This window comes from Astyanax mexicanus, chromosome 15 (assembly GCF_023375975.1).
Source record: "Astyanax mexicanus isolate ESR-SI-001 chromosome 15, AstMex3_surface, whole genome shotgun sequence".
NCBI classification, from domain to species: domain Eukaryota; kingdom Metazoa; phylum Chordata; class Actinopteri; order Characiformes; family Acestrorhamphidae; genus Astyanax; species Astyanax mexicanus.
In genome coordinates, this window is record NC_064422.1 from 31,711,030 (window position 1) to 31,783,118 (window position 72,089).

Consider the following 72,089-nt stretch of genomic DNA (forward strand, 5'->3'; position numbering starts at 1 on the left):
TTCAGAGACCACTTAGCCTGCTGTTCATTCACTGAAATAAGAACCAGGAAATATACCTCATCCAGACGTTCATTACACCCAGCCACTAAAGGAAACCTAGCATAAAGGAGTTTCATATTCTGCTCTATTCTTCAATGAAGCTATACAATCTAATATGACACTGAGAGGATCACTATCATATATTATATTCACTTCTCACAAAAACGGCCTGCATGCTTACAATTCAGTTCTTAAAGGAGTTGTAAATCAGAATGGAAGCAGGAAAAGTGGGCAAGCATAAGAATCTGAGACACTTTGAAACTGGCCAAATTGATGTGGCTCGACGACTGGGTCAGGGCATTTCTAAAACATCAGACAGGTCTTGTGGGGTGTTTGCAGTGGTCAGTACTTACCAAAGGTGGTTAAGAAAAGGACATTCAGTTAACCAGAGACAGAGTTATGGGCGTCTAAGGCTCACTGATGTGACCCATAGAGACATCACCTTACAACCTACAGGACAGCAGGACACCTTCAGGGGTCTTGTGGAGTTCATACCTCGAATGATCAGACCTGTTGTGGTGGCACAAGAGAAAATACTCATACTTTCTTCTAGATTTCAAAAATCTCCCAAAGGATTAACTCCACAGTAAAAAAAGCTATTAACCAAAAACCTGTTTGTTAAAATACAATGTATATGCTTCTATGGGTCTGCATGATCTATATTCAAATACAAGCAAATTTATTTTGTATTATTTACTGTAATAACAGAAAAAAATCTTCTTCTGGTGCATCTTCTTGTTATTTTATTTTAACCATTAAATGGTAGCTTCCTCTCTTGCTCCCTCTCTCTCTTTCTTTAAATAATTTAAGACAGGTTCAATCCTCAGTGATGACACAGCCATTTGTGGTTGAGGGTCTAACCAGATATGAATAGAAACGAAGTAGATCTACATCACTACTGTTCTTAAATACTAAAATGCTGTATCTGTACCTGCTGGAGTATTATTGTTTTTCTCCTACTTTCATTTTTAATTTACTGCATATTTTTGATGAGTTTTATACTTTTACTCTAATAATTGTTATTTTTATGTGCTGTATCGTATCTTGGTACAATAATACAAATGTTAGGAATCGTTTCAAACCCATATTTTTACTGCTAGGACAAGATAACGCATGGATGTTTACACTAGGTCACTTCAAAGAACCATTGTCCACATTTTATTCTAAAAAGAATTATCCACATGAATTCACACCTGGTAGACAAATGCATCTCAAATGCTATGCGGTAAAAAAAAAATGCAAATTTGCTTGTTATGTGAGAGCTAGTTGTTTATCTGTTTATTGTCACCCTGTGCTGTGCTAAGAATTCCCTTGGAATTCACAACTTTATGTGCTGTCATGCATTTCTTCACTCTTAGAGAGGCAACAGCTGTGGTTGTGCATGCTAAACTGAACTGCTGTATTTTGAAGAGAAAGCATTTCAGAGAGACAGATGTGTTTGCATTAAATTAACATTTGGCTCCAAAGTGTCTGAGATTATCTCCTAAAGTGATTAGAGTGATCACATTTGTTTTTGTTTTAAATGTCTTTAGGTTGTGTTTACAGGGTGTGTTTATGGGGCTTGGCCTTAACCAGATATAATTATTATACTTAATATGCATGAGGTCATCCAAATGCAAGCTTTTTTGTCATATGTGGCACAGATCTGTTTTCAGTTTCACATTGGACATCTTTGTATTCCGATTTAGGACACTTGATTATGAGGTATTTAAATTTGATACATATTTAATACGTGGCTCTGCACCTGAGTCTAAATAGCCAGATCGGAATTAATGTGACTGTAATGTCAATCCGAAAGGACATTTGCTGAAGCAAAAGGAAAATGAACAACAGCAGTGAGGGAAGTTTTTAGCCACTCTGTTTTTCAACAAATGTATGAAGAAATGTCTGAATATGGCCACAGGAGGCATGGTGACAGGGTCAAAATAAAAAATAAAAATAAATATGTGATGCCGGTAAAGACAAAACTATAACTTCACATAAAGCAATCACATCAGTTTAGGATCAGCAAACTGTTCATAAAAATCACATATGGGTTACATTAAAAAGTTAGTTGGATTTGCATACCTAGTGTTAGCCTGTTACATTTCCCCTTAATATAACATTTCTTATGAAACTGTCAAGAATGCCTCTATCTCTGTAATTGGATCATTCAAATTCTGAATCTTTGATTTCAGAAAAACAAATTTGCTAGTTAAAGGAGTCTCAGGATCCTTTTGGAGTATGTCGCTGTCTGGATAGTTTTTGGTGTAAACATAAAACTCAAATATCAATAGTAATAGTAAATATGTTACAAATGTTTTCATAATGGAGTCTCAAATGTCTTTACATAGCGTATGTAGGTTCATACTACGATTTGTTTCTGTCCAAAGTCTTAGATAGTTTCTGAGACTGGGAAGAAATGGCCTTGATGCTATATTTATCAAGTAAGTGCACTGTGATATGATTGAACTGGTTTGAATTTGATTGATGCAACTAGAAGAGGGTTTGCAATGTGATAAATTAATTTGAGCAGAACGAGATAATGCATGGATGTAATGGAATCTAGCTTTCTGGGCTATCTACAAGAGGCATGGAAATTATATTTAGATATTGCATCAGGGCAGCTGCTATATAATCTCTGCTCACACACACACACACACACACTCTCTCACACACACACATGTAGAAAAGTAAAATGCCACGCATACCAGTGACTTTTATGGCAGGAATATATCAGCATAATGAGAATAACAGGTTGTAGAGGCTCTGTAGTTCTTCAGTCACACAGGCCTTTGATGCTTTTTCTCATGAAGAGCTCATTACAGCGTGGACAATTCTATGGAAACGTGTGAATGGCATTCCTGAAAATAATCAGCGCTTTCTCACAATGATGCTGTAAAGTTTTTTTTGCTGGGGAAATGATGTTTCTAATAAAGCTGTATTTTTTACACATCATTAAAGTGTGGCAACCTTAATATTTAATATATATGTTTAAGCAGTGATGTAGTAAATACGCAAGGGTTTCTCTACGTAACTTGGAGATATTTGTTAAGAAACCTCATGATAATGAATTTTAGGCAGAAACCAAATGGAACCATAATGCAGTTCTAATTCTGGCTACTTGAGTATACCAATGAATGCTTTAAATGTAATTTTTATTTACATAACTTTGCTTCAGAATGAAACACTGAGCAAGTATATTAGACACTTGGAGATGTCCAAAAGGACACTTGGAGATGTCCAAAAGGACACTTGGAGATGTGCAAAAGGACACTTGGAGATGTCCAAAAGGACACTTGGAGATTCCCAAAAGAACACTTGGAGATGCCCAAAAGATCATTTGGAGTTGCAAAAAAGAACAATTGGACATGCCCAAAAGGACACTTGGAGATGCCCAAAAGGACACTTGGAGATGCCCAAAAGGACACTTGGAGATGCCAAAAAGGACACTTGGAGATGCCCAAAATATTTGGAGACGTCCTAAAGGACTCTTGAAGATGCCCAAAAGGACACTTGGAGATGCCCAAAAGGACACTTGGAGATGCCAAAAAGGACACTTGGAGATGCCAGAAAGGACACTTGGAGATGCCCGAAAGGACACTTGGAGACGTTCAAAAGGACTCTTGGATATGCCCAAAAGGACACTTGGAGATGCCCAAAAGGACACTTGGAGATGCCAAAAAGGACACTTGGAGATGCCCAAAATGACACTTGGAGATGCCCAAACGGGCACTTGGAGATGCCCAAAAACGACACTTGAAGATATCCAAAAGGACACCTTGAGATGCCAAAAAGAACACTTGGAGAAGCCAAAACAAAACACTTTGAGATGCCAAAAAGGACACTTGGAGATGCCCAAAAGAACACTTGGAGATGCCCAAAAGGACACTTGGAGATGCCCAAAAGGACACTTGGAGACGTTCAAAAGGACTCTTGGAGATGCCCAAAAGGACACTTGGGGATGCCCAAAAGGGCACTTGGGGATGCCCAAAAGGACACTTGGAGGTTCCCAAAATAACACTTGGAGGTTCCCAAAGGGACTCTTAGAGATGCCCAAAATGACACTTGGAGATGCCCAAAATGACACTTGGAGATGCCCAAAATGACACTTGAAGATGCTAAAAAGGACACTTGGAGATGCCAAAAAGGACACTTGGAGATGCCCAAATGGGCACGTGGAGATGCCCAAAAAGGACACTTGGAGATGCCCAAAAAGGACACTTGGAGATTCCCAAAAGGACACCTTGAGATGCCAAAAAGAACACTTGGAGATGCCCAAAGGGACACTTGGAGATGCCCAAAGGGACTCTTGGAGATGCCCAAGAAAACACTTGCAAATGCCCGAAATGACACTTGGAGATGCCCAAAAGGAGTCTTGGAGATGCCCAAAAGAACATTTGGAGACGTCCAAAAGGACTCTTGGAGATGCCCAAAAGGACACTTGGAGATGCCCAAAAGGACACTTGGAGATGTTCAAAAGGACTCTTGGAGATGCCCAAAAGGACACTTGGAGATGCCCAAAAGGACACTTGGAGATGTCCGAAAGAACATTTGGAGATGCCCAAAAGGACACTTGGAGGTTCCCAAAAGGACTCTTAGAGATGCCTAAAAGGACACATGGAGATGCCCAAAAGGACACTTGGCGATGCCCAAACGGGCACTTGGAGATGCCCAAAAAGGACACTTGAAGATGTCCAAAAGGACACCTTGAGATGCCAAAAAGGACACTTGGAGATTTCAAAAAGAACACTTGGAGATGCAAAAAGGACACTTGGAGATGCCCAAAACATTTGGAGACGTCCTAAAGGACACTTGGAGATGCCAAAAAGGACACTTGGAGATGCCAAAAAGGACACTTGGAGATGCCAAAAAGGACACTTGGAGATGCCCGAAAGGACACTTGGAGACGTTCAAAAGGACTCTTGGAGATGCCCAAAAGGACACTTGGAGATGCCAAAAAGGACACTTGGAGATGCCAAAAAGGACACTTGGAGATGTCCGAAAGAACATTTGGAGATGCCCAAAATGACACTTGGAGGTTCCCAAAATGACACTTGGAGATGCCCAAACGGGCATTTGGAGATGCCCAAAAAACGACACTTGAAGATGTCCAAAAGGACACCTTGAGATGCCAAAAAGAACATTTGGAGAAGCCAAGATGTCCGAAAGAACATTTGGAGATGCCCAAAATGACACTTGGAGGTTCCCAAAAGGAGTCTTAGAGATGCCCAAAAGGACACTTGGAGATGCCCAAAGGGACACTTGGAGATGCCCAAAGGGACTCTTGGAGATGCCCAAGAAAACACCTGCAAATGCCCGAAATGACACTTGGAGATGCCCAAAAGGAGTCTTGGAGATGCCCAAAAGAACATTTGGAGACGTCCAAAAGGACTCTTGGAGATGCCCAAAAGGACACTTGGAGATGCCCAAAAGGACACTTGGAGATGCCCAAGAAAACACCTGCAAATGCCCGAAATGACACTTGGAGATGCCCAAAAGGAGTCTTGGAGATGCCCAAAAGAACATTTGGAGACGTCCAAAAGGACTCTTGGAGATGCCCAAAAGGACACTTGGAGATGCCCAAAAGGACACTTGGAGATGTTCAAAAGGACTCTTGGAGATGCCCGAAAGGACACTTGGAGATGCCCAAAAGGACACTTGGAGATGTCCGAAAGAACATTTGGAGATGCCCAAAAGGACACTTGGAGGTTCCCAAAAGGACTCTTAGAGATGCCTAAAAGGACACTTGGAGATGCCCAAAAGGACACTTGGCGATGCCCAAACGGGCACTTGGAGATGCCCAAAAAGGACACTTGAAGATGTCCAAAAGGACACCTTGAGATGCCAAAAAGGACACTTGGAGATTTCAAAAAGAACACTTGGAGATGCAAAAAGGACACTTGGAGATGCCCAAAACATTTGGAGACGTCCTAAAGGACACTTGGAGATGCCAAAAAGGACACTTGGAGATGCCAAAAAGGACACTTGGAGATGCCAAAAAGGACACTTGGAGATGCCAAAAAGGACACTTGGAGATGCCCGAAAGGACACTTGGAGACGTTCAAAAGGACTCTTGGAGATGCCCAAAAGGACACTTGGAGATGCCAAAAAGGACACTTGGAGATGTCCGAAAGAACATTTGGAGATGCCCAAAATGACACTTGGAGGTTCCCAAAATGACACTTAGAGATGCCCAAACGGGCACTTGGAGATGCCCAAAAAACGACACTTGAAGATGTCCAAAAGGACACCTTGAGATGCCAAAAAGAACATTTGGAGATGCCAAAAAGGACACTTGGAGATGCCAAAAAGGACACTTGGAGATGCCCAAAAAACGACACTTGAAGATGCCAAAAAGGACACTTGGAGATGCCCGAAAGGACTCTTGGAGATGCCCAAAAGGACACTTGGAGATGCCCAAAAGGACACTTGGAGATGCCCAAAAGGACACTTGGAGATGCCAAAAAGGACACTTGGAGATGTCCGAAAGAACATTTGGAGATGCCCAAAATGACACTTGGAGGTTCCCAAAAGGACTCTTAGAGATGCCCAAAAGGACACTTGGAGATGCCCGAAAGGACACTTGGAGACGTTCAAAAGGACTCTTGGAGATGCCCAAAAGGACACTTGGAGATGCCCAAAAGGACACTTGGAGATGCCAAAAAGGACACTTGGAGATGCCCAAAAGAACACTTGGAGATGCCAAAAAGGACACTTGGAGATGCCCAAAAGGACACTTGGAGATGCCCAAAAGGACACTTGGAGACGTTCAAAAGGACTCTTGGAGATGCCCAAAAGGACACTTGGGGATGCCCAAAAGGACACTTGGAGATGCCCAAAATGACACTTGGAGGTTCCCAAAAGGACTCTTAGAGATGCCCAAAAGGACACTTGGAGATGCCAAAAAGAACACTTGGAGATGTCCGAAAGAACATTTGGAGATGCCCAAAATGACACTTGGAGGTTCCCAAAAGGACTCTTAGAGATGCCCAAAAGGACACTTGGAGATGCCCAAAAGGACACTTGGAGATGCCCGAAAGCACACTTGGAGACGTTCAAAAGGACTCTTGGAGATGCCCAAAAGGACACTTGGAGATGCCCAAAAGGACACTTGGAGATGCCCAAAAGGACACTTGGAGATGCCAAAAAGGACACTTGGAGATGCCCGAAAGCACACTTGGAGACGTTCAAAAGGACTCTTGGAGATGCCCAAAAGGACACTTGGAGATGCCCAAAAGGACACTTGGAGATGCCAAAAAGGACACTTGGAGATGTCTGAAAGAACAATTGGAGATGCCCAAAATGACACTTGGAGGTTCCCAAAAGGACTCTTAGAGATGCCCAAAAGGACACTTGGAGATGCCCAAAAGGACACTTGGAGATGCCCAAACGGGCACTTGGAGATGCCCAAAAAAAACGACACTTGAAGATGTCCAAAAGGACACCTTGAGATGCCAAAAAGAACACTTGGAGAAGCCAAGATGTCCGAAAGAACATTTGGAGATGCCCAAAGTGACACTTGGAGGTTCCCAAAAGGACACTTGGAGATGCCAAAAAGGACACTTGGAGATGTCTGAAAGAACATTTGGAGATGCCCAAAATGACACTTGGAGTTTCCCAAAAGGACACTTGGAGATGCCAAAAAGGACACTTGGAGATGCCAAAAAGGACACTTGGAGATGCCCAAAAGGACACTTGGAGATGCCAAAAAGGACACTTGGAGATGCCCAAAAGGACACTTGGAGATGCCCAAAAGGACACTTGGAGATGCCAAAAAGGACACTTAGAGATGTTCAAAAGGACTCTTGGAGATGCCCAAAAGGACACTTGGGGATGCCCAAAATAACACTTGGAGGTTCCCAAAATAACACTTGGAGATGCCCAAAAGGACACTTGGAGATGCCCAAAAGGACACTTGGAGATGCCAAAAAGGACACTTGGAGATGCCCAAAAGAACACTTGGAGATGCCAAAAAGGACACTTGGAGATGCCCAAAAGGACACTTGGAGATGCCCAAAAGGACACTTGGAGACGTTCAAAAGGACTCTTGGAGATGCCCAAAAGGACACTTGGGGATGCCCAAAAGGACACTTGGAGATGCCCAAAATGACACTTGGAGGTTCCCAAAAGGACTCTTAGAGATGCCCAAAAGGACACTTGGAGATGCCAAAAAGAACACTTGGAGATGTCCGAAAGAACATTTGGAGATGCCCAAAATGACACTTGGAGGTTCCCAAAAGGACTCTTAGAGATGCCCAAAAGGACACTTGGAGATGCCCAAAAGGACACTTGGAGATGCCCGAAAGCACACTTGGAGACGTTCAAAAGGACTCTTGGAGATGCCCAAAAGGACACTTGGAGGTTCCCAAAATAACACTTGGAGATGCCCAAAAAGGACACTTGGAGATGCCCAAAAGGACACTTGGAGATGCCAAAAAGGACACTTGGAGATGTTCAAAAGGACTCTTGGAGATGCCCAAAAGGACACTTGGGGATGCCCAAAATAACACTTGGAGGTTCCCAAAATAACACTTGGAGATGCCCAAAAGGACACTTGGAGATGCCCAAAAGGACACTTGGAGATGCCCAAAAGGACACTTGGAGATGCCAAAAAGGACACTTGGAGATGCCCAAATGGGCAGTTGGAGATGCCCAAAAAGGACACTTGGAGATGCCCAAAAAGGACACTTGGAGATTCCCAAAAGGACACCTTGAGATGCCAAAAAGAACACTTGGAGATACCCAAAGGGACACCTTAAGATGCCCAAAATGACACTTGGAGATGCCCAAACAGACACTTGGAGATGCCCACAAGGATACTTAGAGATGTCCAAAAGGACTCCTAGAGATGCCCAAAAGGACACTTAGAGATGCCCAAAGAATATTTGGAGACGCCAAAAAGGACACTCGGAGATGCCCAAAGTACACTTGGGGACATTGAAAAGGACGTTAAGATATGCTCAAACAGATTTTTTGAGATGTCCAAAAGGATAATTGGAGATGCCCAAAATGACAAATGCAGATGTCCAAAAATGACACTTGAAGATGCCCAAAAAGACACTTGGAGATGCCTTAGAACACATGTGTCAAACACAAGGCCCGCGGGCCAAATGTGGCCCGCCACATCCTTTTATGTGGCCCGCGAGAGCTTGTAAGATCTTAGTGTCTATAATAAATAGGTCAGAAGCGTTCTTTGACCAAAAACTACATTTCCAACAATGCTTGTCGATTGTATTACCCGCAAAGTTACGGCTTACTGCCACTACACGGCAGTGTAGTCATTGATGTGGAAACCCTGCCGGAGGGAAGGCGTAACTTCGCGGGTGGAATTGAGACATGCAAATGTTTATCCCATAATGTCCAGAAAAAGAAAAGTTGATGCAGATGGACGGCTGTGCTTCAAGGCGAAAGACCGGTATGCCTTTTGTGTTACGAAGAGTGTTACCAAAATAAACGCTTTTTAGGAGAGATATAAGTTATGTGTAAATATTTATAAGACAATAGCTGAGAAAATCTGTTTTAATGATGTTAATAAACATCACTGTGACAGCGCTATTCACAGTTTCACCGCAGCAAAGGACGAGCACATGAATCACTTATCTAACCAGCCTGTACTGATTTCTGCACCCAATAACCTCCAATAGCCTTTAATAGTCTTCAGTAGCCTTCAACAGTCTAACCTTGCAGCCGTGGTGTGTCCACTAAACTCCGTAGTTATAAACATCCTGAGGTTAGCAGCGCGCTAACTGACCTGTTTATAATGTAATCCGAGCAGTGACTCCGTGATGGCTGCTGCTGCTAGCTGCTTGGGCTGAAAGATGAACTGTAAAGAGCTGTATTATCCGGTTTGTGGGGTTATTTTATTTCATACACAGAAGAACTTAAAATTTTTAAAAATGCTCCAGACTGGCTCAGCTGAGCCCTGTAGCCCGTGGCTGGGCTGTAGCTCTGACTAAGTAAAGACTGAGGGCTTGTGCTGCTGCTGCAGCTCCCACTAGTGGTTGGATGAGGAAATGCTAAATCTGTTAAATGTTCTTAACAGCTCACAATTTTTTATTATTAAGCCTTATTTCAGTATCAAACGTTTTGATCAAAGTTAATATAACTTGTATTTGATGTCATTTCTATTCACTTGTATAGTTTGGTTCTTGATTGATGGAGTTTTTGGATTTCATAACATGAAAAATCAAAAGGATTTATGTTAATAGAGCAACAAGCAAACATTTTTTTCATGCAACTGTAATATTTGATTGAATAAATAATATATTGAGAGTTATTTAACATTAAGGAGTAATCACATTCATTTTATATTACATCTGGTTACATTTTCTTATATTTATAAGAAAGAATAAGAATTTACATCTGGCCCTCAGAGGACAGCCAATGTGCCAATGTGGCCCTCGGCCAAAATGAGTTTGACACCCCTGCCTTAGAAGTACACCACCTGGCACGTTAAACATCAGGAAGGCTTACCAGATCAATAATCAGTAATCAATCTTAAAATTCTGTAAATTGAAGACAAAACTTCATTACAGTTTTATAAATGTGGAAAATGCTATATATAAACACAGATTTTTGTGACCTCGTTCTGTGTATATATTAATTAGGATATGCATGTTTGTGATGTTCTTATACCTCCCCCTGCAGTTACACATTAAACATGACACCTTCCTCATCCTATTCTTTCAGCTGTTGTCACGTGGGTGATTCAGACACCTAAAATAGATTTTAGGGATATTAATCGTTCCCTATTTCTTTTCATAGGCCTGTCCCGGTTCTGTATATTTTTGTATGTATTACCTATATTTTCTGTTGTATTTAAAGCTTTTGTATTAACTTGTATTTTCGTGTAACCCTGCTGTAATTCAACACGAGCATGTTGTGAAAATTACAAAAAAGCAGTGAAGTTTGAAGATAAAAACAACTAGTTCGTTTAATTTAATACTAAGTACTTTCCTTAGTTAAGATGGGATCTTTGTTAAACTGTTTATTACACATACAGAACCAATAATGAAACTATATATTATATTATATCGTATTATATTATATAATATTCCTTTCAGACCTGAATTATGTTCCAGTGATGGACAAATATAAGAATGTTTTCTGTAATGCACACTAAATAAGATACTACTATCTTAATATAAAATCTATATAAAAATACATAACATTTTTATTCCTAAACCCACCAAGAAAGAGTAAACATTAGCTTGTATTACTTTGTCTCATTTGTTCTGCAGTGCTGACATGCCCTAATGCCTGAGTTGCAGATTTATATTTATATTTATTTATTTATTTATTTATTTTTGTGCTTAGCTACTGTTTAATTGGCTAGTTTATGTTGTATTCTGATGGATAACAACAGGTCTGAAAAAAGAAACTGTGATATCCATTGTAATTGAGGCAGGGTCTGAAATGGATATTATAATTAATTTAATTAATTAATTTAGGTTATATTGTTTTATTTTAGATCACATTATATTAGATTAGATTAAACTTGAATAAACTATTACTAGAACAACTATTTTTTGATGAAGTTAAAATTGAGGATTTTGTTTTTATTTTTAATATTTATTATTAGTTTTTAATCCTCAGAAAACGTGTGGATTTTATTGTTGTCTTGTTTTCTACGTTGTTGTGTTTGTGAATAGCGCCGCCCGGGCCGCATGCGCAGTGTGCGTCTCCACGTCGCTGCATGTCAACATGGTCGAGGGGAGAACTGGAGCCACGAGTTGATGTGGCAGTCAGGACCGCCGCTCACGCTCCCTGAACTTGAACTCTGAATTCCGGGTAATTCGTTTCCAGAGCGGGGTATGTAGCGGTTCTCCTTGTATCTGTGCAGTCCAGCAGCTGCTCGGGTTAGCTGCAGGAGATTTATCGCAGATTTAGCTACTGTTTATTAGACCGCTGGCTGGCACGTTTCCTCAGCTGACCCATATAGCTTAGCTAGGTTAGCTCGCTAGCATTAGCAGTGTGCTGTGTGCAGGCAGGCGGGTGTTGGTCATAAACTGCCTGCAAGCGAAGCTGCTGCTTTTATTCATTGCAGAAATTCACCGGTAGTGTTAAAACTGGTAAGCTAATCATTCTTTTCCTTTGGGAGTGAAGTAGAGAGTCATAGTTGAGCTAGCTTGCTAGCTAGGGCCAGCTCTTGTATACAGCTAGTTAGCTAACTAAAGAATTCATGTGAGATTGTTTGGATGGTCTAGTTTCTTTGTTTCACAAAAATCAACGTTAACCTTAAAGAGCCCATGGTGACATATGTACAGCTCTGGACAAAAATAAGAGTCCACTTAATGGTGATGTTTTCATTGATTTTACCTTAATGAAGATCTCTGGAATATAATCAAGAGGAATATGGATGATTAAAGCCATCAAACCTAGCTGAAAAGTGGAAGAAAGTTATCCAAAAGCAGCGTGTAAGAATGGTGGAAGAGAACATGCTAAGATGCATGAAAACTGTGATTAAAAACCAGGGTTATTCCACCACATATTGATTTCTGAACTCTTAAAACTTTATGAACATGAACTTGTTTGAGGTCTGAAAGCTCTGCATCATTTTTTTATTTCAGCCATTTCTCATTTTCTGCAAAGAAATGCTCTAAATGATAATATTTTTATTTGGAATTTGGGAGGAACATTGTCTGTAGTTTATAGAATAAAACAAAAAATGTTAACTTTGCTCAAACATATACCTATAAATAGCAAAATGAGAGAAACTGATTCAGAAACTGAAGTGGTCTCTTATTTTTGTCCAGAGCTGTATGTGCCACAGACCCGTTAAAAGCTCTCTTAAATGTTCCTTACAGCACTATGTCCTTTACTTTAACTTATGAAGTCCCTAAGTGACTTATAACCTACTGAACATCCTAAGAACATCACAGGACAGTTAGTGAATCTGTGTTCTTTCATCTCATCTTAGTTACAGAATGTAGAAGTGCTGAATTAGCATTGGAAAAAAAACTAGCTCCTTTTAAAAGCGTCTTGTTTGCTTCTACTTGTCTGTTCCAAGTATTTACTGTTTTTAATTCTGTAAAACTAGCTCTGATCTGATTTAAACAAAATGCTAATAATAGTTATGAAATTGTTGCATAATTTGTTACGTTACATGTTATATGATTTTATTATTTTACCAATAATAAGAAACTACCAAACACAGTAAACATTGTTAACTTGCTCTACATCATATAGCATCAATTAAAAACTTAGCTACAGATTAACTGTGACTAACTCACCTGCAGCTTAGCTATGTGGGAGTGAATAAATGGCTAATAGGAGATTGTGGTGAATCATAGAGTCATTTGAGACTTGTGAAAGCTCTTCATCCACTCAGATAGGTTGTTTATGCTGAAATATTGACAATCACTGCCAGTCCAGTGCTGAAGTGGCTCATCAGCTGTGCAATATGTGTATCTGAACACTCTTTATACCATTATCAGAATTATGTTTTGTATTCTGATTATATTGTATTATATACAAAATTAAGAAATATACAGTGATTTACATTCTGGCCATGTTGTCCATCTCTGGATGAGTGTAAATTTTCCTTTTGTATTCAGCAGTAAAATGTTTTAATATATAGCAGTGCACAGGACATTGCATGTTCTGTGATGTAAATGTTTTGCATGTGTACTTTCTAAAATTATACATTTTTCAGGCCTAAGCTGAAGTAGTTCAGAAATGTCTGCTTCTTTACTTCAACAAGAATGCCATCCATGCACCATCTGTTCTAGTGCTAAGTGTGTTTTGCTCCACGGTGCTGAAATTCAGAAAGGAGCTGTGGCCTGTTGCTTCTTATTGTATGATAGGTCTTCCAGATTGATGGAATGGTGGGCAGTCTGCTGTAGAATAGGTTAAATTGGCACTAATTAGGGTTAACCAGACTGCCTAATTGCTTTTTTTAAACTTTGGAGTGATTTTAAGTCTGGGATTCCTGCTTTGTTTACGTGTTACAGTTTTCAGTTGCGTGAGGTCACCATGTTGCTCCAGAGACTGTCTCTGTGTCCTCGGCTCATGTTGGGCCCAAAAACCCTACAGACGAGATCTGTTTCACAGGGAAAGAGTGAGTATCTGTTTAGTCTTATCACATGTATTTTATATTTTTTAATTAAATGAAGGATGGGCATTTGCAACCAGTTTGCAATGCCTACATTTTTACTGCTTCTGTATTTTTCATGGAAAGTCCTTTGTGCACATCTGTATGTTTTGCTAAATCACTATTTAATTGTTTAGAAGTTTGTTTATAGTGAGTACCCCCTTCCCCTCCTCACATTTTTTCTGTCCCTGTCTGCTGCTCCCATTCATTGGGCTTTGTGAGCTGTTATTAGTTCTGTGCTGTCAGCACTGAGGCTTGCTAGCTGTCTAGCTTTGCTGATGTGGCAGCTTTTACTACATCGTTTGCTTTCACTGAGTGGGGGTTGTCTGTGTGTGTGGTAATTGCAGCAATTTAGATCATGTCTAGCCTGGTTGTGTGTGGTTTTTATTTATTTATTTTTATTCAGACATAGGCCTTGTTATTTGTTTACTTTGTTGCATGATAAGTGCATGATAATTAATGCATTTAAAATTATTTACATTTACGATCAGCTTTTCACTATCAGATTTGTTGTATTTATTCAATGTTAATTATGTTCTGAATCAAATTAATATTTGCCAAGTGGAAAATTGAAGCCGACACACTCCTCCCCTAACCATATGTCTGCGATGCTATTTGTCTGCACACCCATCACTCCTTTCTTTCCTCATCTTCACTGGCTCACTGCATGGCATGGCTCCTCACTGGCTCATGTCCTGGCTCTTTCTCCCTCCAGATCCCTCTACCTCTCCATATTTCAGACTCCATCCTGTGCGTCAATGGAGTAACGTGCCTTTTCTTACAGTGCCTCTGGCTCGTGCCCATGGTAAGTCGTTCGCCCACCGCAGCGAGCTGCGCCAAGCCAAAAGGATTGTGGTGAAGCTGGGCAGTGCTGTGGTAACTCGAGGTGATGAGTGTGGCCTTGCTCTTGGCAGGCTTGCCTCCATTGTTGAACAGGTGAGATAAGTTTCTGCTTATTTCAGGGGAGTTTTTACCATTACCACCTTTTTTCACGAGTAAGGTAAAGGGTTGCAACTCCTCCAGTTCATGTGTTAGAAAAACAGTGACACTATTGTTAATAAATGTATGCAATTGCTGCAAATTTGTGATCATTTTAGGTGGCAATGCTACAGAATCAGGGAAGAGAAATGATGATTGTCACAAGTGGAGCTGTGGCATTTGGGAAGCAGAGGCTGCGGCATGAAATTCTCCTCTCTCAGAGTGTCAGACAAGCTCTTCACTCCGGACAGAATCAGCTTAAAGATATGGTAAGGAATTGCATTTAGAATTAAACGGTTGCAGCACCAGTGACATGTAGAGCCATGTTTTATAATGTTAGACCCATCTAGGCACCACATGGTAATCAAGACATATTTCAACAGTCATTAATCAGTTGTATAAAATCAATATTAATGCTAATGAAGTCCAGTGACAGGTTCAGTGATGTTTTATCTTTTCTTTTCCAGTCTCTGCCTGTTTTGGAGGCGAGAGCATGTGCTGCTGCAGGCCAGAGCGGCCTGATGGCTTTGTATGAGGCCATGTTCACTCAGTACAGCACCTGCACAGCACAGGTACATGCCCATGCAGACACAAACACACCAGAACCTACATTAAAAACACACAGAAATGTTCTTAAACTGTGGCATGTATTCATTTATTATTTTTTTTAGATCTTGGTGACAAACTTGGACTTCCATGACGACCAGAAGAGACGAAATCTTAACAGCACCTTGCACGAGCTGCTGCGTATGAACATCGTACCCATCATCAACACCAATGATGCCGTGGTGCCTCCTCCAGAGCCCAACAGTGATCTCCAGGGGGTAAACGTGGGTACAGAACAGAGGGGATGGGGAAGAAGGGCTGGCACTCCACCCCAGTTTCCCTATGGTCCATGAGAGCTGCATGCAGGGAGGGAGCTATTAACACATGCATGCTGGAAGTCAGAGCCTTGAAGAGACTGGAGCTGAGCAGAAAACATTGGCGCAGCTTGACTCTTCATTCATTTTCTGCACCTCAATGGGAAAAGCTAACAACACTTCCTTCTCTGCATTATACTATGGCTTCCACACTGTATTCTTCTTTGCATGCTTCATGAACTGACTTTGGTCATTTACTATAGTGGGGTTCTTTCATCTGCATTATCATTTTATGATACAACTTTCCACAATGACTATTATTTACACTCACTGATTATTTTGTTATATAATCCTATCATAAAGGTTCACTTTGTAGGTTTGCACTGACTGGCTGTGCTCCAATTGCTGCTAAATTTATCATCTCCTTTTTACATGATTTTTAGGCTCAAAGTTGAAACTCCTGCAGAAATATTCAATCATCAGTGATTTTGTGGTAAAAAATTACCACAGATATAATAAAATAATAAGAATAGTAGAGAGTGACTGCCTAGAAATTGGCTATATAGTATCTGTTGTATAAAATTGCCAGTCAGTGCATGTGTAGAGTAAGGTATGTGTGCCTAACAAATGTATTGGTGCTAATCGTGAAGACTATAGACAGTATTTCCATAAGTGGGCAGCAAAGGTTAAAAATTGCCATCCATCATAGCTTATCAAGTCTTTTAGAATTGACTGTCATGTACTCCCCTTTTGTCATATCACAGGTCATAAGCATCAAGGACAATGACAGTTTGGCGGCTCGGCTAGCAGTGGAGATGAGAGTGGACCTCCTCATTGCTCTTTCTGATGTAGAAGGTAAGACGCTGTTTTTTAGGAACAGCATCTTTAAAACAGATCCCCCCCCTCCTCCTTCTTTTCTTCACCTTTTTAATGCCATTTTGTTTCATGATTGAAAGTAACCTATAACTTTTTTTTTCTCCAGGCCTTTATGACAGCCCTCCTGGAACAGATGATGCCAAACTGCTGGATACTTTCTACCCTGGTGACCAGCAGTCAATAACCTATGGCACGAAATCCAGGGTTGGCATTGGGGGAATGGAAGCTAAGGTATGTGTGCAGTCTTTCTGTGTCAACTATGCCAGGATGCACTTCAGTAGTACAGCTCAGCTTCCTGTTAATCAGACAGTTAAAGATGACCTGTTCTAACTCTACAGCCTGCTTTCTTGTTGTCTGCAGGTGAAAGCTGCTCTTTGGGCTCTGCAGGGTGGCACTTCTGTGGTCATTGCTAATGGCACCCACCCCAAAGTCACAGGCCATGTCATCACTGATATTGTAGAGGGCAAGAAGGTGGGCACCTTCTTTTCGGAAGTCAAACCTGCTGGTAAGGGAGCTGTATTCTTATTGTTTAAACTATGTTTAAATTAGGGTTCTGTGTTTTAGAGTTTAAGTGTGGTCTGCCCTGGATTCATTACGTTTCTGTGGTTTTCATGCCCCCAATATTATATTATTATGCATCGTTTTTTGTTACAACCTGGTAAAAAACTCAATTAGCGTTGTGCCATATCATATCATATATATAAAATCATATTGCCAAATAAATGTTAATATTATGATTATATTTAATATTAAATTATATTATTATTATTTATTTATTTATTTATTTTTAATTTTTTATAGTGTTTATAGTGTAGTCATATCGCCAGGATTGTTTTCTCAAAAATACTCTGAAATTATTCATTTAAAAAATGAACCTGTTTTTATTCTGAAAATATTATGGGGACCCCCCCTGTGTTTTACGCTCATGTATATTGCCTTTACATACAGCAATGCACATATCAGATTCAAATAATATAACAGTCACTGCCCACGGATTATGAATTGTTTATGCTGGCAGGAATATTAAGCAACACATCCCACTAGAGGGTAGTTCATAACCAGACATCTCTGCTAACAGAAAAAATGGCAGCAGTGAAGGAGATTGTTATTAAAAACTAACTAGACAAAAAGATTGTGTAATGGGCTGTGATCTGTGAGGCTTTTAAAAGAAAAAAAAAAAACTAGTTTTTTTTTTGTTTGTTTTTATTATGTACACATAGCAATGGTCAATATTCACTTAAACTGTTGGCTGCACTAACCATAGTGTTTTGTATGGGCACTACTTTCTGAAAACCTGCACAAATACAGATAAAACAATAATACACACAGAATGCTCTCCCTTTATTCATATCTGTATTTAACATTAATCATAAATGAGTTTAAACAATGTTTTCGTGAGTTTTCTCATGCTGTTGTCAATGCTACAGGTCCCACTGTGGAGCAGCAGACTGAAATGGCTCGCACTGCAGGGAGGACACTGGCTTCTTTACTTCCAGAGCAGGCAAGCACATGACCTCACCATAATGCTGAATAGTAATACTAATGTTACCTAGTTGTTTGACAGTTAATTATATATGGTTGTTTGAGAGGCACAATTACTGACTGTAATAATAATGACCTTAACATTAGCATGTGTCGTTTTTTACTTATAGAGGAGTGAAATCATTTATGCTATGGCTGACCTTCTGACTGAGAAGAGAGAAGAAATTCTGTCTGCTAACAAGAAAGACATGGAGCTTGCTTTGAATTCTGGTACACATTTCCCCTAAACCATTTGGATCATGGAATATATTGAAGTGTGTGGGATTAGTAAAATGGATTTTGTCCTTATATTTTCCATTAATCTGAAGGTGGCACTTCTTCTCTTTGAAATGACAGGACGTATGCCTGCTGTCATGCTAAAGCGTCTGAGCTTGTCTTCGTCTAAGCTGAACAGTCTAGCAATCGGCCTTCGGCAGATCGCTGTGTCTTCTCAGGACAGTGTAGGAAGAGTCCTGCGCAGGACCCGTGTGGCCAACAACCTGGAGCTAGAGCAGATCACTGTTCCCATTGGAGTTCTGCTTGTCATTTTCGAATCCCGCCCAGACTGCCTGCCTCAGGTTTCTCTCTCTCATGCTCTTGCTAGCTCTGATATAAATTCACACCCAGAATATCAAGTAATTGGACTGCCAATGAGTGTTAAATTATAGTTTCCGGTTGCCCTAAACAGGTGTCTGCATTAGCTATTGCTAGTGGGAATGCTCTACTGCTAAAGGGTGGCAAAGAAGCAGCAAACACGAACCGCATCTTACATGAAGTGGCCCAGGAAGCTCTGTCCATGCATGGTGTCAAAGATGCAATACAGCTGGTAAGATATCAATTTATTAATTTATTTATTTATTTATTTTTTGAGCTGTTCTTTGTTGTTGTCAAATCACACAATGTTTTGTGAATGTAGGTGAGCACACGAGAGGAGGTGGAAGATCTGTGTCGCCTGGAAAAAATGATTGATCTGATCATCCCTCGTGGCTCATCTCAACTGGTCAGGGATATCCAGCGTGCTGCTAAGGGCATTCCTGTGCTGGGACACAGTGAGGGCATTTGTCACGTTTATGTCGACCATGAAGCCAGCATTGATAAAGTCATCAAGATCGGTAAACATTTAACATACAAATATTACTAGTATTGTTTACTGATACACATGAATTTGGCAGCATGTACAGAAAATGTTTTTGGCACCTCCGATTAATATTAGATATTAGAAATAAATAAGTAAGTAGTAATTACTCTATACCAAGAAAGCATAACATTAAGAATCAAGCATTCTTTTAAAAATTTTAAGCAAAGTTAGTGTACTTTTGTTTTGTACTATTTTACAGTGAAAAGATTTACGAGAAATAACTTAATTAGCTTGTTAAGGCTTGTCACGTTTGCAAAACCTCAAACCAGCCATGGACTTACTTAAGCAACAGTAGAGATCAAGTTTGGATCTGGAAGGGCGGAAAGTCTTTTTAGAATAAATAAAAAAAATCACAGTAGTGGAAGATGTGAATAAATTTGTCTTGCATAGAATATTGAAATAAATGTTCAATCTAAAACTTGCCATTCATTTAAAAAAGTGACTTTTCTTAAAATTTTAAAGAAATTGATCATCTTAAACTCAATGTTTAATATTAAACTCCTCTTAAAATCAGTCAGGTTTTCTTGTTCAGCTATTCTCACTGACATGTATTTTGACCGAAGGTGACAAACTTTTGCAAGCCGCTGTATGATGATTTATTGAATGTGTTCATGAAATGCTGGGAAACATGACGTTCTGTTTTTGTTTCTGCAGTGAGAGACTCAAAATGTGACTACCCTGCAGCCTGCAATGCTATGGAAACCCTGCTGGTTCACAGAGATGTGCTCCGGACCCCACTTTTTGACCAGATTATTGACATGCTGAGGACAGAACAAGTAAGACTGCTGTGTCCCAAAAAAAATATGCTGTAATTTTTGGTAACCTTATTAATAAATTCAGTAAGGGTTTGGTGGTGGAGTATACACGCTGTATGTCAGTTAGGGTGGCATGCTGGCAATCAATAATTCCTCTTTCTTTCCCAACCTCCCCTTTCCCCCCTAACTGTGCCTGCAGGTGAAAATTCATGCTGGTCCCAGGTTTGCATCATACCTGACATTCAGCCCTTCAGAGGTGAAATCTCTGCGTACAGAGTATGGGGATTTGGAATGCTGCATCGAGGTAGTGGACAGCATGCAGGAAGCTGTAGATCACATTCATAAATATGGCAGCTCCCACACTGATGTCATCATCACTGAGAATGGTAAAATGCTCCTTCTCTCTGTCCCTTATTCTCCCTCTCTCTATCTTTTTTTAACTTGTATTTAACCGAATAATATGAACTTGGCCTGTTTGTTAGAACAATGCAGAATGTGTTTGAACTGGGCGATTAAAAATAAATAAATAAATAAATAAATAAACTCCCTTCACCTACCTGAATATTGAAATATTTTTGCTGCAATAATGCCATCTTGTGGTGAAGGTGATAATAACACTATCTAGCAGGATGATAAAATATTTATGCTGTGTGTTAATTTTTGTGGTAAATGTAGTTAAAGTTTAAATGTATTAAAATATATGTAAAATTAATTTCTGAATGTTCCTGTTTTCAGAAGAGACAGCTGAGCAGTTTCTGCAGTTGGTGGACAGTGCCTGTGTTTTTTGGAATGCTAGCTCACGGTTTGCTGATGGATATCGCTTTGGCCTTGGTAAGAACACTGTTGTTCATTGAGCATGTGCCAAAAGTTATATCACAGTATATTTCAGTCTATACCATATAATTTTGATATCGATATAAATATACAAAAAAGAAACAGAAAAACTGACAAGAACACCCACAACAGTTGTCTACCTACAAACTTCTGAAAAATGAATTTGTCAATTCATGTATGTGCCCTGTAAGGAATAAAAAATTGCATCCCTGTTGTTAATTTATTATTTTCACAAAATACACCCTATTTTAGAAGTATTGTCCAAACATAATAAACTTATTAGTTTTATGGTGTCCAGTTTTAAGACCTAAGACTTGTGGTAAATGGCATCACAATTAATGGTGAAAAGTAAATGTTGGTAACGGCACAACGTTTATTTTATTTATTTTTATTTTTTTAAGAGCTATGTTTGGGTTAGACTGGGTTATTAGTGTAAATGTTATTAAAGTTAAATCAATATTTGTGGTCATGTTAACCTACATTACATTGTTAAAACTAGCTAAATGTAATTCCCTACCACAGTTTCTAAACTATATTAACTGATTATTATTTTTTGTTGCAAATATATTTTTGATAATACATTTTACTTAGTGTGTTGACAGTGTGTTGATCTATTTGTTATGTTTGTTAATATTATCATTATTATTATTTGTATTTTTTCACTTTAGGTGCGGAGGTTGGAATCAGCACTGCTCGTATTCATGCCCGCGGTCCTGTGGGACTGGAGGGACTGCTCACTACTAAATGGGTTCTGCGGGGAGATGGCCAAACTGCTGCAGATTTCTCTGAGCAGGGCAGTATGAAGTTCCTGCACGAGAACCTCCCAATTGCACAGCCCCTGACTGGACAAAGAACATCCAATTAGCCACTCAAAAAAAAAAAAAAAAAACATTTTAAATTTTTATATAGTGACTGCCCAAAGCATCCACTTCTCAGAGGAGCCCCTGCTTGGCCTGTGAAGTTAATGGGAATACAATAGCATCTGTTGTAAGGTTACAGATAATAGCGGCACAAACACATATGCATTAATTTATATTTTCCTTCTACCTCAAATTGTTAATGGGCCTAGTTCATCACTTATTTAACCAACCAGCCAATGAGGATCACATCTTATATCTGTCTGTTCATCAGATCCTGTGGAAATCATTTATTGTTAAGTCAGTTAGGCTGAATGTGGCTCACTGCTCTTGGTATGTGACAATTGTGTCCTTCTGTATTTCGACCATTATTCCACATAGGGTTTGAGGATCCAGGCATTTTGCCCTATTGCTGAGCCTCTAAGCATTTGATGCATTATTTATCCATATTTCTGCTCCTTATTGATTCCAAAAAACACACCATTTAGGTTTATGGCCTATAGCATTAATGTTCAGTTGTATCACCCACTCCCAAGTGAAATTCACAGGGCATATCATCATGACTGTTGCCAATATGATTTGTAGTGGAAGTGTGCTTTGAAGAAAAAGTATTTATACATGTTTGCATTGTCTTTATGCCGAGCTACCCTGTGATGAGCAGCTGAAAGCAAAAATAACAAAAAGGAACTTTAAATGGTATGCTCAGCTCCTGTGTTCAAAACCTGAATTTCTGTCTCACATTGGGTAGAGTGGACAACTGCCAAAATGTGCAACCATCAAAAAAACATCAACCTGCAAAAGTCAGAAGTTGTTTTATTATGACAATTTCTAATTTAATAAAAGAAGAAAGCTGTGTTTTTGAAACAGGAACCAGATTTCCTGTGCAAAATACATCAGGTACCTCTTTTTATCAGTACACTACACATTTAAAATAGGATTCAATGGAAAAAGAAAGCTAAACAAAACCTTTTTTTTTTTGTTTTTCCTTTTGCTGTCTGAAAGTACATACAGCTCCAGATTTGGTGTCTACTGCTGGAGAGTTATGTGAAAGTGCTGTAACATTCCAAAAAAGCTGTTTTTGGTGATGAGCAGTGTACGCTAAAGCTGTGCAGTCATTTTGTATTATCTCTGCATTGTACAATAAATGTTTTCCAGAATATTCTTGCTTCAGTCATTTCTACATTTAGCACTGCTGCTTTCACAGTGGTTTTAAAATACATCTGTATGCCTACACAGCTTAATAGTTAGGTTTCCTGTTTTCACAGTGCGGAGAAAACTCAGGGCGCTGGGGCAATTCTATATTAATTCATTAATCTTTATGTATTTCTCAGCTGCGTGTCAGCGAGCGAGACTTCAAGAAGCTTTCTTAAGGGAAAGGCACTACAGTGAGTGCGGAATGGAAGACTGAATACAATACTACAGAGGATTAATTATGTAGCTATTAGGAGAGAAAAAGCAGCTGAGAGAGAACTGAGTCGTGCCATGAAAGTGCCACTGCCTTTTGACATGTGAATCCTTTTCATTCCCCAAAATGTGCTGTTTACGCTCAATGAGCTCTCTCATCAAAAAGCGAAAGATCAGGAGATGAAGAGAAGCTCAGTCTTATTCATGTACTCTTGTGTTCCAACTTTAGGGTTCCTAAGATCTATGATCAATGTCTGTATTAGATAAAAGACAATAAAAACAGGACTGAAGCTCAATGTTAAACAAAACTGAATTCAGAGTAAATTTTACTTTACTATCTTACATTTGCTGTAGTATGAAGGAGTTAACTATAGATGTGGACACATCTTACAGTTCCCCTGGCCCTGGAATTGTCTTTAGAATAGGAATTGTCGAGAAAAAAAAAATGATCATGGGTTTTCCCGATTTTCGCCAGAACATTTTGCAGGACTGTTTCAGCAGTAAGTGGCAGTTATGCAGAAATAATTTACCTGATTAATTTATTTCTTGATTTGTTTGTAGGTTTTTAATTTGCGTCATATTAGAGACTTAAAAGTATTAAGCACATCACTGTCAGACAAAACCTTTGCTGTCACGTTTTGACGTGATATAAATCTGCCTGTTGTGCTTTACTTTGTCAACATTCTAATCATTTATTGACCAGTAATAAAGGGCTCACAAAATAACACCTCACAACATATACATGTGTGGCTGTTTCCAAACTGCTCTTAGAGGAAACACTTTATGATCTATTTATATACTGCCATCCCATGACAAAATTGGCAGTGTATGCTTCAACTGTGTTAAGAAATGAAGTGTTTATGACTGTATGATGACTAGATTAAGTCATCTATTTGTTTGTATAATCATTTATATATTAGAATCATTGTTTCATAAATTAAAGCTAGCACCTATTAACTACTGTAGATATATTTTAATAGAATTAAATATACATAATACTTACGGTAAATTTTTGACTTTCCATAATAATTGCTGATTTATTCTTGATTAACTATAAATAAGTGTAATTTGATGGAAAAGCACAGGAGCAATTTGATATCACTTATTTGTTGTTTATCCGGTTACTTCATCAGAGATACTCTGAATTGCTGTTCAGTAAGGCTGTTTCAACATGCCGTGTGTTTGATGGTAGATCTGGGATCTGGAAGATGACGCACATCATTCAGAGGTCTGAGAAAGTCAAGGGCTGTGGGCTGGTGGATGTACGACTTTTAAAGTGTCTGGAATCATAGCTAGCTGTCAGACTTTTCACTGTAAATTTGCCCTAGCTTTAATTGAACATTACTCAAGGCCAAAACTCATATTTCTTGTTTTGCTTCATCTTGAGAGACTCTCAAATGTGTTCCCTACAGAGCTCAAATTTCTTTCAAATCAATAATTAATCGTCAAAGTTATTTATTCATTTCTATCTTTGCCAATTATGGGAGCCTAATTAACAATTTCAATAATTGATATTTATCTCTAAAAGGGCTTGGTATCCTTAGCCTATGAAAAATGCATGAGCTGGGATATGGACTTGGTTTTGTTTTGTGTTCTGAGAGAACTGCATGCTTGCGGCTAGTACCAGGCCACTTTGACTCTTCCTCTTTGAGTCTGCACTGCCCTGTGATGTGCAGCTAATATGGGCTTCTTTCATGGGCCCAAAGCGCCTTCTACGTACCATGTGATCTTATAAAGACTCCTACATTCCCATCCTCAGATACCCTCTTTTTGTTCTTCAATAACTGAGCTCAAAGAACCGGGCCGTTTCCTTGATAATGTTCCTTTGTCTCACAGCCGTGCTGATGTCATACCAGACCTAATCTGAATGCATGTGAAACAGAAAATGAGCATAGCATAGAGTTTAATATGGTGGTAACAAGGTGTTGGTGAAACTTTGGCATATGATCTCATTAGACACTGGAATGTAAGCTGTAAAAAAGTCTTTTATTTGACTTTAATCAAAATTTAATTTGTTTTCACTTCTAGCTGGAAAAGGTGGGAGTGCTAGGAAAGCTCACAGTTTACTTATTCAACACATGCAGCAAGGTGACAGTTACTTTAGGTACTTTAAAACAGAGGCATTTGGATACAGTGCCAAATCATGGCAAAAAGCACAAATTCAAATACTGCACAGTTCCACAGGCCGTGTGGAATCGGGCCTTTTTCTCAACTGTGGCAAGAACAGCTCATGCTGGCAACTCATTGGATAAAGGTTGGGTTGCTAAGCTCTGCAGGAAAGGTTTTCAGTTGAGATCGGTGACGCGCCTCAAGGAGCCCATGGAGGGGCTGGGACTGCCCCACTCACTGAACCTCCTGTATTCACCAGGGCGGAGGAAATACTGCCGGCCACTGTAGTTGGGGTGCTCGTGGAGGATCCAGTAGCCCTCCATGACATTAGCGGAGGAGACATCCCCATTGTGGAAGCGCTCACGTAGATCAGGGCAGTCGTCCTTCAGCTCCATGGCCTGGCCAGCGAAATCAGAGCGCTCAAAGATCTTCATCCTGTAGTTTCCATGGTACTGGAAGAAAATTGGTAAAGTGTTTTATTAAGTTGATGCAGAACATTTTGGAGACAGCTGCAGAACCAGAATGCTCAGAACGCTTAACGATCTTAAGTCTGACTCCAATAATCAAGTAGCTACTGTTGTTTGAGGCAAAAATTGATTGAATCAGCATTTCTTACTAGAATTAACTTCCTGAATGAGTCAGTCAAGTTCAACTGAAACTTCCACACTTGTTTTGTTTACTTGAATATTGATTTGATCTGGCATTGGGCCAATGTGATCTATTACCCTTTCGGGCTAGACTTCCATGGAATTAAAAAATAAAGAAGTACTCTTTGGCCTGGCCTGGCAAAATCATAGTAAAGTTACTGGAGCTTTACACAAATCGTTTATATTCACATTCCTTTTTAATACCAATCGGGGAAGTGGTTAAGTTCCATGAAAACACACTTACGGAAGGAACCATGCGGCATGAGCGGATGCAGTCGTTAAAGCCAGCCCAGTGCTGGAAGTCAGGGTACTCTCCCTTGTGTAGCATGTACTGATAGCCAGAGTAGTTAGGCTTCTCATAGGCCACCCAGCAGCCGTTCTCTACACGGATGGAGTTGCAGCGAGAGAGGTGGGTCTGCATCTCGGCACAGTCACCACTGCAGTCAAAGTGACGGCCCTGGAAGTTCCTGTCCTCGAAGAAGGTAATCTGTCACAGTGAACAGTGCACAGTGAAGAGGGCTGTGAATGTTAAGATTAGGCATAACAGAAGGGGTACAAAATTGTATATTACACACTAATACTGCAATTTACACTAAGTGTAGCAGTGTGGGTTCAGCAGCTTAGTACACACAGTATTGGCTAATGTACTTGTTTAGTACTTGTTAGTACCTGTTTGCTACTAACAGAAAGTGGCAAAAAATTATATGTAAAAATGTGTCACTGCAAGTTCCCCAGCCCCTGTCACTGCATCACTATCTGACCTTTTTTTAAATAATATAATTTCACTCTTGATAGTATATCTATACTACATACTACATACTCAAAGCATGGGTAGTATTAGAAATGAATATGCAGTTGAAACTTCAGCACCTGCATCCTGAGGTATCTAGCATACAGCAACAGGTAAATGAGGAAAAATACCTTTTCATAGCTAACACAAATTAGCCTTTTATGATCCTTAATAAATAGACAAAGCTATCTTGTTGTTAACACTCCATTATTGTGTATTACAATGCATACACACATAAGAAAAATGTAAAATTGTCATTTCTAGGCATACTAATGCTAGCTAGCTTCAACCAACAGCACTTTCAGCTTTCCAACTTACCAAGCTGCAGCTCTGGTTGAAATTGTAGTCAATTAAATAGTGTGACTAAGCTCTGAAACATTTGTCTTTAACTACTCTGAAACTGACAGGCTAAAATGTAAAGACTAAAATCTTAATTTTAGTAAGCTGCAGCCTTAAAACCAACCAGGTATTCTCAGTTTTAGCATTTTATGCTCCCTAGTTTAGTGTAAACTGTTTCAGAACAAACATTTCTCTAAGTTGTGTTTTTGTCATAGGTTATTGTTAATTTTTCAGTGCATTTATGCATTTATATATGCAGTTAATGTTCTATTTCTAACTATTTTTCAGCTGCATGTTCTCATATACTGTATTATACTCTTGTTTTGCAGCTGTTTAGCTATTTACTTCTTTAGCACAGTTAGCCCTCAATCATTCTGGTTGCAGTTCCTTCCCCCTTGCCTCAAGTTGTAGCATAATATGCAAAGACTTAACCTTGAATATTGCCCACATGATTATTATTGCTACCCTAGGTCTTTCTCTGCATCCCTGCCCTCAGTACCTGCCTTAGCGATGTGCAGTGATTTGGCATGCTTACCTTGCCCATAGTGACTGTGTTCAGATCGTACCAGGCTCATTCACGGGTCAGAACCGTTTTATATCCTGGGCATGGCTCATGGTTTTTGTGTAGCTCTGCTCTGTCAGCAGATTGCGTTCTATAGACTGCGTGCCATTATCGGACTGGCCAGCAGCTCCCTTTGTCTCCATCAAAGCTCTTTTTTTAATCACATGCAAAACCCAGAACCCCTGCACTTTTGAGCACCTGACAATAAGAGTTGCAAACTCTGCCTTTAGTTAATAGAGGGTTTCAGACTCAACCTGATAGATACAGTATGAGAAGTGATTCCTAGCACGGTTATCAACTCTACTGTATTTGTATTTGTACAGTAGCTAAAGTTAGGCATGTTTCTTTAGTCTGACTCATTCACAACCTTGTGGAGTTCACAAACCACTTCCTAAACGACTCTGGAATAAGTTTGTAAATGACCTGGATCGAAAGTTCACTTTGTTTTGAGCTTAATTTTGTATTGATTGGATTTGGCAGTGGGCCAGGGTGAACATTTTCCCTAACTGGCTAGACTTTTTGCAGAATTTCACACAAATAAGAGGCATGGACAAATGGACAAGTGTTAATAAAACCAGCCTTTAATAGTACCCTAATCCCACAGGTTTAAGTTTAGTCTACATGAAACTGCCTCTCATTCTCCTGAAGGAGCCAATCATGGGATTGTAGCAGCCCCAGTCTGCACAGGCTCTGTACATTCCGGGTCTCAAGAAGTACTGACGGCCTCTGTAGTGTGGGTGCTCATAGAAGATCCAGTATCCCTCCATGACATGGGCAGAATAGATGTCACGGTAGTGGAAGCGGTCAAAGACATTGGGGCAGTCCTCTGAAAACTCCATCATGTGTCCAGACATTTCAGGTCTGTTGTAGATTCTCATCTTGTAGGCTCCTCTGTACTGTAGCACAGGGGCAGAAAGAAACACTCAGGATGTTAGACAACATTTGAAACTTTGAATTCTGGATGTTTCACTTGAAACTAAGCCTTTGATCAAGGCGCCCTGCTGTAAACGTAATTTTGAAGTTGACTTTTAGTCATTTTCGTTGAGCAAATTTTAGTGACATTGCAATGTTTTTTTTCCCCCCACTCTTCCCTCCGAACCAGGGAGATGAATAGAATTATAATGAGTGAGGCTAGTCTTTAGAGCATGTCTTCTTCTCTGTTTTATGACTGAACCTCCTGGTGGACCCTCGTACACCTTTTGTGCTGCATCTATAAATATTACTTCAAAGGCTTCGTTGATTGACGTTGATTTGGTAAGTTGTTTTAAAGTGGGGAATAAAACCCATCAGTTTGATTGACTTACTGGGGGAAACATCTGACAAGATCTGATGCAATTGTTGAAGCCCATCCAGTGGTGAAAGTCAGGGTACTCCCCACGGCCCATGACGTACTGATAACCCATGAAGTTGGGCTTCTCATAGGCCACCCAGTAACCCCCCATGATCCGGATGGAGTTGCAGCAGCTGAAGTGCCTGAAGGTGTCGGAGCAGTCCTCAGAGCACTCATAATGTTTCCCCTGGAAATTGCGTCCTTCGTAAAAGATGATCTGTCAGGAATGTAAAGTGATGAAAGGCATATTTAATGATTAGATTTATGGATAGTTATTAGTTCATAATGAGACAATATTTCGATTTTTTATGCTGGCAACCCACTTACCTTCTTAAACAGCTGCTTAAATAGTAACAGTTAATATACATTATAATAAAAGCATAAGAAAAAAATTGCAGAATATCAAGACAAGAACAATTAATGAGCTCTTCAGTGAGTCACTTGTTACACATTTTAGTAAATATTTAGTACAGAAGTGGTAGTTCCCTGCCAAATAAAGAGGTATGATGATTGTTGATACATATGTTGTATTGATGTCAGCTCAGCTGGTTTCTCTGCCCTGGGAGAATACACTTCTAACAGAACAGAGAAACAGCATCATTTTTGCATGGCAGCAAGCTGAGAAGACCAGCAAGGAAACATTTCAATACGGTTCACTTTGAAGAAGCATCACTGATTAATTTAACAAGGTCTAAACAATGCACAAATATATTGTTTACTGTGACAGGAAACTCCAAAGTTTGGTCATTGTTTGGAGACAAAATTTCTAGTTTGTCACTGTAAATTTCAGCAACTATTATGAACTCTTTCTCTGCTAATTGCAGTTGATTTTCCTTCAGACAGTTATGGTTTCCTACCTTTCCCATGGTTGCAGGGCAGGATGTATGCACCCTCACGCTGCTGCAGCCCTGCAGACCTTTTATATACTCTTCGCTAGACAAGCACCCTGTATATCCAGTCTGGTGCCAGAGGCACGTCAGAAAGACTAGAATGTATCTTTTGAAACCTCACAAGCCTTCCCATTATTCCTGCCTCTAAAGGCAAATAAACCCACTGCTCCTATTATCCCCAGTGCTAGAGTTTACCTTTACAAATAACTTACTAATACCATAGGCCTTGTTCAGCCGTGACCTGGTGATGTGGCTTTTTCACTGCAACCCACAAAAGGATTAAGAGAGTTAAAACAACAGGTTTTTTGTGACTTACTGCACATGTGATGCAAACATGTACAGTAGGGAATACAGGAAATTGTTCTCATTGCTCTCAGGAATGGAATATGCAATGCTAATATATTGCATTATAGACTTTAATTTGGACATGATTAGTTAATATAGGTAGAGGAAAAGACAAAGTATAAAGTGTTTGGAAATTGTATAATACAGTGAAAAAGAGCTTATTTTAGATTGGATTGCATTTAACTTTATTGTCATTGAGAAGGTACAAGTAAAAGCCAATTAAATAGATGTGCAAAGTAAGAAACATACAAAATGCAAAATTGATGTGCAAATTAACATAAGGTAGAATGTGTAATGTTTAATTCTCCTTTAAGGGTGTTTTTGCTGCAAGATATCAATGGAGGGGAGTTGGACACCTGTGATGCACTGGGCAGTTTTCACCACCCGCTGGAACACTTTCCATTTGGAGAGAGTGGAATTGCCATACTGGACAGTGATACAGTTTATAAGCTTCCAGTGAGGCAGCAGTGGATGCTCTTCAGCATCTGAAAGGGTAGGTGAGCTTTTCTCAGCCTTCTTCAGTAAGTAGAGGTGTGTCTTTGCTTTCTTGATCAGTATGGCGGTTGTTGAAGGTCCAGGTGTGGTCCTCAGAGATGTGGAAGCCTAGGAACTTAAAGCTAGATACAGGCTCCACTTTAGCTCCGTTGATACAGAGTGTGTGTGGTCTCTCTTCTACCACCAGAGGTCCACAATAAGCTCCTAGGTCTTCGTTGCAGTGAGTAAGAGAGCTTGTTACTGGCTCACCATTAAGCACAATTATTAATTAAAAAAAATACATCCATTCATTTCAGGGCTGCAATACATAAAAAAAATAAGAAAGGGGCAATTTAGGGCAAGAAATAACGTAAAAAAAAAAGTCTAAACACTAGTGTGATTTAAAAGAGGTGATTGTAATATTAATAAAATGCATCTTTATGGAGCAAAGTTAGACAGAGGATCTCCAATTTTCAATATTTGCATGAGATTTTTTTTTAAAGATTCATTTTAGTGAAGCGCAAAGCTTAAGCGTAAGGGTGCAAGCCTAAGGTAAATACCTGTGATCTCCAATCCCTTAGATGCCGTGGCATTAAGAACCTCATTCAACAATAGCTGATAGAACCACATGGGCAAGGGATTACACTGGCAAGCTTTTGTCAAGCACTACAATACAGAGTTACATTCACAAATACTGTTTAAACTTTGCTGTGCAAAACTAGGATGGACCATCACACAGTGGAAACGTGTACTAAGGTCAGACGAATCAGAAATCCAGAACTTTTTGAAAGACATGGACGGCACGATTCGGACAAAAGATTATCAGACTGTGATCAGCAAGTCCAAATGCCAGGCAGTCATGATATTGGGGCGTGTCACATCTGTGATGCAGCATTAAGGTAGAAACGTGCTATGCGATGTTAGAATAGCTAGCAGAATCATTCAAACATTAAGAAGCTTAATTAATCACATTTAATTCAATCAACACAAACAACTTTCCAATTATCCAATTATCCAACTGTCAGTTTTACTTATTATTCTTAAACTTTTTATTTGTCAAACAAACACAATTTGGCACAGTAAAAACAAAATGAAATGCCTGATTAAAACAGGAACATTTAAACAGTAGCACACATTAGAATGCAATATGTAGTATAGAGCATCAAAACTAAAATCCTTAGTCATTGGAAGATAAATAATTCCTTTCTTTAGCAAATTATTGTGTTATTGTAGATCTATACTAAACCTCAAGAGAAGACATATGTAACACATTTGAGCAAAAGGAGACTTATGCTAAAGTCTCATTTTCTTTACATCTGATCTAATTGTTGTCTAGTATAAACTACAAAGATATCAAGGAGATCTACTTTTTGCTTTTTCTTTCCTCTGGGAACTTTTTTATATCTGTTTATTATTTGCATACTGTCTTTATTTTTCTGATTTGGATTCTTTTCTTAATTTAGTTGCATTTAGTCACAAATAAGTCAAACATATTGCAGTTAATGTTGTGTGTAGTGTCACTTAGCATACAGTGTCTTAGTGAAACTTTTGCTGATTTTTAAATATTCACCTGCATGTCTTAGTGATAATCCCAAATATTCGGAGGGTAATCTATTTGAAACATCATAAATAACTCAGTATTTGAATATTTGAAAAGAATTAAAGCTGTTGGCTCTTTCTGTCTCTTCCTGCTGCATAGGCTGTATTTGCACCAGCAGCTCATTTAAGTGATTCTGACACTATTGATTGTTCTTGTATGTGTCGACATAACTTCCATCAATATGTTCCCTCCTTTTGCTTCCATCGCCCCAAGACCTGCTCTGATGCAAGGCCATGCTAACACGGCGGTGGGGCGATCACAAGTTGTCTTTGTATGTGATTTGTGTGTGATGGCTGTTTCAACTCTTGGACAGTCGACTTTGGCATGTAAGCAAGCCCCTCAGCTGACAGGCGGAAGGCCAAAGAGAGTTGCCCTTATCTGTGTGTGTGTTTGCGTGTGTTTTTGTGTGAGTGTGTTTTCCCCTGTCTTTTCAAAGTCAAGCTTCAGTCTCCTTTCCTTTTAGCAATGCTCTATTTTCTGTTTTGTTTGCTTTTTGCAGATTTCACTCAGAAGAAAGACAATGCTCGTGTAACACAATAGCCATACTGTTCTTTGACGGCCATGCTGGCATCACATTAAAAGCGAATCAATCTCTCTCCGAGAGTGAGCAAAAGTTGAAGCTAGATTTCATTTCCCACTCAATTACTTGAGCTGACAGTCAACGAGGCTTTTAATGTGTCATTTTAAGCCTTCTTTTTAAAAATGACAAAGATTGATCCTCAAAGCTCATCTGTATCCATTTCATCACAGTAATTGTGGCATATTAGCCCAGCCAGATGGTGTTAAATCGGGCTCGAAGCACAGTTCGGTGACTTTGCAGAGAACGAGGCCAGAACAGATCCTACTCTTAGGAATGAACGGTTTATCTTTTCTGTCCTCATCAATACTGCATGTTATACAGTCCCTTAAGCACAGACTTATCAGCCTTATTTTTGGATTTCTCTTTTTTTGCCATTTCTACTTAGCTTAGTAATTACTGTGTTACTGGCGCTCGGCACTCGGCAGGAACGGTTCTCCTTCTTCATGCGCTCTCAAATAATCATCTTAAAAGCACTACAAGACATCTCCTCCCCACACGGAGAGAAGCACATCAAATAAGCCCCAGCATGCTCGCTCGCTTTCCCCAGGAGAACAAAAAGCCAACACTCAGGATCTGGCGCTTCATCTCCAAATGAGCGCGCAACAGAAGAAGGCTGGAGAGAGTCAGGCTTGGGTACAGCCATAGTGCAACCGCTGTGTGTTTCTGTGCAATATGGCAGATCACATCGCTAATGACAACTGTGCAGTGTTTACAGGCCACTAGAAATGACTGTGAGACCCCTGTGGAGATGTACAAGAGGAGATTGTAGAGCTGCTTTGGTCTTAGGGGGGATGATGTTTGTGCTTCACTGTTTCCAAGTGTGTAAGTTTTGAACACTTTTCTGTAACACTTTTTTATTTAAACATATCACAGTATGCAGCTAAGCAGTTCCTCTTCACTTGAATAGTTGTAACATACCTGTTTGGGGAAAACGTTATTAAGTACATCATTACTTGGATAAAGTGTGTTCAGGGATCAGGGAGTGTTCAGGGTACCAGTACTCTAGAACCAGAATTGAGAACCACAATTATCCATAATATCAGGCCTCTCAAACCTGTGCACACTGTGCTGGTGGCTGCAAGTTTTCATTCCAGCCAAGCAGAAGCTCATGTTATCAATAGTTGAAAACTGACCAACTGATTAAACAAGTGGAATTAGGTGTTTTGCCAGTTATTAAAAAAAGTGCAGTGTCTAACAACGAACTTGTTTAAGTAAACCCATGCATGGCATTGCATCAGATCTTGCATGTGTTTAAGACAGACACATTGTACATGACACATTGTAAGTGAAAAATTGCTTGTGTAATTTATGAATGTGAATTTCTAATCAGTCATGCACTCTACTTTAAAAGTGTTTTGTTTGTTTTATCTTCTCTTTGTGAAGTATTGCCAACTTGTCCGACTGCTTACTGATTGTTTGTTCCTGCAATTGCTTTGTCTTGTACCAGACTTTATGTTTTAATTCTTTTTGTATTTCACTTTTGTTTTATCGGTTTGGTTTGTGTTTGCTTTTCAGTTTTTACCATAGCTTGGTAATGATATAATTTTTGTATTTTCTTATGTCTCTTATTGTGGTTATATTTCTAATATTCTGGGTAACATCAAACATTGCTTTTACTCACCTGCTGCATTCTACTAAACTTACCCTAAGTTACATAAATATTTGTTCAGATGCTTCATTTTCTTCTTTATTTCTAATGTCTATTTTGTACAAATTCTTCCCCTGGTTTGTTCTTGAGTAGTTGAACTAAACACAAAGTGTTACGGAAAAGTGTTTCAAACCAAATGTTCAGGTTTTACAGTTTAACTCTCTGCTAGTTTTGTTTAATGACACACAATTTGAAAGGCATTTAAGATAGAACCCATCAAGCTTTGTATTGTGGGCACAATTCCCCATTTCCAACCAAAACACCATTTGTCGTAGCCTATCAGAGGATGACACTGAGGAATTTGCCAACACAGATGATGAGTATTTAAAGAAGCCTTCAGCGCGGTTCTGAAGAAACCCAGTCATTTAAAGTGCATTATGATGCTGAGGGAAATAGCGAAGGCCCTGTTGAATGGCAGCTGCCACGCCGGCTTTCTGTCTCCAATTAGCTGTGGGTCTGCGCGAGCGGGGCCTAATCTGCTGTTGAAAACGGCGTGTGATGTGCCATGGCGGGCCGAGCCAAAGCCTCGCGCGTGTGCGTTTGTGTGCGGAGGAAGAAGAGGACCCCTCAGCCGAGGGATCATCGAGCTGTTGTTGTGCGGAGCTGCAGGCAGCTTCTCTCTGGTCCCTGGCAGAGCGAGAGAGCCACTCTATCGGCCACAGCAGACGGAGCGTACGCCCTGCCGGTGCTCTGAGAGCCTGCCAGCCGCGGATTTACACAGATGCGTCTGATGTACTCCATCTTTTCTGTTGCAGGATAATTAAAAGAGGAAATGGTGGAGGGATACTGACTGAAGCATGAGCTTGGGGAAGGAATTGGTTTTAGGAGGAGGAGGCTCTGGTGCCTACAAATAATGGATGCAGCTGTTATTTATTTGAAAGTTAGTCAGAGCCAGTGTCCTAACTTGACTTTTGGAAGGGGGCGAAGAGTAATAAAAAAAAAAAGTTTTGTAGAATTTGGTTCCTAATTTGGTTCCTGGATGGTCCCCGATGATTGCCGGCAGCATATGTGGCCCTGTTTGAACAGTTGAACATGAATCCTTGCATTCATCGACTTCATTGCATTCATCTGCATATATGCTGATGAGCATATATTTCTGAAGTTCTGAAGTTCTGGAATGGTGCAGGTGCTCTTCATCAATTTGAAAGACCAGACTCACAACATTCAGCTTTTACAACATTCATTTCCTCTCTCAACTTCCAGTACTTGTGGACCACAGTCACATACGGCTTATGTCTGAGCTGACGGATGAGCCTGCATACTCTCTCCTGTTCCTCTACGGTTCCTACCCATACTCTGGAGGAGCCTGAAAGGTCCAGGGAATGAAAGAGCTGGCTGGCATTGACGTGATGTATCCCCCACCGCCCAGGAGCTCAGAGTTTAAAGAGTAGGTTTTTCTCGCCTGTGATCAGGCCTCTTTTAAAACTAGTCATGGTGTTTACTGACACATGACACACATACACACATACACACACACATTGAGTAAAAAAGAGACGTGGTTTAGATCTTTTTTCATCTGCTCCCTCAGAAGGAGAGATCACCTTACAATGCGGCTGTGTTTAAGGCACGGCTTGGCAACAACAGACGCACAACTTCAATGGAGCCCCTTGAACATGCAGGGAATAGTGCTCCGGTGCTGCCGAGCCAGCCTTTCAGATGCCCTAAATATATAATCACATGTGATGCCATTTTTTGCGTCTTCAAATTTGCCATCAAAGCAAATGTGTACTGACAACAGTTAGTGACAAGGGTGCCAAAGAAAAAGGCGCAAAGTTGGCCGTATCAATTATTGATCGCGCCGCCCCCGACCACAGCGCACAGCCTTCTGATAATGAAATCTATGATTTTTAAGAAAATAAATAATAGAAAAAGGTCCTCCCCGTTGTTGTGTAGGCTTATGAGTTTGATTGACTGCCTGCACATTCTCTTCGTTCACTGCTAAACCAGATCAAAGGCACGCTCTTCTTTTTGCCCAAGGCCACTCGCAATTTATTTAGAGGCCCTGCGCGGCTGTCCCAGCAGGTACTACTGTTGGGCTCAGCCACTCAGGGTAATCAGAGCTTTGAGGTGTCTCGCTGTCATCACCCCCCCATGCCCCCCACCCCTTCCTCCATCTTCCCTTCCCTCCTCCACCTCCCCCCTTCCCTCAACCTGTCAAATGACCATGACGGAGGCAGTGGTTCACTCACCTCACCTGCCAGACTGGACTGAAGCCACTCACTGTTTCTCGGTGACGGGTGAAGTCGTTTGCAGGTCGACAGAGATTTGACCACACTTTCACCATACCAGAATTTCTATAAGAAAGCAATTGTAGAAACAATGATCAATAGCAAACAATTCTATGAGATCAAACTCTCATAATCTAATTAATCTCTCTGATCATTTTTAATATCCATTAAAATGGTGAACCCTCCTGTTGTGTTCTCCTTTAAGTAAAAGCAATAATGTTTTCAGGCCATGATTAATCATATTTAACAATCCAAAAGTATATTAAAGAATATTTTCTTCAAAAACTTTACATTATCGATAGTTTAGTTATTATAAATATAATTAATATTTTGTGTAATCACAATTTTCACCCTTTACAGATAATGGTTAATTGGTTAATATTTACAGTAGCCCAGCTAAGATTAAGATTCTATGCCCAAAAAGTCAACATCTTTATAAAAACAATATTACCTGTTGTTTACCACCGTGCTTTACTTGGAATTTTTTTCTTTTCTTTTTATTTTCCTGTAAAGTTAAAATTTGGAGGCACTAATTTGTACCAGAAAGTAATGCTTTGTGTTTTTTTTACATTTTAATTATAAAATTTTATTTGACCTGCCTTTAAAGAGTTTTGTGCAGGTGAATTTAAAAATCTCAAGTGTAAATAAACACTTTTCTTATAAAAAAAATAGAAAACATTAGCAACAATAGAAAAAGTTCAAATTGAGAGATAAGTTTTTTTTTCCCCAATAGGAACAATATCAGTGATGCACTGTTATTAATTAATGAGATTAATTTGAAATTTATACAAGCTTACCATTCTTGATGTTTAATTTTATTTATGTATAAATGTATTGCTATTAGAATTATTTGGTCTAAAGATGAGATATAAATCAGTTAGTAAAGTAGTACAGTAGTAAAGTTCATAGTAGTGGTCAGTGGGTATACAGGAAGTTAAAGAAGGCATCATAAATGTGTTATAATCATAAAAAAATTCAAATATATGCCTTTTCTAAACTCATATTCACCAGCAGCAGTAGCAGGACACACACAGCCAGGAACAGTTTTAAGTCTAAAAGAATGGAATAGGAAAATGGAGCATATAAGGCCTGATGAAATGTGTTTTTAACCGAGGTAATGCTGGAGAATAAATGTTTTTTTTCCGTATCACCTTTCCCTGAGATGTTGTTTGAAACTCGACTTGGTGTGTTGTGTTAATAATGGACCTGTGAGGGAATGTGTAATGGAGTGTGTGGCCTGTTCCTGTCTGCCTGATGAAACTCTGTCTCTCCATTAAACAGCCGTGTGTACTGTAGTTATGGTATTACATTTCAACTGTCTAGATGTCTTGGCACTTTCATGCTTATCAGAATGTTTTAGCGAATCTCAGTATGGAGCAGTATCACATGACACGATACAATAATAGCACACATAATATGACCGTACGAATCCAGTGGGTATTTTTGAGGTCAGTTTTGTTGTTCTTCTTCTTAATGGGAACTGGCTTAATGGTTTCGATTGGATACCACTAGTTTCCTGCAGGACTCCTTTATAGAGATCCTGTTAGAAAGCCATCAGATGTATCTATCCATATGCGTAACAATGAAGTGATTATATATGTACTGTTAATATATAAATGTGTTTTAAGTGCTGTAAAACCCCACTGCTATATGTTAGCACTAGAAATGTATTAGAAATGTATGTATCAATTATTATGACAATAATGTACTATATTTTTTTCAAATGTAGCAGCTGTCCTTCACATTGTCTCTAATGTCATGATAAGATGGCCAATATAAATGCTTGAAAATGACTTGAAAAAATAATATATATTAAAAATAAAGAAAATATAAATATATATATATTTGCAAAAAAATGCAAAATGGCTAAAATAACAAAAAAGATGCAGAGCTAAAGTTTTAAGAGTTCAGAAAACAATATTTGGTGAAATAATCCTGGTTTTTAATCACAGTTTTCATGCATCTTGGCATGTCTCCTCCACCAGTCTTACACACTGCTTTTGGATTACTTTATGCCAACCTGGTGCAAAAAATCAAGCAGTTTAGCTTGGATTGGTGGCTTTTGGTCATCCATCTTCTTATTGATTACATTCTAGAGGTTTTTAAGTTGGTAAAACCAAAGAAACTCATAATTTTTAAGTGGTCTTTTATTTTTTTTCAAGAGCTCTATATCGTCACTGTCCAAAAGAAAATTATGGATTAGGTATTATGACAATAATGTACTATATTGTCTCTACATTTCATGATAATTTGGTCAATGTAAATGGTTGAAAACTACTTGGACTAAAACATTTTTGCATTTACCTCCATTTAATGTTTTTTTTTATATTGTGGTGATTCTTTTTTCTTTGGACAGTGACAGTATGTATATTCTGAGGTTATTTGCACGGTAACTGCAATAATTATCTATAAATTATGATTGAACTGCTTGTCCCACACCACTTTAATAAACTATTCACCTCAAATCAATATATATCATTATTTGTTACATGAAGAATGATCTGACCTGTTTTATACCGATATTTCAACTACTGCCCTGTGGGTAAAGAGACTGTAGTCTGTGGCACCCTGTGGTGTAGACATATCTGAGGTCTACCCACCAGAGGGCAGTAAAGCTTTAAACGTACCTCTGTGTGTGTGTGTGTGTGTTTGTGTGTGTGTGTGTGTGTGTGTGTATGTCTGTCTGTCTCTCTCTCTTTCTCTCTCTCTCTCTCTATTTGTAAAATAAATCTTGGAAGTCGATATTTACTGCTTGTTTCATCTTTCTCTGCTCTAAATTCTAAATCCTATCAAACTCAGCAACAGGCACAGCTCAGGGCTTTGCTCCAGCACACAGCCAGGTCATTTTACCCCAAACACACACATTTAGAGACAACACAGTTACTGTTTTAATGAACACACTGTGTTATGTATAGTGTGTAGTGGTTATTGAATGGTTTCTAGCAGTAATTGAATATTAAACCTGGATTTTGAGTGATCATCTCAAATTCTGATTAAGTACCATGGACAGTGCACTGACATGCAAAAGTCATGGGATAGCAGTTTGTTAATTTAACAAGTGTGCGTGTATACGTGGTGAGGGATTATCTTGTGAGTGAAGTGGCCACCATGCTCACATTGTGAATTATTGTATTAGAAATCATTTATCCCACTTTTGTTGGAGTAACTACTGTCTAGGAAAGGCATCTACTAGATTTTGCAACATCTTCAACTCTCAGACTCACCCCAGAAGTATTAGAAGTAGCACCATCATTCCAGAGAACACAGTTTCCCTGCATATATTAAAACAGTGGTTCTCAATCTTTTTCTGGTCAATGTAGTATTACTACTGGGGCATCTATGAAAGCTTGAGAGAGGAACTATTAAACTGATGTTGATAGTTATAGCACTGTGGCTAAATATATGATTGATAGGCACTAAATCCCAATAAATTTAAAATAGTAAATAATATAGATTAAAACTTGGAAGATTTTAGACATTACTTTTATGCATGGAGCTAACACATACCATAGTTTAAGAATCACTGTATTAAATCATAAATGATGTAATGTTAAAATATATGCACTGTATGTGTGTTTTCAGATGTAATACCCTGTGCAAAAGTCTTTGACAAGCACCAACATTGTTTTATTTTGGTAGCAAAGTTTTTTTTTCTAATTTTTATTTAATTTACCTTTAAATGGAATATTAAATTGTATATAAGTAAAAATATGGTAGTCTGTAAACTTGGCATGTAGGTTTGAAGAACACATGTTTGGTTGCTGACTGTGAACTCCAGACACTACATGGACAACATGGTTCACAAGGTATTAACTCATCTGATTTATGCCAACATTATTGATTTATTAATGTAGGGCTGATTCAATAAACAAGTTACTAGGTTTTCAGATGACAGATGGAAATGGTTAAACTAACACATAGTTTTCACCTGGAAACTTTGTTTGATTTGTCAGACTGTTATATTATATTATAAAGATTGCAAACCGATTTTATGATAATCACATGCATTTGATTAATTCATTTACAGACGCAGATAAAGGTTAGCACTTATATGTTTATGAACTCTTTATTTACACTTGGTAGTTATATGAATCTCTGGTTACTGCATCTGATTGCTGTGTGGAATGGAATATGCAAATTAGCTTGTTGCACAGCAATAATTACTGGTGTTCTGGTTATACTGGGAGGAGTTTCAGTTGTTAAATGCATCTTAGAGAGATGGATTTTTTTACACTGTCTCTTAAAGTGGTTTGAGTGATGAAATGTATGTTTTGGTCTTATCCAGGTATAACTCTTATACCAAGTCTAAATGAATTGAACAGGTGTAAATGGGCTCTCACAAATATTAAAACACTTAATATCCAGCTTGAGAAGAGCTCAACATATCATTGTATTAGTTGTCTGCTCAGTATTGTACTGTACAAATCATAAATGAAGGACAGGCAGTCTGTTATCCTGTGTGATGGTGTGTGTAAACAGTGTGACTGAAGCAATTTTAGACTCTTCATAGAATAGTGTGTATTGGAGCTGGTGTGTTGGGCTGGAAGTGTGCTACTGAGAGGCCCAAAGGAGAACGTGTGTATGTGTGTGTGTGTGTGTGTAGTCCCTGAACTGCATCCCCAGGCCTGCAGCACTATCCCTAGAAGCCCCCAGTGTGTCGCTAAATTAAAAAAGCAGGGAAATAACACCAATTCCTTCCATCAGTGCTAGGATTCATATTCTATTTTACTTTTAACTTTTTTATTCTTCTTTTTCCCCCCTCTGTCTCTCTCTCTTCTCACTCCCTCGTTCCACTTCCATCCCATCTCACTGTTGTTTTCTTAGTTTGTTTTTCTCTCATACTCCCCTCTCTGTCGCTGAGCGCTGTAGCCACTTTCAAAGGCTCTGCTGTCACGCGCCAGCTTTGAGAGCTAGTTTAATTTTTAACGCACATGTTGTCAGGGTGCCGTCAGCAGTGATTGACAGGTTCGTCCCAGAGCAGCCCGGCTTGGCAGACTGGCGTCTTTTGTCAGATCGAGCGAGGGGAGGCAACAAAGAAAGGAGCAGGGAAGGAAAAAACACACATAAAAAAAACACAAAAAAAACACTTACACTTTCCAATAGAGATTCAATTAAATGAATCTTAACATGCTCTTTTTTGTGCCAGGAAATGGACTTGATATTCTCTTTTTTATTCCAGAGATGAGATCTAGTTCAGACTGTTCTCATCTTGAAAGAGGAATAAAATGGAGAGTAAAATACCAGACATTAGGAAAGGTAGACTGTGCGTCAGCTATACTACTCATATTATCACTGCTGTTCTGATGTGCGTATTCTGTGTAACTATAAGAGAAATCCAGCAGGAAGATTTTTTTTCTTCTCCAGATCCCTGAGGAAGGTGATAATGCTGGGTAGTATTAATACAATGCGTTGATGATTTCATTATGATTTCAATTTAATCGTGCTTTATTTTTTTTAATGGCAAAAAACTTTTTTTAAGGTAATTTTGTGAAATTTGCGTTTTTTGGTCCACTACAGTAAAAATCACAACATGTTTATACATGATGCAGTGGAATCCTGACACTCAGATATCTCATTATTTGATGTGTTGATGTGAACATAGTTCTGATATTTTGTATCAGTTTGTCCAATTTTAAATTATAACTTGATGATCTCCTCTCACTTGATAAGTAGGCGGTTAGACAGTTGTGCCACTTTGGATCTGTGAAACTGGGCATATTTCTGTGTCACTACAGTGCAAATCCCGTCAGTGAATAAACTAAGTTAGCTAAAAAAAATGTATGAGTTATTTAATTAGTGTGATGATCTGGATCACTCAATTTATATATTTGAGACATTGTATTTTACAGCATATCATTATAATAACCATTAACTAGACAGAAACCAAATTTCCAGAAAGTAAACATTATAAATGTTATACATTTTATTTGTATGATTTCTATAAAAAAAGCTCTGAAGCTCTCAGCAAACACTATGCATTTTAATGCTTGTTTTTTTGTGTCAATATTGCTAAACATCACTATTACTGGCATCATTAATACTGCTCATCTCTAGATTCAGAATAATCAACACACTATAAAGAATTTCACTGTGAATGAACTGCCAGCATTTCACTATTATTCTACTGTACATTAGCTGTATTTTACTTTAACAGTATTGAATGATCATATATGGCAGTAGAATAACTGTGTTTTTATGGTAATTTTACTGCACATGCCTGCAGGCTATTGTTATTTTACATAGCCTCTACTACTTTACTAATATAAAAACACTTAAAAACACACTTAAAAAGTACACCATTACAACATTAATGGATAATGCCTGGACTTGTAAAGGGATGGTTGTGTGTGTTTACATAGATGGACAGAAATGAGTGTATTAAGCTAATAAATTACAGTTATCTACTGTTATTGGTTTACTGACTGCATTATTGTTAATTTACATTATGATTATTTAACAGTATTTTGTAATTATTATAATACCCTCATCATTATAGTAGCAGCAGTTCATTACAGTGCAGTTACACTTCTGCTATGTGTTATGGAGCTGCAGATACGGTGACCCTGTTAAATGGAAAGGAAAAGCCCAATCATCAGAATAAACAGGACTTGGCTGCTGGGTGGCTTTTTGTCTCTGCGCTGAATTAGGAGTTTTATGGGAGCCGACTGTGACTGATGGTGGGTTTGTCATGGTGGGGAAGAAGCAGCTAAGCCGAAGATTACCTGAGGCAGAGGAACTGCCCTTACGTTGACCTCAGAAAGCTCCTCGCTACGAGCAGAAACCGTATAATGTCAGCTTGTGTAAGCAGCTGCATAAGTTAGCATGGATTGTCTTGTTAGGCGAGCTGAAGGAGTCGGGCATACACAGTGAGTTTACTGGGGATTTCTTTTCTGTCAGTCCGGTGTGATGAAGACACATGGCTCCTCTAGAGTAAATGCAGAGCAGGACTTTTGCTTTGGAGTGTCAGGGTTTCATAGCAGCTCCATCCATATCTAATGCATGTAGAGAGTGTGTGTATGTGTGTGTGTGGAGCCAGTAGTGCTGGGTCAGTTTTCTTGAGCACTAATGGTAGAAATCATCATATCTTTGGATCCTCATGGGCCTTGCCAATGTGTCTAAGTCTGTACTTGAGTTCTTTACCAAGTTTTGGTAAACAAATCAAGAAAAAAGCAAACAAACTGCAGTTTGGATTAGGGCTGTATTATAAATCATATTTTTATCAACATTACAATAATAGCACACATATAACACACATCAAAAAAAAGCTGCAAAAACATCAATAAAAGCTAAATTGTATTGCATTAACCGCATGCAGCAACAGAGGGCACTCTTCATGCTGCAGAGTGTGATCATGTGACATACTGTAACTAGGTTGGAGGTAGAGTGAGGTGGAGCAAGGTAGTGAACACATCTCTCATTATTGGGTTAAAGGGTGGAAAAGAGGCTCCACCATCGCTCTGCACTTTTGCTGGCGTTGGAGGTCTATAAAAAGTTTGCTTCATTTGGTTTAGTGTTTTTTCATCTGTCCCCTCCTGATGCTACAATGTTCTTAAAAGCTATTTTTATTCATATCAGCTACTTTAAATATAGGACTTTTAATTTTGTCAGCCCCCACAGTGCAGCTTATTGAAGAAGCTAATTGAGTGCAGTATTAGTGTGGCACTAAATTTGATTGCTTGATAGAACAAAGCAAATCCAAAACCCTAAGTCTTTGAAATCTTCTGCTTTTCGGAATCAGTTAAGGAGATGGTGGGTGGATGAGGTCTGGTCTGTGTGAGCAGTGAATGTGTGTTTGTGCTTGCCAGGCTGGAGAGTGGCTTTCACTCCATTTCGGAAAAGGTTAGGAGTTTTCCTTCTGCCAGCAGTATGTTTTTAAAGAAAACATGTCTCGCGTTTGATAACATTTTGACATTTGACACCCCATTCAGACCAATCAGATGGCGCTGATTTTTTTTCCCTCCACTTCCCGTCATCCTGAGTAGCGGCACTGGGGAAATTCAGTCCTGTCACTTTGCTGATGCCTGTCAAAGGCAGCCTTAGCCACCACCATCTACATCAGATGCAGTTGCTGCTGGTGCCATCCTATTATTTATTTATTTTGTTTAGAGATTTATTTTTGCATTCTGTAAACCAGCCTGTTGAGACATTGCTGTTAGCATGTGTAGACAAGTGTTGGGTAGCATTCTCTTTATGAAGGTCCCATGGTGGTGGCACTCAGTTTTGTACACTTTGTGGACAAAAGTAATGAGACAACTGCTCATTCATTATTTCTTCCAAAATCAAAGGTGTTCAAAATTAGTTTATCCTATATTTGTGGGTATGTTTTTATACTGTTTCAGAGACATTTTCTAATAGAATTAGAGAATTATGTAGAGCATTGCTGTGAGGAGTTGATTGCATGTTAGTATGGTCAGGATGTTGGCTAATTATCACCCCACCTCATCCTCAAAAGTACTGAATGGGGCACCATCATTCCAAACAACACAGTTCCACTGTGCTACAGCTCTATAGGTGGCTTTATATTCCTATAACCCACACTTAGCATTGAAATGGGGTTATGTTTATCTGCTCTATCAGCAGCACTTCCCTACAGGGTTTTATATGTATATGCAATTTTTTAAAACCTATGAAATGTAATCAAGCATTTGGCTTGGGGTGGCATAAGGTCACTCAAAAGCAGTGTGAAAGACTGGTGGAAAACATGCCAAACTTCATTAAAGATGTGATTAAAAATAAGCATCCTATTTTAGTGATCTATAGTGCGCCTCGTAATGTGAAATAAACCAATCAGTGTGTAAGTTGTCATTCCCTTTAAAAGCCAAGTGTGCTCTGACTCTCACTTTAATATCTTAACAGCATGGTACTTTTGCGCATCTTAGCAAAATATACTGATCTGCATGCTCACGCACGCAGCTCATTTACAGAAACAGCAATATTATTTTATTATTTATTCTTTTTATTGTTTATGTAAAAGCTGGGTTTGTGTCCATATGTGTGTGTAAGGAGCGGGGTGTACATGTGCACAGTTCTCCTGCATGGCTAAGATAGGATTGGGCGGCTGACTGTTGACAGGGTTTTAATCAGTCAGTGTCGCACCAGTATTTCCTGCCGCCAAAATAGAAACACGCCAGATATTTTCCTTAACACACATTATTTCCAGACTACCATGCCCATATGCGTAGTTATGTTCCGAAACTTAGACGATGCTTTAATGGCGCAGGTGCAAGGCATGAAAATAGACTGTTGACAGGATGTAAGATCCACCTTGTGCGAGGTGTACGATTGGGCCTTAAGGGTTATTCCACCAAATATTGATTAAAACATCAGAATTATTGTTTCAAAATAAATATGAACTTGTTTCTTTGCATTATTTGTGTTGTTAGTATTTTATAGAATAAAATAACAATGTTCATTTTACTCAAACATATACCTAAGGCACCTAAGTACATTAATAAAAAGCAAAGGGAAGAACCTGCTGCTTTACTGACCAAGTCATCCTCACACAAATACATACACATTAGTAACAGTTCCACACCATGCATGCCACCAGTAGTTGACACTAACGCACACTACTGAACATACTGTAGGCAATGCTGCTGTACTGCAGGGAAGCAGCAAAGTTTCCAGCCTCTGGTTACATAATTTATACCAGCCATACTCAAACAAAATTTAACACGTTGTCATTCATCTAAAGCCACGTGTGAGGAAAAAGCCCGGATAACTCCAAAGTAATAAATTAATAACACAGTGCCTTGGGAGCATGTGAATGAGCATGTTTAATCATTCTGTTTGACAACAAAAGGAAAGTGTCTGCATCCCAGGGCGTCTCGTCACTTTCTTCCTCCATGGCTAACCCCCACACCTCCACCCTGAGAGAGGCGAGATGGAGATAAAGTTAGTCATGAACAATGTAAAACACGAGAGAAAGCACAAACTTTCACTCCAAGCTTGCAGAGCTCATCCTGAGAATAATATGAACAGCTTCATTTTTGAAGCAGAAAATAATTGTACCATGCAGTGCTGACAAGAAAATGAGCAATTTCTTTTGCATGCACTTATCCAACACAGTGGATCGTTTATTTATCAAAAGTAACTGATCCAAATGCAATATTGTTTACAAGTCCTGGTCAGTAGCTTACTTTGCCATATGATTTATTTATTCATAATCTTGTAATTTTTCTACAATGACATGCCAAAACGAGACTGGTTCATGAATTAGCAGTATATATATATATATATATATATATATATATACATATATATTGATTATAAAGTGTTACCTCAGTAGATGACTTGGGAACATTCCCACCTGTATACGTTGTGAGGTTTAATTGAGCATTAATTACATTAATTACTGAGTTTAAGTGAGGTCTGATAGTGAGTGCCAGATGGATAGAACTTCCATTTCCGAAGTTCTAGGCATTTATCATTTTTCAATTCAATCTCTCCCCAGATTAAATCATAGAGGGCATTACCTCCTTTAGGCCCTGTCAAAAAAAAATTTGCCTCGAACTTCTACGTCCTCTATTGCTAAATGTACATCATTATTTGTAAGTCGCTTTGAATAAAAGAGGATAAAATGTAATGAAATGTAATGTCATGTACTGATTGGCACTAAAAGAGACATCAATTGCTGTAGTTAAATGAATCCAATATAAAGTAGAATGTAATATCTATTTAAATTTATATGTGCCTGTATTTAGTGGGCACTAGTAGCTAGTAGTATAGTTGTGGCTAAAAATTTGAAAACTGCTTCTTTGCAGCCTAATGGTCACACAAATGGAGCAGTCTAACAAAGCTATGTGGTGTTGTCATTTGAAAGATCCTGTCTCTTGCTGGTGCCAAACTCGTGTGTGTTTTCAATTTCTTCAAAGAGATGAATTAAAAAATTAAATAATGGGAAAGATACAAAAGTTGCGTCCTCTAAGTCCCTCCTAAAATCATCTGCACTTCTCATTTTATGTCTTTATGAAGGGTCCTTAACTTTGGAACAGCCTTCTATGATGAAATATAGAAATGCAGCCCACCTTGGCTGCAGCCCAGACATTGGGACGCAGCTAGTGTTTCAGTGCGAAGAGGAATTATTTGAAGATAAAAAAAAAATTGTGTGAGAGACGGAGAAAGCAGGAGGATGTGAGTGTGAGGGAGCCTTATCCCTCACTATTGTAAGAACTCAAACTTATAACGCCTCACTACAGATAAACAAACCCTCAGATTTCAAAAGGGAAGTCTCAAACGTGTGTGTTTGATACAGTTTTTCTATTGTCGGTGTTCCCTGTTATCGTCATGAAAGGCAGCTTTCAGTGTGTGTGCTTTACCATAGACAGCCTCCTGCCATATGTGCCTAAATACTGCATTGTGCTGCTGTGTACCTCTTGAGTGCACCGGGGAGAGTCTTTAAATGGAACAGTGCTAAGCAATTCTTCACTTCCCTCCTCTTTGCTTTTATTTTGCCCTCCTGATGCTCTGACCTCTCCTTTTGCACTAGGTGTGGAATTCCTTGATCCAACTCTTCCTCTATTTCCAGCCCCCGCCCCTGCACACCTTTGCTATGAATGATTCACTGGAAGAACAAGCGTTCTCCCTCCCCAAGAGTGAGGAGCATGGTGAAAAGCCCGAGCTGCCCAGGCTGAAGCGCCGCTCTGATCTCACCATGTTGTGTAACTCTTGAGATACCCTGCGTTCTTCACACACTCTCTTCTGCCTTCTTTCTTTCTATCTTTTTTTTCTTCAGCACTTACACTCTCGATATTGACTGTTTATGCTTTTGAATGTTTGTGCAGAAAGCCTGGGGCTTGTAATGTTTCAGTGGGGGGGGGGGGGGGGGGGGGTGCTGCTGGTGGGAGAGGGTGGTGGGCGTTCTCCTTGACACACTTTAACGCCCCCGTATAGTGAACTCTTAACTCCATAGCGTTCCCGGAAATACAGAGACCCCCCGTCTCCAGCCGGCAGTGTGTAAGTGAGTGTATGACCATCAGCACCCAATGCACAGGGAAGATGCACAAAAGACACTTTCACACAGTATTTACACACTATATACACACACTCCCCCACCCACCGTACACACACACACACACACACACACATCCACCCCACCCCGAGCCCATTCACTATCAAAGCTACTGAAGCACTCATCTACTGTGCTTTCTTAGGGGAAGTTAGAGGGCACCAGAGAAAGAGAGAAAGAGACACAGAAAAATAGAGAGGGAGAAAAAGAGAGAGACAATGAGAGATAGTTAGTGAGAGAGAAAGAGAGAGAGAAAGATATATAGAGAAAGAAAACATGAGCACCCCTGAAAAAGGGCATGATTCAGTCACCTCCAACAGAGAGAACGACTGGCTCTCTCACTCTTTGTCTGTCTGTCTCTTTCATTCTCGCTCGTCCCCATGTGAGTCAGTTGCTTAGAAATATTCTTGGATCGAATCTGGCAATAAATCTATGTGGGCAACATGCGAATGTCGGGGTTACCGCAGTGTTATCTCTCCCATCTATTCCAGCTGGAATGTTTACAAATATCATGCTTCTTTTTTAATAGGCCAGTCAGCATTCATTAGTGCAAGATGAGCAGAACAGACATGCGATTGTAAGTTTTCTCTAAAGATTTGCAAGTGTGAGGAAATGATATGCAAAAAAAAGATTATCGACTTGAAAGCTCATGCCACTAATATGCATATCTGTGGGAAGGTAGGTCAGACTCAATGCACTGACAATTATTGAAGACCTGATCCAGCCTTTTCTCTACCAACACTCATTCCAAAATATCTCACTATACCAGTCGAAAATACACAGCGAACTGCATTTTTATATTGAAGTAATACTCTACTTATGCACTGTTATATTGTCTTATCATAGTAGGTATGTAATAAAATAAGGTAATATTTATGTACTATATTTAAATAAACTAACTCTATACTTATGTAAGTAACAACTATATTGTATACTGCATTTGTATTTTAAAGTACTGCTATATTGATGTATGAGAAATGTGTAATAAAGTAAAACTCAAATTAAATATTGTATTTATTAAAGTGATAATAAATTATGTACATTCTCTGTGCATTAAAGTAATGGTTGAATTAAGTATTTAAATAAGACAATGCTTTTACTTTTGTACTGTATTTGTTTGTTAAAGTAATACTATACTTATATACTGTATATGTATTAAAGTAATGCTATACTTATATGATGTTATTTTCCCATAATATTGTAATGAAATAGTTTCTTAATTAAACGATTCCTTAATTACATTCCCAAGAGAACAAGCCACACTTTCCACTCCCTACATTTTCATTTAGACCTTCAAAGTCCTCGTTATGAATCTCAAAGGCCACAAGATTTCTCTTTCTCTCCTTTTCTCCTGTCAGTCAGTCAACTTCCTGCACACTTTAATTAATTTTTTAAACATTCAGTCTATCTGCGTTAAATGAAATTGCCCACAAATATGCTAATTCCATTTTGTTCAAGGACCAGTACTGCCCATTAATATCTATGCCACACCACAGGCTAGAGGATTATTTTTTTTCTATGATTAGTTTGGAACCTCTGCAGGGAGAAGTGTGATCCGGTAGTGGCAGTACAATGGACAATATAAGGTTCAGATCTTCAGGTTTATCATGTCAGTCTGCATCATTTTGGTGCTTACAGTTAATCACCTATTAAATATTTTTACTGACTGGTCACTTTTGAATTTAAATTTAAGTAATTTAATTTCCAGGTTTAAGAATGTTGACTTAATTTTACCATGTGATGGAATTTACATTTTGATTAACATCAACCAAGAAAGATCCTTGATTCACTTGTGTATAACTAAACCCTAATGCCTTACCTGTCTTCTTGAGTCTCAAAACTAAAAAAAACAAGAGACAAATTATCCTAATTACAGTACAGTGCTCTCTGATAATGAACGCACATTTTGAGTGTGTTTATTACTGACTACAGCTTCCATTTGAAGATGTAGTCCATAGTAGTCTCTGTTGCGGGGGTCTCTGTGTTGGACAGGAGGAGAGATATCCAGCAGGAACTGAACACAGCAGGGTTTTTTTTTCATTTAAAGTGATGGACTTGCTGACAGACCGCTTTTTAAGCACTTTACCTCTCATTTGTTAGCGAAAGTTGTGTATTGTCTGAAAAGAAGCTGTGCTTTAAATAGAGTTGCTCTGAAAGGTTTTTGGTGTTTAATTTACAGCGGTGTGTAGTGTGATCCGTTCTATACTGACAGCTACTTCTGTAGTGTCACTGTACTGAGATTAAACTACAAATTAAACAAGCTCTCCTGTCCTGCTCAAGACACCAGGGAGTGAACATTTCACAGCAGTACAGAAACACTGCTTTATTATGTTATCTTTACAATGAGAAAACTTTATATGGCATTTATATGGCAAAACTTTAGTGCATTGAAACATATATATATATATATATATATATATATATATATATATATATATATATATATATATATATATATATATATATATATATATATAGCTCTGGAAAAAATAAGAGACCCCTTAAAATGAGTTTGATTTTACCAAGTAGAAAACCTCTGGAATATAATCAAGAGGAAGATGGATGATCACAAGCCATCAAACCAATCTGAACTGCTTACTTTTTTGCACCAGGAGTGGCATAAAGTTATCCAAAAGCAGTGTGTAAAATTGGTGGAGGAGAACATGCCCAGATGCATAAAAATTGTGATTAAAAAACAGGGTTATTCCACCAAATATTGATTTCTGAACCCTTATAAACTTGTTTTCTTTGCATTGTTTGAGATCTGAATCTCTGCATCTTTTTGGTATTTATTGATTGTGTAATTGCTAAATTACTTTTACATGTTTTATTCAATTAAACTCAATTCTACAAAAAATAAATAAACTTATTTAGTTAGTGTCAAACTTTTAATATTGATGGCATAATTCTGCATAAATTAACTCTTGATTACTTGCTTTCACAGCATTAAACACTGAGCTCAGGCATCTAAAACACAACATACATTACAAGTATAAAATAGGTATACATATAGTGTAAGGTAGCATTGGAGGCAAATTACATTATGTTTGCAAAAATAATGAACTATCATGAAAAGCATTTAGTATTTGGTTTTAAAAAAACATGGTGACAGAGCATCATTGAAATGTATTTAAATACTTTAAAAAGCAACAAGAATGTCTCGTTTTAAAAACATTAGTTGTTAGTAGTTAGTGGATGTGGTGAATTCACCAGCTCAGCCGATTTAACACCATCATGTTCTGTCATTATTAAACTCCTTTAAAGAATAACTTTATAAGAAAAGGAAAATCAAGTAACTGGATGGATTAAAGGATCTCTTCTGCTATTGGTTCATATTGGTCCATCACACAGTGTGATTGTTGTCTCTTTATCTCATCTGTGACGGGCAGAATGCAACTGGCAGCTGTGGAACAAAGACAAACTGTGGTTATGGAGGACCAGTGGTGTCCACGTCCAATCCCACTACTCTCCCAAACCCTCCACCCCCCTTCGAATAAACAAGACATCATAATGTGTTAATGAGAGGAGGCAGCTAATGCCCCATCCACCTCTGCCTTACCCCCACTACTTCAGAACTGCAGGCCACTGCCATTCCTGCAGGCAATCAGCCGCCTGCGTCAAAGGGGCTTCTGCTCGCACCATATTGATTGGTGATTCGATGAAAGGTCAGCATACCCATCCTTTTAGCCATCACCTTAGTGGAAGATGTGCAGGGTCTATCTCCCTGTAGACTAAGCAAGCCTTGGCTTTATGTCCCCATATGTTCACACACTTACACACTCGGACTGTTGTGGTATCTTTGTGAGGACTTGGACTTGGGGAGTGTAATACTGAAGCTGAATATGTAGTAGATTCTGATATTTTTTTCTAAAGTGTGCATTAACAAAGTCTCTTTACAAATGACTCTCTTGGTATTAAGTACTGCTGCTCTGTGCTTAAATAATGAATTAGAAAATTGGCATTTAACTGATTGAACTTGCACTTTTAGCTACATTGTTTTGCTTTGTTTCTTTTCTTAAGATGACACCAAAGAGAGTGTACACAGTATCAGATTTCCAAATATCAGAAGTCCTGTATCTCCAAAACGGCAACAGGAGAAGGAAAAGTTGATTACATTTTAGGTAAACTGTCATATGCAGAAAATGTCACAAATAGAAACTTTTATTTTCATGCAATAATAATACAAAACAGACAATTAACCACTGTTTAATTAATTAAGATTAGAAAACTGATATAAAATTGCATAGTTAAAATTGCAAAGTATAATAATATAAAGTATAATATGCCCATATTTTTGTCATGTCAAAATGTGACAGTAACAATGTTTGTTAAAAAGAAACTAGACTGCTGACTGTCTTTCTGAATATAAATGATAATATTTTTAGGACTTTAGGATTTTTTTTGCAAATTTTCTCCCCAATTTAACTAAGCCAATTATCCCATTCTTTAGAATTCCTCCATCACTTGCAATGCTTTTGACACTAGGAATCCAATAAAATAAAAATACACTATTCCTTCAATACGTAAAGTCATCCACTGCCTCGTTATAAATTGCTTGCAATGCAGCATCACTATGTAGTCATAACATTTTGAGGAAAGCGCCAGATCTCCAGCTCTGATACATCAGCCAACAGATGCCTGTGTGAGCCAGCATCACAATGGGAGTGATGAGGGGACACATTGTGCTCTCTCCGGCTGCTGATGGCGAAGCAGCGTGATCCGATTTCTTGGATCATAGAGCCAGTGTCTTAGTCTATTAGTTAACCATACGCTGCTATTAAATATACTCTGAAAACATATTGTGGCGGCACTGGGTTGTGTGTGTGGCTGCCTGCAGGCATGTTTCTGTTCTCCTGTGTGCGAGGATGACTTATTCTACTTTAAGCCACACCCACTTTCAGTTTGTATATTAAAAGTAGGTATCTCGAAAGATGACTTATTATATAAGTATTATATCAGTATTTAAACATTTTATAACATGCTCTGCCAACACTAAACTACCCAGACCTCAAACTTCGCCCTGTTATTAGCTACAGTAGTAAAGGACAAACTTTGGGTTCCTTTATTTTATTAAGAAAGTAGCCTGTGCTCTTCTGAGGATCATACAAATGCCCTCACATGTACCATCTCCCATTTTCCTATCATTTTAAGGACATTTGGTTCCTAGAAAGAGCTAAATACTAACCCACACACATCCACACACACTCCCTTTGGTGTGTGTCCCGCCTCCCCCCAAACCACCAGCTGCCACCTGGGGGAGAAGGAGAGGCTGCAAACGAGCTAATCATCGCTTACCATGAACACCTCCCGACTGGCTGACAAATGTCAGGGTGACTTGTATGGTTATTTTTGAAAAAAATAATGAATTAATTGCACTGGTTAATTAGGTCCCTGAGGCCTGCACGCTAATTGCAAGCCACAGAGCTGGCGAGGATAGAAAGCCTTAACAAAAGAAAGCGAGAGAGGGAGGGAGAGAGAGAGAGACAGAGAGTGAGAGAGCTCAACAAACAGGCGAGCTCAAGAGCAGGCGTCCACAGACACACACTTAAACACATACACACACACACATACACACACACCTCATATGGGCCTTTTCTTCTTCTTCTCAGGCTTCCCCTCATCCTGCTCATTTCTGTGACCTGCCAAATGTTCCCGGCATCTTGATGTGCGGCGGAATGAGAGAGAGGCGCGCAGCTGCCGAAATCTGCCACATTCCACAAAGCATCTGTCTCCAACACACCCCGCATTCATTAAGTTTGTACCAATTAGCTGTTATAACTTAGCAAACATCCATTTGTGCTTCCTCACTTTGAAAAATCTTCCTAAAGTGACTGAGTCCCTCAATGTACCCTTGTGTCATCCAACTTTATCTTCAGAAAGTGTTCCTCGCACTTAATTAGAAAAAAAAAAGCCATTTATTCCACATCTTCTGCTCCCCGGCAGTTCCTTTGTCTCTTTTTTCATGTTTCCCACTCAAGTGCACCTTGAGAGCTGGTCTGCTTTGTCAAGGAATCACACCAAGGTTGTTTGAAAGACTGAGAGGAGTGAGGTACGGAGGAGGAAGAGGAGGAGGAGGTGTGTAAATGGGGTTCCAGGAGCTCGAGAAAGTCGCACGGCTCCGCCAGCTCGGGCTGCTGTTTCAACAAATTATCACACACTCTGATACTCAGTGATGTCTTTCTGTCAGCACTCGCTCCTTTTTAAACTCCAGATTCAACTTGCCTTTGAGCCATACACTCCTCGTGTTTTTGTTCTCGCTCTCAGAAAGAGCACAGTGTGCGAGGGCGTTCTGATACGTTTGAGCAGAGTCACATCCCTTAAGTACTACAACAGGATTGCAATTGTGCTACGCCTTAAGTTGAGCCTTGATGTCAGACGTGGAGTGCAGGAGAGTACACGTGGAGTCCGGCTCGTCTGATCACACACTGAGAAAGAGAGAGAGAGGAGTCGAGTGCATGTGGAAGTGATCAGTGAGCGCACTTGGTGGTCTGCTTCGCTGCTTTGCTGTCTTGCTTCTTCTGTCCTTAAATCAGTCAGACTTTTGCTCCTGGTCAGTTTTCTGACAGTGATTAAAGACGGAGTGGTGGTAATAGGGGTTCAGTAAGTAGCTGGTGGCTGTGCATTGAGGTGTGGTGGACCCAGAGGCGGTCTTTGCATAGAGGCATTGCTAGGCAACTGCCTTGGGCCCCTTTCACTGCAGCCCACTGTAGGGGCCACTTGACTAGCTGCAAACTTCCCATAGGCCTACAGCTTGTAATTGGGGCCCTTTGGACAGTAATTCACAGTGCATTCAGAAATGGTGATTCTTGTATGTTTAAAATGGAAACAAAGACAACACAATAAATTACAAAGAAATACAGTTCAGTCCACACCCCCTCTCTTTCGTGTTAAAATTGAATATTCTATTCATGCCATGTGGCCATGCCATGAACCGCAACGTGAGGAATTAAGGTGAAATTAAGTGTACAAGTGGGTTGTGAGCCAAGCCATGAAGCGCCACTTGCTACAAAAAGAAAAAAAGAAGGAAGAGGCTAAACTAAAAACAGATGCTCTTCCAAAACTGATAAGCTTTTTTTTATCAATAAAATACTCAAAATATTTTAAATGAATAAAAAGTAATTAATATAAAATAAAAACTCATTCAAAACACAATCAAAAGCTATATAATAGTGCACAGAATAATATCAGTTTCAGTTAGTTTCAGTTTCAAATAATTGAAACAGCTCCCCAAAACCTCAAACTATCCTTTATATTTGACAATATTTTATTACTTTACAGGTCCTTACTCATCTTAATTTTAGTTGTTATATTATTTTTAGCCTCAAGCTGAATTTAGCTCCGTGCTGCGGGAGGGAGGGAGGGTGTGAGGGGGAGAGAGAGAGCGCAGCGCAGCGCAGCGCATTTTGCCTGATTTCTCTTGATTAAATATCAATAAACATGTGAATTTAATACCATTTAATACCATATATTTTAATTCACTTGATAGGACCTTATTTATTAAAATGTTTTTTTTTATCGCAATGCCGCGCGCGCTTTCCTTTTGACTGACACGCGCGTTCCTTGTGACTGACGCTAAACTGTTTGATCCAGTTATTATATTTTATTATATTAATACTGTCAGGCCCGTCCAGCCAAGCCAAGCACCCTATGCCCAAATAAGGACTTCCCCTAATTAGAGCACACACACACACACACACATACACACACACACACACACACACTCTGAGAGGCACTCCATGCCCATATATGGACTTCCTCTAATCAGGGCACGCTCATGCAGTCATCCAGCCCTGATTAGAGATCAGCTTCACCTGGGCAGAGTTGCTTATAAGCACGCTGCTCCTCTCTGCTGTTGCCGAGTATTGGTCGCTCTCATGGTCTGTGTTTCCTTGTGGTTCCAGCCTGTTTGCTACTCTACAAAGCGTTCTATCTCCCAAGCCTGTCTTCCCTAGTTCCTGTTTTTTCCTTGGACTCCTCCCGGCCTAAGTATCCCTGTTTTATTTCTTGTTTTGTTTGTTTGCCCTGTTTACTTTCTTAGTCTAGCCATTTTCCTAAGCTCTGCTTAGTAGTTTTCTGTTTGCTATTTTGTAGTCTAGTGCTCCCTTTGTTTTTCCCCATTCCCCTTACTACTTCCTGGTTTTATTGTTTTGGCCGTTCCACTTATTCCTTAGTCCCTGTTTCTTTTGGCCCAGTCCCGTTTACTTTGTCAGTGTTTATATTTGTTTTCAGTTTTGCCCTACTTTAGTGTGTTGCTCTAGTCCTCTTTTATATTGTTTATTTTGTTGTTTATTTCAATAAATTTTACTGCTTCGTTCTACATCCCAGCAGTGTCTCTTATTTTCTCTCTGCCTGTTTACAGTCAGGCATGACAAATACCATTTTAAAGTTTTTCGTTTCTATGTTTTGAAATTCGTTAGATTATATTTTTGTCCACATTTTGGGTTTATTTTCGTTTGTTATTTTTCTAATAATAATAGAATTATCATAATTTATTTTCAAAGTACCGTGCCCAACACTGGCTGACAATGAGCAAGTTTCCTGGCACAACCAGCATGAATGACATGAAATGTTTAAAATTAATACAGACATGTAGAAAAACCAAGACGAAGACAAGCTGTAACCTAGATATAAATAATAATAGAATAATAATAATAGAATAATAATAGAATAATAATAAATAATAGAATAATATGCCAATTAGGCATATTTAGGAGTAAGGTATTTTTTCATCCCTGACTCTAATTCATTTAAGTCATATACCTGATTTGATCTTTTTCCGTACAGTCCCTGCTAAAGTTTTAGGTGAAGGAGACCTAAAGAAGGTCAGTGCATGTTTCTGGAAAAACAAAACAGTGGGCGTGGCATCGCGATGGTTACCATGCATGGCAATGTTGGGTCATAAATGAGGATGGACGATGATATCATCCGTCGGCACAACCCTATTTCTTGCATATTAATGTTGATGGGCCCCCCTAGCTAAATTCGCCTTGAGCCCCCAAATTGCTAAGTCCGCCACTGGGTGGACCTGTTCATGGGTCTGCTAGTTGAGAGGTTTGGTAGGCCTAACTTTTGTTCTTCCCTCCTGAGGCTGTTTTTTGGAACAAATGTACTGTTCACTATGGATTGGCTTGGAAAACCTCACATCTGTCTAAGTTGTAAGGTGTTATCTTGTGAACGAGGCTAAACACTGGCCAGCGTGCTCATGGCAAGGCAACATGAATAATCAAAGTTTTGAGTGAGGCCTGACAGTGGGCCAGATGAATGGGACATGTGTAACTGTAATACATCATAGAACGCCACTGTCCTGTTCACTATGGGTAATAATTGTGACCTGTGGCATCTGGCTAAAATTGTCCATACAAACAATTCTGGCAGAAATGATAATCACATTCATATGCCCTACATGCAATCCTGCAGATCAGCAAAGAGTTTTTAGCTTCCATGTTACATGGCAAAAGTCATGGGAAATAACACTAATTTTTGTCCTCCTGTTACTTGTACAGATGTATATACACAACACATGTTCAGTACCTGTCAAAAGTTGGACATCTTCTCATTCAATATGTTTTTTTTGTTTACTTTTTATGTACTTTTTACAGTGGATTTTTTTCTATTTAATACATTAAAGCTATACAGAAACACATGCATAATTATTTTGTAAATGAAAAAATATTAGTCACATTTAGCGTTGATGGAAGATTTGAACACGCTCAACATTTTGAAGGAGTTCCTATAGGTGCTAAACAAAAGGTTCCAGCTCATCCCAATTCACCCAGCACATTTTTTTGTTTACTACGTAACTGTATATCTGTTCCTTAATTGTTTTCATGTATTTAACATTAATTTACAATGTTAAAAATAAATGAAATAAAGAAATAAAAAACAATGAATAAGAACATGTGTCCAAACTTTTGACTGGTACTGTAACAGTGGTCAGCATAATATTGGGAATTTATTTTGGCAAGACCGAATCTTAAATTAGCAGATACTATACAGCTCTGAAAAAAAATAAGAGACCACTTTTTGACCAAATTTTACCAAATTGAAAAACTCTGGAATATAATCAAGAGGATGATGGAAGATCTCAAGCCATCAAATCAAGCAGAACTGCTTGAATTATTCCACTAAATATTGATTTCTGAGCTCTTAAAACTTGATGAATATGAACTTGTTTTCTTTGCATTATTTAAGGTCTGAAAGGTCTGCGTCTTTTTTATTTGCGCCTGCGTCTTTTTTTTATGCGTCTTGTTATTTTAGCCATTTCTCATTTTCTACAAATAAATGCTCTAAATGATAACATTTTTATTTGGTATTTGGGAGAAATGTTGTCTGTAATTTATATAGAATGAAACAACAATGTTAGTTTTACTCAAACATAAACCTATAAATAGCAAAATCAGAGAAACTGATTTAGAAACTGAAGTGGTCTCTTAATTTTATCCAGAGCTGTATGTTTTATGGGAGGGAGGGGAACTCTTTTGGCCATCTTCTGATTTAAGCTTGAAGACTGGACCCACTTTAATGATCAGAAGTAGGTCTGAGATAAGACTGAATAACATGGAGGAGATACAGATCTGTGCATGATGCGTTATCAAAACTTGTCAGATCTTCATTGCTTCAGGCACAGTACTCCTCCCAAACTTAATGGAAATTTCTATCCCCTTAGGGTCCTCCATAATTTATGGTAGTTACTGAATAATAAAATAATAAGCTTACGGTTCAAAGGCAAATATTATTATCATTGTGAAGAATAAGGAACAATGCACCAGCTAAACTAGACACAAACCCACAAGCCAGAAACCCTCAAACTGTGTGAGGAACTGCAGTAAATGAACTCAAATAATCAATGTCTAAAATGATCAGCAAACTTTTTATCCCAAAGCTCCTCTACGTATATGACTACATATTTTTTTGCTGGCTGTGTTTTCCGAATGTAATCATAGTAAAGGTTCTGTCAGTTTTAGGACCAGCTATTCTTTTTTTAAAGATGTAATAAAGATATGGTTGCAGTGGTCAACTTTTTCTTATCAGTATACATAGCACTAGATCAGAGATAAAGTAGATTATAGATAGTATAAACATTATGTTCATTCTAGATGTTTAGATGGTGTGGGTTGCATAATTTCCTAAATTAAAAAATAACTATTTCTTCTGTCTAGCGAAGGCTTTCCACTCTGGTTTTGAAACATTATTGTAAGGATTTGAGTGAGTTCAACAAATAAAGCATTAGTAATTTAAGGATATTAGATGGAATGGCTTTATTCCCTAGCCCACACCTAGCATTAAGCATTAAGGTGCCTTAAGGTTCATGTTTATTTGCTCCAGATAGTTCTATTCAGATGTCAGTACATCTCTACAGGGAGCAGACAAGCTATGTGTAGTCATTTGCACATCTGTTTCAGCAATGGGAACAAATTATAGTAGCTGAAAGTGTTTATTAGGAGGGGTGTCCACAAACATATGACTGCAGCACTACTCAATATGTTATTCTGCATTGTAACTGACTTGATTTAATGTAAAATCAAATCAATAATGGACTGAGAACACAGGACAGTGAACATATACATCAGGTCAGTGTATCATTTTTGATTGAATAGGTAATTAATCTGGACCGGAATGAGAGGAGTATGTTTAATAGCAGTTTCATTACTGCATTATTTTGTGTGCTCTTGCTATATACTCTAAAACAAACCTGGGGTTTAGGGTGTAAATATACATAGGAACCTAAAGGGTTAACCTACAAGGGCCTATGTGTGGGCCTGCATTTAGATTTATTGCCCTCAAAGCTAAATGTCTAAGACAATTTGATAACGATGTCAGAATGATGAATAATAATACAAATGGGTACTAGAAATGTAGTTACATATTTATAACAGCAAAGTTTTCAATAGTTTGAACAAACACGGAATATGAAATACAAAGTCATGTTAGACGTTCAAAATGTGCTAATGCGTTGCAAGTCTATTCCCATGGCAGTGTTTATGCAACATTTGAGGGGTAATATATGAGGCCTTTGTAGCAGCCCCCCCTAAACTCCTCATTAACATTCAGAAACATCTCTGACCTCTGAAACAGGGCATTAGCACAGTCTGATTGGCTGCTAAACAGCGCTGCACTCTGTGAATGCCTCCCAGCACCATCCAAATGCCCTCACACTCAACTCTGCCTCTGACCCACAATCCTCTGCTCTGTGGGGACCGCTCACACACGGACTCAGCGGGGAGAAGCATGCCCGTGGGTCAAAGGTCGTGTGCAGGAGGAGAGCAAGGGCTTCCTCACACTGATAAATGAATGAATAAAAAGGGAAGAATACGACAGAAAGTGAAGTACATGTGTTTTAGTGTGGAGTGTGGAGTAGCTAGATGAGACTGGGGTATTTATGCTGGCTGCATTAGAATATAAAACAAATATAAATGCATCTATAATGTGTTTTTTTATTTAGATGTGCTTCTCCCATCATGACGGCATGCAAAGGTTTTTCATTGAGTTTTCCCAAGATGCTTGATGGGGGAAAACTGTGTTCAGCAAAATCTTTAGTTTTAGTGTTAGCACTAGCACTGGCCTTAATTTATGTCTCTGCTGCTTTGAGTAGTGGAACTCCAAAGGCCAGTTAAGACAATGTGCTGTGCCTTTGAATGTGTGGCACCTGCCAGTCTTCATAGAGACCCCACTGTCCCTAACCCCTCCAGACTGGGTCGTATCGATCGGCTTGTTATTGACATGACACCCGCTGAGCCGGGCTTTAGTTATTGATAACCGATGCTATTTCTGCCGCAGATCAAACACCAACTGCCAGCTTTTATGTTTGTAAACAGTATTGATTTGCATAATAACCTCAGAAATGAGTACCTGGGATTAGGCAAGGACAAATGCGCTTCAGCACTCATTATGATGCATACAGTGCCGGCCTAATTAGCGTAAGGAAAAAAAAACTGAAGACCGAACAGACTGTGATCGGCTTGACAACCCAGAGCGTCGTCGACACCTTTTGGAATGCCACTGGTTATGAAAGGCATTACATTAAATAATAAAATAACAACACTGAGGGAGAAAAAAATGCCTCCCCCCTTCCCCGCCCCTCCCAGATCTCAGCAGACAAAGCGCTGATGCGTCACCTTTTTTACAAAGATGCAAATTATTGCTGTGTGTCGCGTTCATTTATTCATGAGCGTGTGTGTATGTGTGTGTGTGTGTGTGTGTATGAGTGCCTATGTGTTAACCTGTTCTCCACACTCTCTTCTTCTCCCCATCAGGCAGTGCAGCGAGCTAAAAGAGACGTCAGGGGAGAGAGAGTGATGAGGAGACTGCAGCTCACTGCCATCTAGCCGCAAACGCCACAGTAGCTTAAGACCACTGAATTATGCATAATCTCTCTGACACCCCACCAAACACACATTCATTACACATCCACTCCTGCTGTCATTACAGACACATGCATTATTTCAGCACGAGCTCTATCAGACCGTCCGGTTATAACTCCGGACTGCAGTTCTTCAGTGTTCTTTAAGTGTACTTAACGCTCATCCATTCTTTTTCTGAGTTCTTTCTGAGTTCATAAAGTTACGACTTATAAAATAAAACTATATTAACATAACTGTATGTATCAAATTGTTCTTTTAGTTTATTGCAACTTCATTGCAACATTGCAGAACTTTTGCTGAGACACTTATTTCTTTATCCACTGAGTTAAACTTTTATACTCTGTGACTTTTGTTCCACCTTAATAATACCAGTCTACCAACACTTCTCTTCAACACATTTAGTTGTACCAGATCTCTTGACCCGCCGCATTTGGAGAGTTTTTATTTTTAATCAATCTTATGACAATCTTAACAGGCAGCTGTTTATTGTGTGACATTTTTTAACTCTGCTTAATGTTTTTTTTTTTTTTGGCAAAACTGCTCTAGTTGTAAGGTGAATTGACAATTGAACATGTACAGTAAGTCTAATTGGTCATTATGTACAAAGCAATTTAAACTGGCTAAGTTGCTCCCAAGTTATAATAGTGAGGGAAAAGTCAGAAATGACCTGGAGTTTCAAACAGGTAAATTTATCTAAATATTAAGTCTTTTTTTTATTGTCCAGAAGTTCCATTACAGTTGACACTGATGCATATCTGTAATATTATTGTCTTATCACTCTCTCCCTGTAACCACAGCTGTGGGGAGTAAAAGGTAGGCTGGGCCAACCCAGAAACCATCATGTACTTCCATTATGATCAGAGGGTAATTTTGACATTAGCAATGGTTTAAGAGGATAGTTAATCAAACAATCGAGCAATAGAACCAATCAGAAACAGAAACAGTTAGCATTTTAACAACTACAAAATGTAGAGCATTTTAAGCTATCTGTGTGGACTACAAGTGCAGACTAAAAATAATAAGACTAAACAACTTTGCAATATTTGTAGCCTATATTCTTGATTAATAATAAGTAAACTCTATATTATAGTAAAAATCTCATCACCAATTGGGGAGGAGCCCTGAATTGTGGAAATTTATTTAACTTAAATTAGATATTGGAAAGCTATTAAAATTGCTGTTAAAAGTCACATTTTATTTTGACTTAGTCATGATAAATTATCTTAAGTCACACTGTTGACATAGTGCATTGTCCTAAAACTGTAGAATCAAATGATCTGATAAACCGATGGTGTAGACAATTTGACCACAGCTGACAGTGCAGCATAATGAGGAGTTGATTTTGGCAAAAAGCAACTTTGCCAAAACTCTTTTAAGATTGGCAACATTTCAGTACAATTGCGGTACTTCCTTACTTAAAGTGGACCCTTACCCTGTATCTTATCCTGTATCTTTAGATCACTTTTCAACATTTGGATAATGTTATATGGTCATATCCAAAACACTAGACAATACAAAGATATAAAGCATATAAATGTCTTCAGTTGTGCATTTATTTTAACTTTCGTATTTTGAAAAAATATACTGACATACCACATGTGGATGTAATTTCTGCCAGAGTGGCTTGCCTATTTGCACTGACAATTCTAGCCAGATTTCGCCAGTCATAATCTGCGCTGTCTATTATGAGCGGGAATGTCCTCTATGGTGTATTTCAGGTACACATGTGATGATGTGGATCAAGGAATGCCCCATTAATTATGTACCCACCATCAGGCCACACTCAAACTCTGAAAATGTCCTTTTCCATGCTTTGTTTAATCACACTAACAAGGTAACACCTCACAACATATAGAGGTGTGGCTTTCCAAGCCTTCCCTTAGGTAACACTTCATCATTTAACATGCTGTTAACTGCTGTCCCATGACTTTAAGTATGCCAGTGTAAGATCGTTCCAGGTTGTGGAGGCAGACAGAAAGGGTTTTTGAGTTCCTGGTGATTTGTTTTCTTGTAGCCCACTCTACTTATCTAAATGCCTGCCACAGGATGACATCCCAGTAACACCACTGTCAGCAGTGTAAAACCTGAGCCAGAGGGAGTTCAGCATTAGGTGAGCTACAGATACTGTCAGTCCTTCTCCAACAGTACCCAAGAAGGGTCTAAGCCCCCTGCCTGAGCCATAGGCCTGTAAAAGCTTTCCTAAACCTCTCCTCAAATACCTGTAACCTGTAAACCTAGAATCTTCACTATCTTTTTACATTCTTTTCACATTCTTAGCACTCTGTCTGAAAATGTAACATGCATTTATAATATTTATAATAGATGATAACCTCAACTATACAGTCGATATAATGTATATGCCAACAAAACAGAGGTCAATCACCATATTAATACCAACTAGTACTTAAATCGCAGCGATATACCTCCATATGGTATATCATTGTATGAAAAAACTTGAATATTATAAAATAATACTTTTTTAATATTATATAAAAAGAATAAATAAATTGGAATAAAAAAGTTCAGAAGTTATTTACTTCACATGCTGCTTTCATATTTACTAAGGGAGAAATTTTACTTTGTCATGATAAAATAAAGTCTATTGCAAAAATATTGTCCCAGAAATAATTGTGATAAATGATATTATTGTAATATAAATTTGGATAATTTATATATTATAAATATTACAATTTAAGCCATGATTAAATATCCAAAAATAGATAAAGTAATTCATAAGCATCAATGTATTCTAAAAATGCATTAAAAAAGTGTTACCTGTCCAGTGTCTTCATGTTAAGGCAAACTGTATTATCAGTGTTCAAGGGAGTGGGTAATAGTGGGTGCCGGATGAGTGGGACATTCCATTTCTAAAGATCCCCATTATAATGTGGATACTGGTAATGCATAACAGAAGACATAACTGATGGAAATATGTGTTTGTTTTTTGTCTTATATTTTGGACAGCTGACTGGAGGATGACCCTGGAGTGACGAAAAAATTTACCATTAAGAATTTGGAACAACACTAAACACTGTTTTTTTTAATAGGGAATAATACTAATGCAGCAGCAGTCAAACATGACTTATGTGAACTTTTTACCCTTCCTTAAAACTACTTTTTGAAAGTTTCTGCCAGTCCCGAAGTGCACTGTACATCGCTCAGGTGTTGAATAGCATGTATTATTCATATATTGTTTATTGTTTTGAGGTGAGAAAAAAGAATCGAGGTGGTCTGTCATATCCTAGGCTTGCAGTTTGGGAATATGCAGTAAGATCAGGCTAGTTTGACTGTATTATGTTGTGGTTGTATGTGATATACAAATGCAGATAACTAGTTGATCTGACTATGATCTTGGTTTTTAGAACTTGTATAATATATAAAATTGCTTTTTTTGGACAGTAATATCCTGACCTGAAAGTTCTTGTCTCTGCAGGCTGCCTTCCCCGGAATTCAGTGTGTTTATTGTGATTTTTTTCAGATAAAGCTCTGTCTCTCTGAGACAAGTTTGGATCTGAAATGAAGAACCATCACACAAAATACTGAAATGTAGTTATGCTTCGACTGTGTGATATGCGGCAAAGATGGGGCGAGGCAGTATTGTGAGTGTGTGTGTGTGTGTGTGTATGTGAATTGTGATATTCTCCAATAACACTACAACTAAGCTAGTTTAAAAGCTGAAAAGCCGTTTTTCACATATACATGTATTTGGCATTAGAACAAATGAGAAGCCAACTGTCTAATTTCTTTGATGCTCTTAAAATTGGAAAATGATTATTTAACATTGTTAGCTTGATGCTAACAACCACTTAAATCTTCATGCACTGGCTTGCATTAACTAGTAGTACTGCATGTGTGTAAACTTAAGGCATTAAAAGGTGAAAAATATCCACAATATCAGAATTTTTTAGACCTTTACTGTTCTCTCACAGTAAATCCTCACATGGATAGGTGGGATAAGGCAGGCAGGAGAACATTTTGGTTAAGTTATGTCTTACAGTGTTTTTACATTCTGTTCTCCATTTTTACCCATAATATTTTACAATCTGTCGTAAAGGAATAAGGACATTGGTTGGCTAATTTGCGTACTGTCATGTGGCTTTGGTACTGGGCCACATAATACATGCCCATGCCAGAGCTGAATGTGAGTAGACACTCCAGAGGCTAAATTGACCACAATAATGGTGTTATTGTGACATCTTAAAAAATGATAACATTTACAAAGCTGGTGTCGTTTATTATTGTTATATAAATTTAATTTCAGTTTTTAATTAAAGCAATGGCTTGGGGGAGTAATTACACTTTACAGTAATGTCGATAAGAGCAGCTGGAGCAGAGATGACTCTTACAGACTCGGCTTGAAAAAATAATTCCACATGTGCACGGCTGAAAAACCACTCCCCACACGCTGGCTGTTATTTACGAAGTGCTGACACCGAGGCCTGAAAGAATTAGTATTCTGTTAGGTAAATGTTTTCCTCTGGGCTCCTTCTCAGCAACAGCTTGCAGATGTTTGGGGCGAAGCGGCCAGGGAGAGAGCGTTCCCACTGCGGCCTGAATGAAAAAGCATGTCAGAAAGTTCTCCTTGGCCAAGATCTGACAGTGATCTATGACTTTTCACTGCCTACCCACCGCTCCATCAGCCCTCCACTTCAGTACCATGAGTTTTGGCTGCAAGACAGTAAGAGCTGGTTTGGTACAAACCAAAGAAGCTTCTTCAGCATATACTACAGTATTTTTTTTATTTATTTAAGTGTTAGGCCCACCTGGATGGAGTCCAGTAGCAGATGTTCTGCTGGGGCTGTGGCTTCAATGCACAACTCCCACCATACGGCCCTGCTGAGACCCAGCTCCAAAAACAAGCTAAATAACAGCTCCCGCCTAGTTCACTCTAGCTGAAGGCATCAAGCTATATGAAGCTCTCTGCCCTTGCCCTGCATCAGATGATACAGTCTTTAAAGCTTACAACGACAGCACATGGCAGATCAAACTCTACACATAGATTCATGAAATAAATATTCATAAACTATTTATATTTTTAAGACATAGCGAGAATAGCAAGAGTCTAGGGCAGTAACTTTTTTTATTGTTAACTTGGAAAGACATTGGAAAGCTGCCAGTCTTGGCTGGATTATCCATTTAAACACGTGGTTAAACACCTGCCCAGCACCTGCCCTGAAACCGAAGTAAAATAATTATATTTGCATGAATAAAAAGTGGAAATAAATAGTAATACAATCATTGTTAACATAGATGTACAAATGCAAGCACATACACAACTCGAGACCCCAGACCCTCTAAGTACCGGCAATAGAATAGGACTCTCTGGAGCAGGTAAGCATGTACCTATTGGCACTATGCCTAATGCCAGGTATGGTCTAGAGAGGTTTAAAGCCTCCCAGCAGTGAACTGTAGAGCAGCACAACTGTGTTTTCTAGAATGATGGTGCTCCATTCAATACTTTTGTGATGATATAGTAATAAGTTCAGGTAGTGATCATCCATCAAATTACCTGACCTCACTCTCTTGTCTCCAGTACAATACAATTAAATCCTCACAGCAATGCTGTGAACCATGACAGTTTTCAGTGGTTCTACATACATTTTATCTAAAACAAAATCTTCACTTAACTTAATTTAAACATCTTTGTTGGAAAAATGAGAACCTGTACTTTTAGAAACTGGTGTGACCCCACTGATTTCAACCAAATGTTTCTGGTAAATAGGGAATAAATTTTGCAATGGGTTGAAGAAATGTTTGCCTATTGCTGCTTTAATTTCAGATATTCTTAATCTTACATACTTTGTATAATTTGATGTGCAATCCAAAATTCACAGGTCCTCTTATGCTAGATTTTTCTGGACCCAAGTTAAAAGTTATACTAGAGTTTTCTGGCCAAATCGAATAAGCTGTATCCTTAATTTCCAGCAAGTAAAAAATACAGGACTGGAAACTGGATTCAAGGTTCACAGACCTTTTTAGACAAAGATATTTGGATAATTTTGCACAATAATTTATGTGAAATAGAATAATCACGCATTATCTTATTTTACATGTTATGTGTTGTTTTGTGACATACACATTTATAGAGGAAAACAAAAAATGTAAAACTGACAAACACTCTTGTGGCTCAGGGCCATTCTGTCAGCCCATTTGTCATACAATATTGGCACTATGTAAAGGGCAGCTGGACTGACAGCAGCAATACTGTGCTTCACATTTATGTTGTATAAACAATGCATTTATACATATTCCTACACCAAGAGTCCTAAAAATGTACGAAAACACACACACACACACACACACCTACTGAATTGTGTAGCAGTTGTCTGATGCAGCCAGCAGACAGCATTGCCTGTGCTGATATAGGTGCAGAATGTGTCGGAGAAAACATCCTTATCAGCAGGCTGGACAAAGCTCCTCGGCTGAGAGCGGCCTGCCTGTGGGCAGATAGAGATTTTATCACGGTCAGGGAGAGCAGCAGTCTGGAGGGAGTGCTGAGGTTGAAAGCCATGCTAAGGTGGGCCTGGTCTGGGCTGGAGAGGACAGCACTGGTTCAAAGTTCCACCTCGGAGCACAGAAACATGAGTGTCTGTAACTAGCCCAGTGAATGTATTAAGAACAGCTGCAGTGTGTCAAAGAATGATTCAGATTCAGAGTTGTGGACGGAATAACAGCCTACTGGAGCATTCAGATCAGTACTATAATGGATAAGGTTGCCAACCTTGAATTTATTATTTTACAGACATGACTGATCAGTCTATATTGATTCTACTGATATCTCAATTTTTTCCTTTTTTTCCTTTTTTTTTTTTAAATCAACATGTAAAAACATTGTAAATGTTCTATTGTGGCCAGTTGAATTCTAATTAGAATAACATATTGTAACAGTATGGATATTTACTCTGACAAATTACCTTTTTAGAAAAGGTTTAAAACTCTCATACATATAAAGTATATAAAGCCTTTTTGTGGTCATATGTTGCTACATTGGCTAAATTTGCTGAATTTCTTTAGAAAACATAACTGTACTATATTTTAATAAAGTAATTTTATTGATTAAAATTTTACTTTAATTTAATGTTAGAATCACAACCCTTTCCACTGAAAGTGAATGTATATTATCTTTAGCACATATTTAATCTTTGAACAGGAGTTCCCTGGCTAATATTGCTGGGTTTTGGGAAAGAAAATGGGCTTTACCAGTCCTTTGTAAATATAATTAATTTGCTTACATTTGATTTGCACAAACGAGCAGTTATTTAACTATGTTTATTCATACTATATTGATTTACACTAAACAAATATGTATCTAAATATTTAAGAGACTTTTTAAATTATTTGTGGAGATTGTTGTCAGTTTAATTCCAGTATTTGTTAGCAATGCAATTAACATTAGCAATGTTAGGCAGCCTCTTTTGGGGGGTTTTAAGCATTATGTGAGACTTAGCATTTCCTGCTGAAGTGATGAGAAATTATAACAGGATTTTACATGAAAATGACTTGATATGACTTGTTAAGTTGAATTCTCATGAGTATTGTTCTACCTGCTTCAGCAGAGATACATTGTACAATAAGGAACATGCTAGATAGGCCTGGGGCAGCAGAAATATAAATGTTATTTACGTCAGTGGAGAATCATCAGCTTCAGATACCAGGCATATCCTGTCCTTCTCTATGGCCAGATTCAGTCCAACCAAGAAGCAACACACATGATATTATTTGGTTAATCAGTTGCTCAGGGTCTTCAAAAAGTCAGTTAGAGTTGAGTGGACTGGAATAAAGACCCACAACCTCTCTGGATTAGTGGAAGGAACTGTAATACTTACATTTAAATTATTATCATACAAATTAATGCAGTCATTGTACAGATAATAATAATTGATCTACATTCAATATTTGCATTCATTCAAGCTTAAAACTTTACACTGAGCACTTTACTCATGGTGTGTACTGAGCTTCAGTCCAGAGATCACATGGCCATCAGTAGAGCATCTGGAAAATGGGAAAGCTCTGTTCACGGACATGGCTGGCCATGAGTATGAAAACGATTGGGGCCGTTTGAAAATTTATGATGTTTGGTGTCTCCGCTCGCTCTGGCTATGAGCTTGGTCTACTCTTTTTTTCAGCCGATGGTATTTGTAGGATTTATATTTGATTTTAGAGAATAATGGCTTTTTCAAATGTGGAAGGCTTTGGTGGCTGGATGCAGTCAGGCCATTGTGAGTTGGAAATGTACTGTGGTGTGTGTGTGTGTGTGCGTGTGTAGCTGCAGTGCTACAAAACAGATGGGTTTTGGCTGTAATTTGTTTAAACTTATTCAGCCATGGTCATGTGTGTGTGTGTTTGTGTGTTTGCATCATTGGAGGCTGCAAGTTTAGTGAATGCTGTTTCTTGCAAGTTCGCTAGCAGATCGCGAGGGGATTTGCTTCAACACACTTTTTAGTCTGCTAGACTCTTCTATTCCTCTTTCCCTCCCTCTTTCTTTTTCTCCCTCTCTTTCTGTCTCTCTCTCTCCTCAGATTTTCATCCGCTTGTTCCCAGGGTTGCTGTAAGTGTGTGAGTGCCAGAGGCAGGGAAAGACGAGACTTTTTTTCCCCCTTCTTCTCTCATTCCTTTGCTGAAAGTGTGTATGTATGTGTGTGTGTGTGTTTGTGTGAGAGTGAGTAAGGGAGAGACAGACAGAGACAGAGAGAGAAAGCAAGAGGGCCTGAGCCACACCAGGGAGACTGAGGGTCCATCTCTACTCATCCTTAGTCCAGGCAGAAGCATACAAACATAAAGCTGAGTCTGCCTCTCGCACTCTTTTCTGAGGGATTCATTATTTTAGTAAGAAAGCAGACGCTACAGTTCCTGCCAGGCTGCAGAATCAGGGCTATGGGCGAGTGAGGATGTTACACCTGTCAGGAGTAATCAACACGGCCCATAATGGAGCGCTGCAAATGAGACGGCTGGACCGCACACACATGCACACATACATACACACTCACAAAGCTGAAAAACAAACACAAACTGGAGTGCAAAGCACTGGCACTGACAGATGTTGGCAGAGGATTTGGGCTGGAAAAGAACAGTTTCATTTCTCTCTTTCCTTCATTTGGCTTTCATGGTGCTGATTACTAAGAGAGAAAGAAAGAGAGAGAGAGAGAGAGAGAGAGAGTGCTGTGGTCTGCCTATCTCGCTCTGCATTGTGGCCCAGTCTCAGTCTCTGGTTGCTGCTGTACCTTTATCTTCAGCTTTAAATGGAAGGCTTCATGGCAGGAAAGATTAGAGCTGAAGAAATGATGGGGGAATCATAGTGTGATATTTCTAATCAGCCATTGTGTTGATGTTTGTGTGTTCTTCTGCAGGAGGAACACATTTGAATTTGTCAAAACGAGAGAAATTGGAACAGCTGGAGCTCAATTGTGAAATTATGTCGATGTCGAACCATTCTAAACCTGGGCTTCTCTTCTAATATTCGTATACAATACCATTTAAACCTATCGTACAAGTTTTAGAACACCAATTTATTCCCTTTATTTTTGCCATTTAGGCTCTTCAGGTCCAGTCAATAACTGAAATGGTACAAAACCCAGTGTACAAAATTTTGCAGAGCCTTTAATAAAAACATGTTTATACAGTATATATATATATATATATATATATATATATATATATATATATATATATATATATATATATATAAACTGAAAAAGGGTAATTTTAGTATTGTAAATAAAATTTCTATTTTAAATGTTTTTTGTATAGAAACCTAAAAAAAACATATAATGGTTAAAGTGGATTTTTTTTAGCAAACTGTTCATTGGTTAATAACTTACAGCTGGTAAGTAGCAAGGAAAAAAA

General features: G+C 38.7%; 3 protein-coding genes across 5 annotated transcripts; 1 reads left to right on the forward strand and 2 right to left on the reverse strand.

Moving 5' to 3' along the window:
• Positions 1 to 11,694: 11,694 nt before the first annotated feature.
• On the forward strand, positions 11,695 to 23,091 carry aldh18a1 (aldehyde dehydrogenase 18 family, member A1). Of its 3 annotated transcripts, none has more exons than XM_007259209.4 (18): positions 11,695 to 11,832; positions 13,974 to 14,080; positions 14,829 to 15,049; positions 15,211 to 15,360; positions 15,559 to 15,663; positions 15,763 to 15,915; positions 16,716 to 16,806; positions 16,934 to 17,058; positions 17,188 to 17,332; positions 18,255 to 18,328; positions 18,480 to 18,579; positions 18,706 to 18,926; positions 19,037 to 19,174; positions 19,265 to 19,460; positions 20,141 to 20,262; positions 20,441 to 20,627; positions 20,977 to 21,072; positions 21,744 to 23,091. In XM_007259209.4, the coding sequence occupies exons 2-18, from the start codon at positions 13,996 to 13,998 to the stop codon at positions 21,938 to 21,940; spliced, it is 2,406 nt and encodes an 801-aa protein (XP_007259271.2). In that variant the 5' UTR covers positions 11,695 to 11,832; positions 13,974 to 13,995; the 3' UTR covers positions 21,941 to 23,091. The 3 variants fall into 3 exon arrangements, with proteins under 3 accessions (XP_007259271.2, XP_007259270.2, XP_007259272.2); XM_007259208.4 differs by having other exon boundaries at positions 11,696 to 11,832; positions 15,763 to 15,921; XM_007259210.4 differs by having other exon boundaries at positions 11,696 to 11,832; positions 14,898 to 15,049; positions 15,763 to 15,921.
• Positions 23,092 to 25,303: 2,212 nt separating this feature from the next.
• On the reverse strand, positions 25,304 to 27,860 carry crygmx (crystallin, gamma MX). The gene is made up of 3 exons (XM_007259207.3): positions 27,757 to 27,860; positions 26,337 to 26,579; positions 25,304 to 25,897 (listed from the first exon to the last, which is right to left on the reverse strand). Exons 1-3 carry the CDS (start codon positions 27,763 to 27,765, stop codon positions 25,622 to 25,624), a joined length of 528 nt encoding a protein of 175 aa, XP_007259269.1. The 5' UTR covers positions 27,766 to 27,860; the 3' UTR covers positions 25,304 to 25,621.
• A 482-nt stretch (positions 27,861 to 28,342) lies between these two features.
• crygmxl2 (crystallin, gamma MX, like 2) lies at positions 28,343 to 30,046 on the reverse strand. Its single transcript, XM_007259211.4, has 3 exons — positions 29,971 to 30,046; positions 29,088 to 29,330; positions 28,343 to 28,679 (listed from the first exon to the last, which is right to left on the reverse strand). The coding sequence occupies exons 1-3, from the start codon at positions 29,977 to 29,979 to the stop codon at positions 28,401 to 28,403; spliced, it is 531 nt and encodes a 176-aa protein (XP_007259273.1). The 5' UTR covers positions 29,980 to 30,046; the 3' UTR covers positions 28,343 to 28,400.
• Between the last annotated feature and the right edge of the window lie 42,043 nt (positions 30,047 to 72,089).

Excerpts from the sequence above, each read along its gene's own strand:
- crygmx (XM_007259207.3), bottom strand. Across the intron at positions 25,898-26,336 it reads CATGCCGCATGGTTCCTTCC|TACCATGGAAACTACAGGAT; the intron begins GTAAGTGTGTTT and ends ATTTTCTTCCAG.
- aldh18a1 (XM_007259208.4), top strand. The coding sequence starts at position 13,996 with ATGTTGCTCCAGAGACTGTCTCTGTGTCCTCGGCTCATGTTGGGCCCA. Across the intron at positions 15,664-15,762 it reads ACAGCACCTGCACAGCACAG|ATCTTGGTGACAAACTTGGA; the intron begins GTACATGCCCAT and ends TATTTTTTTTAG. Across the intron at positions 19,461-20,140 it reads TGATAAAGTCATCAAGATCG|TGAGAGACTCAAAATGTGAC; the intron begins GTAAACATTTAA and ends TTGTTTCTGCAG.
- crygmxl2 (XM_007259211.4), bottom strand. Across the intron at positions 28,680-29,087 it reads CTTGTCAGATGTTTCCCCCA|TACAGAGGAGCCTACAAGAT; the intron begins GTAAGTCAATCA and ends CCTGTGCTACAG.